This window comes from Monodelphis domestica, chromosome 4 (genome assembly GCF_027887165.1).
Source record: "Monodelphis domestica isolate mMonDom1 chromosome 4, mMonDom1.pri, whole genome shotgun sequence".
NCBI classification, from domain to species: domain Eukaryota; kingdom Metazoa; phylum Chordata; class Mammalia; order Didelphimorphia; family Didelphidae; genus Monodelphis; species Monodelphis domestica.
In genome coordinates this window covers 80749611-80821699 of record NC_077230.1, presented here as the reverse complement: position 1 = coordinate 80821699, position 72089 = coordinate 80749611, and positions in this window count along the sequence as shown.

The following is a 72089-nucleotide window of genomic DNA, read 5'->3' as shown; positions in this document are numbered from 1 at the left end:
TTAGGGACAAGTTGAAAGGTGAAAATTTGCTCTCATTATTTCCTGTATTATTTGAAGCCTTACTCAGTTTTTGAATAAAAAAAATCAATAACCGAGTATTATAGCACACCAACTTTTCTCCAAGTAGCCAAGAATAAAGTACTTTTTTAAAATCTCCAGTAATGTTTGATTCTAGGACTGTGAGTTCACAAATTTGGTGATGGAAAGGAAGAAAAAGGTCATTGAGCCTAAACTCCTCATTTTGTCCTTGAGGAAATTGAAGCATAAAAAAAAAAATGATTTGTGAATAGTTACATAGTACTTAAGTGTTTGAAGTTTCTGGGATTTGAACCCAGGTCTATCCTGATTCCAAGTCAGGTACCTATTTACTATTCTATGCTATTTTTCTATATATGATGGATTATGTTTATAGTCAACTATTGAACTGACCATTTTAATTGAATTGTTTTCTTTTTTTGTCTTAATATATTATTTTTGCTAATCTACTGAATTTTAATTCAATCATTATTTAGACATTACCTTTAAAGTGACAGGCACTATTCTAAGTACCAAGGACATCAAGGTGAAAATAAAACCATGCTTGCCTTCAAAAATTTTTCTGTTTGATGAGTGAGAAAGATGGAGAGAGAGAGAGAGAGAGAGAGAGAGAGAGAGAGAGAGAGAGAGAGAGAGAGAGAGAGAGAGAGAGAGAGAGAGAAAGAGAGAGAGGGAGGGAGAGGGAGGGAGAAAGAGGGAGAGAGAGAGAGAGAGAGAGAGAGAGAGAGAGAGAGAGAGAGAGAGAGAGAGAGAGAGAGAGAGAGAGAGAGAGATGAGTATGTTCTTATTTCTTTCTCATAGGAATATCATCTTTACTCTTTTTGATATGCTGCTGAATCCACATTTTCTTGTGGGTCAAGCCAGAAGCAGAGGATTAAGTATCTCCTTGATGGTACATTGGAAAGTGTTCAGCAGTCTTTGTGCTCTGTACATGAGGAGTACTTAGTAATAATGTCTTTCCTGGTATGGGTCCGCTCATTTCTGACTAGGTTTGATAACTTTCCCCAAACCTCCCCTCTTCTCCCCACCTCCCAAATACACAATATGCATTTTATGCTGATGGACCATCTTTTCTCACACACAGACAGGCGATATGATTAGAGGGAATCTAATTTATCTGAAGTACACCAGAAATGGAAGGAAATTACTTCACAGCAATATTTGTAAATGCATTCATCAAAGACACCTGGACTATCCGTCACTGGTGGATGATGACTGCGTGATCTTTGTAATGGTTTATTTCAGTGTTTCCTAATGATTTACCTAACTCTCCTCTTTTCTACTTCATGCCTGAAGGAAAGGATGGGGGGGGGGGAGGCAAGGAGGTTTGATATGAGCAGAATACAATAGTATTATCTGTGCCTAAAATGAAGCTTTCTCTTTTTTTACGTCTAATCTTTATCACTACAGTACAGGGTTTTTCATCTGGGTTCAGTAGGCTGGCTAATTTCAGATTCTAAATGACATATGTGGATGTTCTGAAGAGGAGTCTAGTTTTAATAAGGTATGAAGAAAGCATAACATCTACCTCTGGCTGTGTCTCTGTCTCTCCACTTCAGTCTATTTCTCTGACTGTTTTTCTTTCTATGTCATTTCTGTCTCTATCAGTTTTTCTGCCTCTCTGTCCATCTCTGTCACTGTCTTTGTTTTTTCTCTCTTTCTGACTTTCTTCTCCCTGCTCTAACTCTGTCCCTTTATCCTTCCCTTTCATCCTATACAGATCATCGGTCTAGAGATCCCCAACTATTGCATTGTCCTGACTCCTAATTGGTCACTTTATTTTTATGTAATTTCATATATTTATGACCTAAAATATTGCAGGTACACTAGTAGGCACCTATAAATGGTGAGAATGAGAATGAGGACAGAGGTCAAGGATGTCACAGGTTCAGAAAGTTTTAAAGGAATCTTTCTATAGATAGCATGCTATAATGGAAAGAAAGTGAGACAAAATATGGAAAACCTAACTTCAAGTTTTTCCTCTGACAGATACCACTTGTAGAACCAAGGACATGCTCCCTAATACCCAATAATAAAAAGTTCTTTAGAGATAAACTCACTTATCTGAAGCAAGACAATTCATGATAACTTTCAGAGTTTGAAAAAAATAAATTAAAATGAAAAAGAAAACTACTGGATAAAGACAAAGAACTTCAAGGAACTTTATTGGTCAGAGTGGGAATATGACATTTAAGTCATTCCACCTACTGGGGAGGAGGTAATGTGGTGACAAAGTGCTGGACAGAAAGTCAGATGACATGAGTTCTAAATCTACTTTTGCTACCAATTAGCTGTGGCCCTCCAATGTATCTTAGTTCATTTAGCACTGTATTTCCTGAAATCAGAAATTTAGAAGTTAGATTAGGTGACCTCTAAGATCCCTTATGGCTCAAAGACTATCTATGGCTGGCTGTTTACTTTTGCTGCCAAAAAACCCCTAGGACTTAGTTTTTGTTCTCTGTTTCTTTCCCTGTCTCCTACCCTCATTCTAGTAAGGTTTGTTATAGAGTAGTTTGCTTTTGTGGCACATAATTAATATATATATATATATATATATATATACATAGCATTAAATCATAATCATATAAGCAAATGGAATGTATTGTGAAGAGCATAAATATCCCTCTATTGCAGAAATAACATAATTACATATAAATGCTAAAAGAAGAAAACATGTCCATTTATAAACATTAAGGAAAAGGAAATAAATGTCATGGATGGAGATCTATTTCTACATATCAGAATATAACCCAGCACAATGTATTTCATTTTTTTTGCATTGTGTCTTTTTCCATGGAAGCTTCCCAGAATGTTTTGAAAATTGAAAATAAATGAATGAATGGCCATAAAATGACATCCCCAGGCAATTGCAATATCTGATGCAAAGATGATCTACAAGTTGTGAATTTTAACCACAAGTAGTATTTCCTCAAAATACTTAGATCAGAGATCACACAGCGATCTGTAAGTTAATTTGGTTAGAATTTTCAACTGGTATTTAATTACGCACAGAAGATTTAGATGTCAGCATTTTGGGTTGGTTAAAATGAGTCAAGTCTGGTTTCTTATATGGCTAGATAATGATTTGGAAGCATAATTTGTAGGCATGAGCCCAGAGAAGAGTCAAAGGATCATGCTAATGGAATAAAGAAACATTCAAAGGGCTGGAATTGGAAGGGAGTACATTACTGAGTCATTTAAATTTTAGCTATGTTTCTTGTGTCTTTAGATCTATAGACTTAATAAACTGGGCAATGAGGTAACTATGCATTGCAAGAAGTGGGAAGTGAGTGTTTGGAACTGCTCAAATGATTCCCAGAAAATGCAAAGCCATCAGAATAAATTTCTTTAGCATAGTTCTACCCCAAACTGTCAGAATTCTCAATATAACATGCAACTATCCAATAGAATATTCAGACACTTGGAAATCCATCAAATATTTATTTACTAAAAACATAATTTTTCAAAGGGCAGTCAGAAAAGACAAAGCTATATGTTAAATACGAGCTTCCTTCCCAAAGAAGAATATTCACTGGTTCACTTTAGTGGGACTCCTCCAGGCTATACGGATTAGGAGCAGGGACCCTACTCACATGCAATTATTAACACTTCCAATAAATTCTCAAGATCTTGATCCCTTTGATATATAACATGGCAGAAATAGCTCAGTACACACAGTGACAAGAAATGTTGTTCCTGTCAGGGAGAGAGATAGTGGAGTACACATTAAATCAGCAGCCCAGATGGAGATCCTGAGAGCTCTGAGTTCATAAGAGGGGGGCCTTCATGTCTACCCCTGATTCACCTTTGCTTGAGTTGTTTATTCTCCATAATGACATAGTAGGGAAAGTCCTTCTCGGAGACTGGTTACCCAGTGAGCGATGCACTAGCAAAGGGACTAGAATCCTGAGTTTCAGTTTCAGGGGCTCCTTTGGCACTTCTCTATGGCATTTCCCCCCAGTCCTTTAAGCCTTATTTCCTATATTTGTGTGATCAGCAAAGAAAGGATTACAGTATTTACTCCCTACTCTGCAAAAATGTTATGAAAATTATTCTTTCCAATTCTTTCTTGATCACCAGGGAATGCATGTTCCCTTTTCATGGAGAGAGAAAACTCGCCTTCCATATTCTATTCTTGGATCGGGCTTGCATATGACCTAAGAATAGAATCGCTAAGCTCATGTGTGGAGCCTGAAATTCTGCCACTGGCCAAGACATTTCCCCATGTATCCTTGATGGGGTGAGAAGGACACTTTGGAGTCGGGAATGAGATTGCGGGGGATTTTATAGCCCCCAAAGGGAATAGGATCAAGGGTTCAGCTGACCCAAAGTAGTGGTGATTTTTCATGCCTTGTCCCCAGAAGCCAGGACAAATCCATTTACAAGGTGGTCAGTTTATCTTCTTCTCTGGCTCCTGTGAAGACCTTTTATCATACTATTGTTAGACCTCCAGAGGAAGTTACACCACGGATTAGAAGGGAAATGAGCTAAGAGGAAGCTGGGAGGGAAACACAGAAAGAAAATGGTTCACTTGGACATTTCTTTGCCAGATAGAAGGAGGAATTGGGTTCCGTGAGCATCGAGAATGTACTGAGTGCTGAATATAACAACTGATGATCAAAATCATACCAGTCAGGCAACTGCTGTCCTCGGATGTCCAGGTCTGAATTTCAGATATTTAATTGAAGCGAATTCTGGAAATTTCAAGGAAAAGTTGGGCTCCCTTAATGAGATCCCCAGGACTACCCACTTGTGGCATTGTATAAAATCAGCATGGGAATGACTTTTCTTAGTGCTAGTGACCATTTGAAATTCTAGTTTTCTCTGGAGTCTTTAGCAAGGACATATGTGGAAGGGGAAAAATGAGGCTGGGTTGAAGAGGAAGAGAGAAAGAGATAAATATTGTTCCTCTGTCTTCTGATCAGAAAAAAAAAATGTTTGAGTTTGGAATGATAAAGGTCTGATTAAACAGAGGGAAATCTTGCTTTCTTAAATCCTTAGAATTATATATCTATTAATTAGAATATCCAATGAGAAGAAGCAGACTCTCTTCTCTAAGAGAGTGGAAAGGTCAAGAATAAGAAAGGGGAATATTAACATACTAGATCTAGAGCTAAAAATAACTTTGGGTAAGATAAAGCCCCTCTCCAATTGTTTTACAGATGAGGAAACTGAGGCCCAGTAGAGTCAAGTAACTTGTCCAAAGTCATACATATAATATATGTGATAAAACAGGATTTGAACTTTAATCGATGACAGTATACCTTCCCACTCCACATATTATACTGTACAGGAAACCATCCCCTGCAATTTTATTTATACTACATATTTGACATTCAGCACAGCTAAGTTCTCACTCTGGTGATTACCTTTTTGAGCTCACTTGTGAGGGAAGGCTTTTTTCCCCCCTATTCTTCATCACTACTTTATTTTTTATTTCATTTTTTGTCAGCGAGGTATGAAAGCCCAAGGTGTGTTGGTACTAACTTAAGTGCTTTTGATTTATTGTCTGAAACCAGACTTTTGAGAACCAGAGGCACTTGCTTCCCCCTAAGCCATTTACCTCCAAATAGTAACTCGCTGGTTCATGGAAATTTCTTTTCTGGTTCTGGATGAACTACATTGACCTCTTCTCCACATCACCAAAGAATGGGGGAGATAAAAAGACCATCTGAAATGAAATGTAAAGACACAAGATCTTTGGGAAAAATGCTGAGAAAGGAAATCTAGCTGGACATTTTGTAGACAAAAACTTATACCATTGTTTAAACTTTAAATAGAGTAGGATAGTTGGGAGCCAAGAGTGATGATGTCTAGAGGTCTCACGGATGGCAAAGGACACAGGATTGCAATGCAGAAGTTTTCAAGTCAATCAGGAATCTTTCAATTAAAATTAACCTATTCTGTTAGTTGTATTGCAATATTGCAGTGTAACAGCACAGAAAGCATACAGCAATAAAGAGGCAAAGATAGCATTTGCCCTGGTTCTTAACTCCCCCATGCCAAAACCAAAAAATGAAGGTTCACAGACTTTGTGAACTATATTAGCATTTCATATTGGGCTCAGAGACTAAATTGGAGGGGGTGGTCTAGCAAGAGCATCTACAATTTTTTTTAACCCTTAACTTCCATCTTAGTCAATACCGTATATTGGCTCCAAGGCAGAAGAGTGGTAAGGGCTAGGCAATGGGGGTCAAGTGACTTGCCCAGGGTCACACAGCTGGGAAGTGTCTCAGGCCAGATTTGAACCTAGGAATTCCCATCTCTAGGCCTGGCTCTCAATCCACTGAGCTATCCAGCTGTCCCCACATCTATAATTTTTCAAAAAGAAAACAAAGAACAAAAACTATAATATACATATACATATAAAGTATATATAATTTATAATTCCTAGTCACAAAAACATTTTTTCCTCAAATAATCACATTAATCCCAGACTTTGTAGTCTCCCAATATATATCACCAGTCTCTAAATATCACTGATGGAATTACAGTTCAAAACTGCACACACACGCAACATATTTTAAAGCTACTTAATTTAGATTGTACTTTAAGATTTACAAAACTCTTTGTCTTCACTAATAGGTGATTGTCACAATTATCCCCATTTTAGAGAAGGGGAAATGGAATCTGAGAAAAAGTAACTTTTATTCATTAATTCAATAATTTATTGTTTACTTATTTACTTATTTTTGCCCATTAAAAAAGCTCTAAGTGTCTTAGATAGGATTAAAGCCCAGGTCTTTTGGACTCAATAGCTAGTGCACTAACCGATATACGAATATAATTTCTAAGGATCTAATCTGAGCTTTCAGCCTTTTTGAATTCAGCCAACTTCCAAAAGATTTTACTATATAGGAACTTGCCCTTGCACACAAAGATTTCCATCTTAATTATTTTATTATTTGCTAAATAACTGCATCTACTGGATCTTTTTGATTCCTAAATCTGATTGGGTTCTTGGGTTCAATGATTTGTTGTATCTAAACCCTAATTACCTTTGTCCCTTCTTTCACCCCTGCCACCATAAATGTATGCCTAATATTGGTATCTATTCTCACTTTCCTTCTTATCTGTGACTCCATACCAAAAAAAAAAAAAATCCTTTTCAGAATTTATTGACAAGAAAGAGCATATATAGCTTCATAAATAATGTAGCATAGGAAGGTAATTCAGTTAAATACGACACTTAAATTTTAAACTATTTTATTATTACTCTGGCTTAGCTAGGACAATGATTAATTCCAGGTCCGGAACTTAAAAAATAATTATTCAATTGGTCAATTAAGAAAATGTTTCCATGGTTACATGATCCATGTTCTTTCCCTCACCTCCCCCCACCTCCCATAGCAATGCTCAGTTCCACTGGATTTTACATGTGTCATTGATCAAGACCTATTTCCATATAATTGATACTTGCACTAGGACGATTGCTTAGAGTCTACACCCCCAATCATATCCCCTCGACTCCTGTGATCAAGCAGTTGTTTTTCTTCCGTGTTTCTAATCCCACAGATCTTTCTCTGGATCTGGAAAGTATTCTTTCTCATAGGTCCCTCAGAAATGTCTTGGATTGGGGGCAGCTGAGTAGCTCAGTGGATTGAGAGTCAGGCCTAGAGACAGGAGGTCCTAGGTTCAAATCTGGCCTGAGACACTTCGCAGCTGTGTGACCCTGGGCAAGTCACTTGACCCCCATTGCCTAGCCCTTACCACTCTTCTGCCTTGGAGCCAATACACAGTACTGACTCCAAGACAGAAGGTAAGGGTTTAAAAAAAAAAAGAAAAGAAAAAAGAAATGTCTTGAATCATTCATTGCATTGCTGCAAGTAGAGAAATCCATTACATTTGATTGTGTCACAGTGTATCAGTCTCTGTGTACAATGTTCTAATGGTTCTGCTCCTCTCACTCTGCATTACTTCCTGGAGGTTGTTCCAGTTCACATGGAATTCCTCCAGTTCATTATTTCTTTGAGCACAAGAGCATTCCATCATCAACAGATACCACAATTTTTTTAGGCATTCCCCAGGCCTGGAACTTTTAATTATTTCATGCAACTATCATCCAATAAAATGTATTCTTTTCTAAGAAACTACTTCCTTCTCCAAATTACCAATTTAGGATTTGGATTTCCAATCAAAAGTCCTCCTGAAAATTCATTTTTTAAAACTGCTCAGTTCCTTTTGAGTCACTTGTTACCCAATTTTTCTTTTCCATAATTAAGAGAAACACAAAATCATAGAATTAGAGTGCTACAATCAGTCTCAAAATAGAATTTACCACAGGTCAAAATTTTTTCTCCTTTTCTCCAACAAAACTCCCTTGCTTCCATTGCCTCAAGTAGATAACTCATTAATTGTCTTATTATAATGGTATTAGCTACTGGGTTGATGAAGTGGTTATCATTATCATACAAATCTCAGTAGAATAGTTTATGACTCATCAGTGTCCATCAAAAAGAAACAATCTTGGACATAGTAAATTGTAATTAAGCCAAACTCACAGGGTTCAGTAACTTGTACTTCCTATAGTAGTAGTAGTAGTAGTAGTAGTAGTCTCTCAGTAACAGAGGATGATGATTGTCTTTGTGCACTTTCATTTGTGGTGTAGATGAGTGTGCACAAAAAATACTTGTGTGTGGAGATTTAAGTGGAAAAGTCGATGCACAGAGACAGTCCCACTCTCTTGGCATTGGAAGCCTGGGTCCAGTGGCACGAGAAATCGTTACACCTGGAGACTTCCTCAGCTGCATTGGATGGCCTTGTTGTCTTTTGTGCTCCAACATGCCCTAAGCACTCCACAGTGCTTTGCTGCGTCGCCCTCTCAGCCGTTGAACCTTTCATTATATGAAAATTGCCTATTCATGTCCCTTGCCCATTTATCAATTGGGGAATGACTTGCTTTTTTGTACAATTGATTTAGTTCTTTATAAATTTGAGTGATTAAACCTTTGTCAGAAGTTTTTATTTTAAAAATTGTTTCCTAATTTGTTGCTTCCCTTCTAATTTTGATTGCATTGGTTTTGTTTGTACAAAAACTTTTTAATTTAATGTAATCAAAATTATTTATTTTGCATTTTGCATTTTTTTCTAACTCTTGCTTGGTCTTAAAATCTTTCCTTTCCCAAAGATCTGACAAGTATACTATTCTGTGTTCATCTAATCTACTTATTGTTTCCTTTTATGTTCAAGTCGTTCACCCATTCTGAGTTGATCTTGGTGTAGGGTGTGAGATGTTGATCTAAACCTAATCTCTCCCATACTATTTTCCAATTTTCCCAGCAGTTTCAAAAAAAAAAAAAACTTCCTATGGATTACCCACATTATATATATATATATATATATACATATATATATGTATATATATATATGTTTATATTATACATATATATTTATATTTTAATATATATTCTTTATATATTTATATAATATAACATAATATATATGTATGTATGTATGTATGTATGTAAAGTTTTCCACTATCAGAGTCTTGAGAAACCATAAGAGGCAAATTACCATATTGAGAAAAGGAAATGCTGGATTTGGAGGGAGAGATCTTTGGCTCTGGAATTTGTTAAATGTGTGACTTTAGAAAAATAATTTAATTCAGTACCTCAGTCCACTCATCTATTAAATGAGGAGTGGATGACAAAATGATAACTAAGGTGCCATATAGTTTTAATCTTTTGGTTTTATCTCTGATAATATGAATAGATACAAAACATTTTTACAATGGATTATGTTACTCATTTTTTACTCATCTCCCTCTATTTCACCTACCATATGCTTATCACACTATCTAGTACATAATAAATGTAGAGTATTTACTTAATAAATTGAATGGATATTAAATATTAAGGTTCTATCAGAAGGCTAGATGAGTGATCAGAATTCTCTAATAGCTATGTTCATTATGTAATATCAAATCCTACTTCCTATATCATGGGACCCTTTGAAGACTGTTGGTTTTAATTTATCTGTCAGTAGAGCATTCCTATCACTTTTCCATTTTTTTCCATCACCAACCTGGTCAGTCAGCCAATCAGTCAGCTAAACATTTATTAAGGATATACCATATGTGAGACATTGGGCTAAGCATCCTCTTTGTTTCCCTCTGAGAGAAGTCTATGTTCTCTATATCCTTTCGATTGAAAGATAGGGGATGATAAAGAGTTTTAGCACCATGGATTTTTAGATGAGAGAGACTTTCGAGGCCATTGAGACTGATGAACTTAATGTATTGATGAAGAAACTGTAGCTCAGAGAGCTCAAATGGAATATCCAAGAAACATAGCACATTAGGCAAGATTTGAATAAAGGTCTTTTCAACTCGAAGTTCAGTTCCATATCCACTGTGCCAAAAATACTACAAAGGGATCTTAGAGTCGAAGTAGCCACTGCTTCAATGGATAAAGGACCATCATTATCATCGTCATCATCATCAATCACATTTGTAAAGTGCCTCAAAGTTTATAAATCTTGTTCCTTAAAACATACACTTATGATGTAAGGTGCACACATGTGTTTCTTTTTCCAGGTGAGGAAACTGAAAATCACATTTTGAATAATTTTCCCATGTAGTATCAGAATCAGGTCTCAGATCCAAACCCATCATTTCTTAAACTGCAGCACACCTATTGGAGAGATGCTATTGGGAAAGGCTGATTCAGAGTACCTGATCTTCAATTATGTTGGAGAAGGGAGGAGAGGAAAAATGTGTAAAAAAGATGAATATTTAATTTTTGAACAGCAGGTTTTAGAAAATGACACAGATTTAATTGGCAAAGTAAAACTCCAAATGGATAGTCACAGAATCAGAGAATATTAGAGTTGAAAGAGACCCAGTCTAACTCCTACTGGACATCCATAGCTTCCTAATTCAGAGTAACTCTATTCTTTAGACATATCTTTCATTGCCTAGTCTGGCATTCTGCCAGACAGCAGGTGCAAAAAGATAAACTCATTCCTCAGTCTCACTCATCACAGTATACCCAAGGTGTACCACTGGGATATCTTTGAGTAGGTTCATGAAAGCTGCTGGTGGCAAGACACAGCATTCACTTCAATGAAGAGATGTTCGAAAGCTTAAATATTCTATGAACCAAGAACAGAAGCTGGGTCTTTAAAGGGGCAAGAAAGTTTGCAAATGCTTCTGGGCACTTTGCTGTAGGCAGACAGAATAAGGATGGTGTGGAATCTATATCGCTGTCCTTTGTATTTCAAGATACTTTTTGATACTACTGTTATCACCTAAACAAGTGATCCAGAGAGACGGATGCATAAGGTGGTTCTTCGTGAGCTCTTGTATATACAGGAAGAAGGTCCTTTGGTTTGTGGCTACAGACACGATTTCTAGAGTCTGTCACTGTTACTGGCTTTGCCTCATTGCTTGGAATATATGAAACCTTTACTGAAAGAGCTCTGCTCCGCCTGGAATTGCTATAAGCCAGCTCAGACTCTATGCCGCTGCTTCTTCCCAGCATCCCATAGCGCTGCAGCATTATTGAAGTTGTGCTTTAGTGTGTCAACATAGTGTTTTCTTTTTACTTCTGTATTTGTAGTCACACCACTTCAGTCAGGTAGCACAAGAGCTACCTAGGAATAATGCTGTCATCTAGTCTCCACATGAATCCAGCCGAGTGGTCCAGTGTTGTAGTAGCAAACATAACTTCTGTGAGGGCGGACTTACTTGATGTTCTCTCTTGATGATCCTGTCTTGCCTTTAGTTGAAAATGTACTGAATCATAGATTTAGACCTGGAAGGGATTTTAGATACCATTTAATCCATACACTGCATCCCCCACATTGTACAAACAAGAAAAACTCAGATACTTTGTCTTAGAAAAGTTAAATTACTTGAAAGAAATCACATATAAAGTAAATGGATTTCAATCCAGGTCCCCAGGCTCCAGATCTGCCATTCTGTTTGTTCTAGAATATCGTCTCTCATTATGATGATTTTGGGTCAGCCATATTTAATGTGAGAATAAGACAAGGTGGTAATCAGAAAGTTACTTGGAATCTCTTCCCTTTGGAAAAAATGTTATATTCTTATAATGATTTTGCAAATTCCAATTGAAGGAAGGTATTTAATTTAAATATCCTTTCCCTGTGATTCTCTTTCAAAATACAAATGTATCTAGGAGGAGAAATGCATGAAGTTCTTAGGTGATCAATGCACTTAGTTCACAGGACTCTGAAGGAATATTTATTTAATGAAATATACCTCTATATTTTACAAATGGGTGGAGATTTTTTTCCTGTAGCTCTATCTATCACCATAGGGAAAGAATACTATGGAATTGGAGCAATATAGCAGTCTTTATAGTCCATTTCATATCATAGGAGTAAAGGGTATATGAATCACAGGGAATATTTGTTAGAATGAAGTGCAATTAGCGTCTAATACTGATATCTGACCAATAACTGATGAGATTTTCAAGAATGGAAGGAAAAGGGAACTGAAAATGAAAATATGAAAGATTTAGTTTGCTTGAACACATCAATCTCCTGAATGAAAACTTCTTTGAAGAAGATTGAGAGGTGTTAAGACACTTGTAGATGGGATTTATTTTGTAGATTTGAAGAAAAGTAAGCTAAATCTATAAGAAATTTGTGATTTCATGTATATGTAATCTTTTTTTTCTTTTTATAAGGAAACTTATTTGGTTTCTTAAAACTTTGAATAAAAATTAATTTATAATTTTTAAACTATAAGGAAAAGATATGGCAGGATATTTCTCTGCATGATTTTCCACAAAATAAGTAAACAAGGCAGAATATCACTAGGTTTCCTGTTTGTTATCATCTTCAAGGAGAAAAGTGAGAAAGTTGAGTTTGTGAACATTAATTTCCCTCCTATGTCATTAGAATTTTTTAGAAGGAAAAGAATCCTGAACAGATAAATATCCAACTGTGTACTCCTGGAATGTCAAAAATTACAATACTGTACAATAGAAGTTCATTTTTGTAATGACTTCATAGCAGTAACTGTTGATTCAGAACTTGTATGGTTTTAGGAATATTGAAAAAAAAGCATTCATATGTCATGTAGCTGGAAAATCTTTAAGGATTCTTGTAACTCTAAGATTCTATAAATCTGTGATTGTCTGCAACAACTTACGCAGAATTAATCATGCACAAAATGCCAAAACAAAACAAAAAGTTGATTGCCACCAATTTTTTTTCCTACTCAGGCTATATACTATCTAATAATGGACTGAATCCTCAATCAGAATAATGGATTCAAAACCTCAATCAGAAAAGTCAGCCTGGCATGCCTAAAACTGACATGTAACATATGACTTCATGGAACTCAGATCTGTCGATAGATGTCAGATTTCTTTTCTCAAACATAGTCATCAGGAAGGCCAGCTCAATTTTTCTCCCTTTTGATGTACTTTCTATTCCCAGCGCACTATGCTTCTAGACTACTCTAGAAGAACAATTAAATGGAGCATTGCATAGAGTGCTGACTTGAAGGAAGACTTGGGTTAAAAATCTATCTTGAGACATTTACTAGCTATGTGATCCTGGACAAGTTGCTCAATTCTGTTTGCCTCAGTTTTCTCATATGTAAAATGAAATGGAGAGGGAACATGACAAATAACTTCAGTACCTTTGCACTCTAAATGTGATCTCAAAATTTCAGTTATGACTGAATAATAACATATTACCCTGGATTTTCCCATATAATGGGGAGAATGTATCAAATGCATATTCTTTTTCCCTCCCTGTTTTTTATCCAATTTCATTTTATTTTCAGCTCTGAATTCTCTTCAACCAAGCTTCCACTCTTTCATGTTAAGATCTATAGACAGTACATATTATACTGTTCCTCATACATGACATCCCATCTCCCAAATGGGTACCTTTCCACTGGCTCTAGCAAAGTCCATTAAATTATTTCCTTCTTGGTTTCATTGGCTTATTTCAACATGGCTCAAATCCTACCTTCTGCAGGATGTCTTCTTCCCCTTCCCTTCCTCATAATAGTTTGTGTTTTCCCTCTACTATTACCTTTGATATATTCTGTATATAACTTGTATGTATATGCATTTCATTGTATCTCCAGGGCTTAAAACAATGACTATTTTTAAAGTACTTAAAATATGTTCATTATCTGTCAGTTACTCTCAGCCTTCAATTAAACATTAGGTCTTGAGATCATAAATTGCCTCGGGTATGTTTTCCATACATCTTTGTTAATAACTATCAGTTTACTCCCCACTACATGTTACCTAGATGTCCCAAATTAGCTTACTTTACAGAGAAAGGAAGTAGTCTCAAGAGGAAAAGTGACTTGACCAGTCAAAAATATTTCATTATGATTACTGAAGTTGGTAATAAAAGTTCTTGATTTGATATACAAGATCCCTCCTGTAACCCAAGATAATTTATTTTTAAAAGAAAATGTAGGGGGCAGCTGGGTGACTCAGTGGATTGAGAGCTAGAACAAGAGATGGGAGGTACCAGGTTCAAATCTGGCCTCAGACACTTTCTAGCTGTGTTACCCTGGGCAAGTCACTTAATCCCCATTGCCTAGCCCTTACCACTCTTCTGCCTTAGAACCAATACATAGTATTGATTCTAAGATGGAAGGTAAGGGTTTTAAAGAAATGATAAAAAATAAAATTTAAACTTACTTCATGAAAACATAACTTGAAATGAAATGTCATGTGTTTTATTGTTTTTAAGAAAAAAATAATACCAGGATGCATTCAGGTCCTAAAAAAGTCATGGTTCAGCATCCTTTTGACTTCCCTTGTTCCTTACTTTCTTAGTTACATGTGACATATTTCCCAACTTGCTATAGTCACTGGCAGCATTTCCAAAAACTACCTGGCTTCTATGAATAAATGAATAGCTATATGAATCAGACATTAAATTCTTATTTGTTTAATTTTTTTTCTTCTCTTGTTCCTTTTACTTCTCTTGTCTCTTAAGATTTAATATTACCAATTCTTTCCTTCTTTTGTAAAATACTTTAAATTATTATTTTTTAGAAAACATTTTTGCCTTCCATTTCTTTGAATGGGAAAAGAAAAAATAAAAAAGATACCTCCCCCCGGAACCAATGTGCATAATGAAACAAAAAAAAATTCCCACTTTGAACATATTGGTTATGGCATTGATTAAAGTTTTTTTTTCTTTCTAAATGAGGTAGTCTTTGTCCTTTGATTATTGTCATTCTTCTAAAGCTATTGTACATAGGAGGATTGTGTCGAAAAAGGAGCAGTGAATTTGAATTACATTGATTTTCCATTGTAAATCAATTTATAATAGAATTTAAGTGGAAAATAAATATTTTAAGGGCAAGTATTGGTTCATAATTTTATCTTTGTATTTTTCATATCTACTGCCATACCTTGAATTGCTTTAAAGATTTTATATTAAATTGAATTCTTATTCTGGCTCTGATGATAATATTATTTAAATTTCCAAATGTATAAATGTTATTTTTCTAATCTTTGAAGATTCTGTATATTCTTCTCATAAAACTGTTGAAAGAAAATTTGAAATAATTGCCAATACTTTTTTATTTATCAAATTATTTAGAAATATAGTGTGGTTCTTTGAATGGGGATAATAATGTACAGGGAATGAGATGTTTGGTTCAATCATTCTTGATTTTTCCTTCAGAAATACTAAATGAATCACAGTTGTATGTCTAAGTGCATAGAAAAGTTCTCTGAATGAGAGATACAAGGTTATTTGAGGGAGAGACCCTTCCTTTCAGGAGCCTATATTATCATTAGGGAGATTATACAAAAAAAAAAACAAATAAACAGGGTTTCTTAAGGTCAGAGGTTATATTTTAGAAGGTTTATGCATACGTAAACAGGAGAAGGAAAAGGCAAATTACTCCAACATCTTTGCCAAGAAAACCACTGGGACAGTATTGGTGTGCTATGATCCATAGGGTCATGATGAGTCAGATATGAATGAATGACTGAACTTGAATGAATGAATGCACTTAAAACATTATCTTGAGCAGGAGCCATTACCTAACACAGGTCACTAAAGGGCACATTACACAAAAATAGTAAAAATTAGAAAATTTCAGTCTAACTTAATCTTAATATCTGATCAAGTGCCAAATGAGTTTGACAAATACTACTGAGAAAATGGTCAGTGTGGGTGGAATAATTTAGCAATTATTCATCAATTAAGAGGATCTTAGGCTAGATGGCACAATGGATAGAATATTGGACATGGAGTCAAGAAGACCTCATTTCAAACACATCTAATGACATTTGCTGGCTCTGTGACCCTGGGCAAGTATGTGCCTCAGGTTAATCAACTCTAAAATGAGCACAATAGTAGCACCTAATTTCCCAGGTTACTTGATGACAAAATGAGATATTGTCCTTCTAATGCTTTGCAAACCTCAAAGACTATGTGAATGCTAGCTGTTATTTTTAGTTATAAAGAGAACCACTTGAAGCATCACCTGAGGAAGAATCTGTAGAAAGAAATACAAGTCGACACCGATATTGCCCTTTTAGTTTTGCAAAGCACTTCATAACTTTATACATACACTATCATATTTCATCCTTACAAGAAACCTTTTAGGCAAGTACTTGAGGCATTATCATGATTTTGTGGATTATAAAACTAATACTTAATTAGGTTAATTGACTTTGTCAATGTCACAGAGCAAATGTCAGACCTAGGAGCTGAATTGAGGCCACATCTCTTTACAACTCTTTTTAACTACCCCACATTTCCCTTGCAATAACAAGTAGAATTCCTATGTAGTGGTAAGATTACAAATAAAAATTTCAGAGCATAAAGGAAGTCGGTATATTTGGGAATAGTGAGCAGAACAATATGACTGACATACTTAGTTTTGGGAAAACTTTGGCAAATTAGCCAGCGTCAGTTTATGGAGGGTCTTAAGGGAGCTTGGACATTACTGGATACACTAGTGTTCATAAAATTGTAGTCTAAGGATTTCTTAGAGTCCCGGAGGACCTATCAAAGGGTTCCTATCATCAAAGCTATTTTAATTATTCTACTAACTTGTTTTAAATTGTCATACAGTAAAAATTAATAGACATAACACACATTAAAAAGTTCTTTGAGTTTTCCAATAATTTTTAAGAGTTAAGGAGTCTTGAGGCCAAACATTTTGAGTACTGCTGTTATAGATATTAAGGAGTGATAGAGTTTGAATATGTAAAAAGTGGACTTTAAAGATGATTTATCTAGCTGCAATATACAAGCAACACATTTTAGATTGTAGTGGAGGAAATGCCAGAGTCAAGGAAACCCATTTAAAAGTTATTAAAGTAATTCAGCCTTATGATTATGAGAATCCAAGCTAAGTGGTGAAGAGGTTGTAGAAACCAAATAATGGAAATAAAAGACACTCTTAGGAAAAAATCAACAGAATTTTATAACTGGATGAGGGAGTAAGACAAATAAAACTTTATTTCCAATGTTCAAGACTAGAAAATGGGGATCACTAAAAAAACTTAGGGAAAACTGGAAGGAAGAGCAATTTGAGGGAAATAAAAATTCTGTTTTAGATGTGTTAAGTTTGAAGTAATGACTGGTTATTCAATCCATTACAATCCAATAAACATTTGTTAAGTGCTCAGTATGTCCTAGGCATTGGGTTAAGTGCAGGGTTTATAAATAATAAAAGAAGAGTCCTTGCCCTCAGTGAGTTTATAATCTCAAAACAGAGATAATATACAAAAGGATACAGGAAACTGCATAGATATGTGAATGGGGGAAGTATCCAGGAAATTCCTTTTTGTATAGAAATCAAACCAAAAAGGTGGGAAGATGAAAAGGTTAATGAGCTGAGAGTTCAGGTTTTGTAATCTATTAAGGAAGGTATTGAGTAATTTGCTACTCTGCTTCCCAATCTCCCCAATTAGAGGGGAGGAGGCAATAATAAAGACTTGAATTAGGTGATAAGATGAATTGATGGTCAGTTTAGAAGTGAAAAGTTTAACTAACCTAGGAAGGGCATTTAGGGAATTGTAACCAAATAGAGCAGCAGATAAAAAGTAGAGAAATATTCAATGTAAATTCCATTGAAAGATTTTAAACTTTGGTAAAAGGAAGAAATTAAAGATAGGAATATTGATATTGAAATAATATGAATAGAGTTTTAATAGAAATCTTCAGTGAATGAATTCTGTAAGAGAGAGGGAAGAAGGGAGGGAGAGAGAGGGTGAGAGACAGAGAAACAGAAAACAGAGAGAGAATATTGATCTGAAAGGACTATATTTCTTCACAAAATTTAGTCAAAGTCATTGTACTGTTCATCCTTGATGGCAGCCACAATGTGCATTTTAGAAGTAGGTTATTGTGAAGGGAGAGACATAATGTAAAAGTGCAAGACCAACAAGCAATAAAAAATATAAAAAGTGCCCATTATGTACAAAACACTGTACTAACACTAAGGGAGATACAATGATGAATAATACTTGGTCCCTGCTTTTGAGAACTTTGAATTTAGTTGGGGAGATAAATCATACATATATATTAAGAACATAGATTTTGGCATCAGGTCAGAATTTTCTCTTTCTCCTTCTAAATCATAGATACAGATGATGCTGAAAGCATTCAATGAATTCTTTCCCTTTTTAAATTTGCATTGCCTGGTAAAGATACCATGGAGAAAGGTGAGAGGCAAAAATGTGTAAATGGAAAGTATATATTTTTTTCTAAATTCTCTCCCAAAGGGGTGCTGAGATATACTTCATAGGCACTAGGAGAGAAAGAAGATGAAATAAGGGGATCCAATTTAATCTGGTCAGACATAGGAAATAAGAGACCTGAGTAGAGAGTGATCCCTCCAAAACATAAGAAAATCCTTTCTGCAGAAAGCCAACATATAAGAAAAGAGAATCTCTTTGAAGAGCCTTGAGGGAGTCTAACCACCTGAGGTCAGAGCTGTGATATAGGAAGCTTTGGTACCTATGGGATCATTCCACTGGCCCACTGGAGATGACCAATAGCAACTTCTAGGCAAATAAGGTAATGGCAATGTCATGAAGGGGCCATGCTAAGAACAGAGAACTATGTTGATAACATGGTAAATTACTGTTAAAATAAAGCTATAATGGCAAGAGCTTAGAGGTTTGAGATATCAAGGTAAGCAAAAGCAAGAGCCAAATCTCCATTTTATCTCTCATTAGAGTCTCATTCATGGCTATTTTGGCAATGAGAGAGTATAAGTCACTGGAATAGTAGAAGAGGGGCTTTCTTGACTCCATGGCATCTGTGATAGTTCTTTTTGTGCACTTTATTATATAGATTAAACCTATTTGAACTTAATAGCTTATGAGCTAGTCTTTGAATTATTATTGAAATTTCATGAAATTTCATGAAAAATATTATGAGCTAATCTTTGAAAAGTGCAAATATTGGGGTATTAACACATAACACATAACACATAATCAAATTTCATTTGAATGGGGAAAATTCATCCATATAAGTCAGAGGTTCTCAAAGATGAAAACATGGGCTCTTCTCAACTATTAGGATCTGCTGGCATATGGATTATACTAAAAATATAATATAATAAAAGCTAGAAGAGGGCAAGTATGTAAATAAGGAAGTTCCAAGAGAAGAATGGTCTTTTACTAAATAGGGCATTAAGGAAAAGTTCATGGAGAAGGAATTATTTGAGCTGAATCTTGAATAGGGTAGGATTTTTTCATTGTGTTACCCTAGTTGACTTAAATTATATTAAAGTTGTTGTCCTTTTCCAAATTGACTCAAGTGTAAGTGTGACACCTTAAGGGGTGAGAGATATCTTTCTGAGAATAAACCTTAGGCTCTAGTGGAGGAGAACAAGAGCCAATTTTGTGAGAGCAGCCTTAGCTGAGGAGGGGAGGCTGAAGGGGGAAATTTGCTCAAAACCTCCCCTTCTTTCTCTGAGCCAACCTTAAGTGATCAGCAGTCTCTCCTGAATCCTGTTTTCTCTTTAATACCAACAAACCACTCTGTTAACAGGGATCAATATGAGAATAACTGAAAAATGTGAACTGCTACCAGATTATGGTAGACCTCAAAAGCCCATTTAAGTAATTGTTTTATTATTTTTTCTAACATTTTAATATTATTGCCTTTTAATTCTGATTTCCAAAATAATTTAAGACGTTTGTAAGTTTTCCTTTGGTAGACAGTAGGGAGTCATTTAAGAATTATGAGCATGGAAGTTTTCTGAGGACAAAGCTCAATCTGCAGCACTGTGGAGAATCAACTGAAGGGAGCAAACCTAAGAGCTGTCAGTGGGAATTTATTGTCCAAATAAGTAGAGTAGAAGAAAAAGTGAGGGTTGGGTATCAGTAAGAGGAAGAGGGAAGAGAAAAATTGGAATGGACTCAAGAGATTACAGAGGTAGATAGAGTTAATGAGACTAGAGAGCTGATTGAATATGAGAAAGGGAAGGAAGAAATAAAAGTCAAAGGTGGGGCTGAAATTTTGGATGACTAGAAGAAAGCTTAAAAGGGGTTAAAATTATAGAGAGATTGCAGCCATTCTGTTTGGGCCTATTTTTCAAGTGATGAAATTACATTTTATTATATAGGAGTTTATACTCTGTGTGTGTTATGTTGCAACCTTATGGGAAGAGAATAGAATGAGAGTCTGGGAAATAAGTGACTGAACATTGGAGAGAAATGAAACAATTGCAAATTCTGACACATCTGATCTTGGACATTGGTCATATTCTACTGTAAATGAACCATCATTTGTTAAAAGCAATTTATACAAATCAGCTTTAGCTATTTGGCTTCAAACTGAATTGTCCTCCATGTTAAGCATGGAGAAAGAGGAAACGAGCCAGGCTTTCGGCCACAGTTCCATATTTTGCCTTTCAAGTGGGATAAATTGAGGCATCATCTAATGCCCATTTCATCCAGGTTTCTGACAAGTTATAGATTGTAGTCTGAGTCACCCTGAGTGTGCCGAAGGGCGCTATGGCCAGCCCCACGTCCGTCCTGGCCTCCCCGGCTCTTGCTTCCAGAGGGAACCTGCGGTTGCTCCCGTGTGCCCGGGGCCCTGGCGTGCAACTACTGCCGGCGCTGGCTGGCCTCCGCCGGGGCGGGACACTTCCAGCGCCCGGCAGCTTCGGAACCCAGGCCGGGAGAAGGAGAAACGCGCCGGCAGGTGGCGCCAGGCCAGGCGCTGGGCTTTTGGCAGGAGAGGTTGGCAGACCAGCTGTTGCCCCCTCTGGAGACTGAACTAGGAGGAACAGCTGAAGGTCAAATTTGAGGTTCTCAAGAAGACCCTGGAGCAGCTCCAGAGTCGTCTCCACACGCCAGGTGGTGCTTCCGGGGAGCCCAGAGGGCTGGGCTTTCCTGCAGCCTTTCGTGCCCTCCCCTGTCATCGAGGGGTACGGAACAAGTCTGTCTTCTCTGTCAACAGAGGCCCAGACGGCCGCCCCCAGACTGTAGGCTGCTTCCTAAGATCCCCTGGAGGAAAGGAGATTTTCTGCGTGCCCGACCGGCTGAGGGCTCTTCCTGCCAGCCACCTCCAGGTTGCCCAGTGCTATGAGGCGTTTCTGCCGCAGACCCCTGTGCAGCCCAGCCTCGGCCCTCCCAGGCTCGGACCCTGGCGGCGGCTCCGCGTGCGCACGGGCCTCCAGGGGCACCGGGTGGCCATCATCACTTTTCACGCCCAGGGGCTGAGCCAGGAGGCCGTGTGGACCCACAAGGAGCGAGTCCGGGACTTCGTCACGTCGGGGCCAGGAGCGGCGTGGGGCCTGACCTCACTGCACCTGAAGGAGAGGGCCGCCCCCACCCCCGGGCTCTCGGGCTTCCTGCGCTAGGAGCTCGTGGCTGGGGAGCCCACGAGCTGGAGGATGTTCTGGGCCTGCAGCTGCGCGTCTCTCCTGGGGCCTTCTTCCCCCTGAGCACGGGGGCCGCCGAGGCTGTGTGCCGGCTGGTGGTGGAGCTGAGCCCAGCGCCACCGTCCTGGACCTCAGCCGAGGCACAGATGCCACCGGCCTCTCCCTAGTGGGGTGAGCAGCCCAGGTCTCGAGTGTGCAACTGGCCGGGCAGGCTGTGGAAGACGCCAGGTGGAGCTCGGCCTTCAACGGGATCACCAACTGGGAATGCCGGCGGTGGGACATGGACAAGGCCGTGGCTCAGATCCGGAAGGCCGAAGGGGACAGCCGGGCCCTAGTGGTGCTCCTGAACCCCGCGGGCGCCACCCTGTCTCCCAGGGTCATCCCGGCTGTCCCAAGCTGCCCAGCCATCCAGACGCTGGTGTTTGTCTCCAGCCGGCCCCACAGGGAGGACGTGGACGCCTTTGAGCAGCTGTGCTGTCCAGTGCCTGGCGGCCAGGACCCCCAGGGTGAGCCTTTCCTGCTGGGCCGAGCAGTGCTAGTGGACGTCTTCCCACACGCTCTGTCCTCTCAGCTGGTTCTGGCCTTCACCCTCTGACCGAGCAGCCTCACCCCTGCCCCTTCTCAATAAACGCTTGTGATGGGGGAAAAAATGACCTTCTCATTCCTGTTACCATCCCGAGTCATTTCCATAATTCATACCAGTTTCTTCTGCCTCTGAATTCCCCATCTAATCCACCACTTTTACCATAGGACCCTCCTAAGATGGATAGAATCAGAGATGAAAGATTGTAGAGGTACAACCCTCTCATTTTATAGGAGAAGACACTTTGGCCCAAAGAGGTGGAGGGAATTGGCCAAGGTAAGTATAATGTCAAGCTGTGTCTGACCCTTCCTTCATCTCTCCTTCAGGATGTTCTGCTTCTACCTTTGCCTCTTGCCAAACCCAGAGATTTCTGGTCTGATGATTGGTGGTCGCTCATTCACTGCCCACCAGCCCTGTCTCTGAAGTGAGTTTCTTCTGCCATCACACCTTTGACTGAGCCCAAACAACCTTAGTTATTATCACTGCTGCAGAGCCCAAGGCAGAACCACAACTTTCTAAGGGTAGTTCATAGGCTATGGCCATTGTTTTTCCTTCAGTCAATGTCCTTGCCTTAGGTTTTCCCCTTCGTTCATGTCCTCCCCAGCAGGTCCAGAGTGAGTGTGATGGGGATTAGGAAGGTGAAGACAGGAATTGCAGGAAGAGGGATACACATATGTAAAGTACTTTGGAAATCCTAAAGTCCTATATAAACTTTAGCTATTATTGTTGTTGTTAAAATCGATATCAATGTATGTGAAAGGAAAAGGAATATTGAATTAGAAGTTATGAATAAAGAGGAAGAAAGGAGCAAGAAAAAGAGACTGAAAGTAAGTGTTGTAGGTGAATCTGAGAGATTGCCATATCTGTCCTGAGAGTCTCATTGTCTCAGAGAATCTGTCTCCAGCCATGGACTTTTGTTTAGCCAACTCCAAGGGGGTATCCAACCCTGGGAAGTACAGGGGAAGAATGTGCCAAGTGGGGAGTCTGAAAACCTCCTAAGAGTTGTTATGTACAGTGCATTCCATGCCATGCCTCCAAGGCACTGAACTTTCCTCACCCCAAACTTTAAATGAAGTTGGGGGGGGGAAGGAAATGTGAACATATCATACAAGTGATAAAGTAGTTTGTGCAAGGCTGCTGAAATCTGTTGCCAGAGGCTCTATGGCAGAGATGTAATCCTTGCTGGGACCCTGAGTATAAATGCTTGAACCCCCATCCTATTTGACTCTAGGTGCCCCCTGGGGAATCTGCAGGTGGAAAATGAGGAAAACCCAGGAGGAAGGTGATGGCAGTCTTCTTTGTACCCAATGACCTAAGCACGTGGAAAGTAAATTTAACCTTTGGCCAGTTATAAAATAACCTTTGGCCATTCCTATAAAAAGAAAGAGCATCAAATGACTTTCTTGACTGTCAGTAAGAGGCTGTAGACACCTTTAATTCATGTGGGGACAATTCTGAGTAACCCTCACCTCCCCTGACATACCACTATTGGATTCTGGTGATCCATGTTGCTGTGGTGCCACAGAAGGGCTGGCCTAGACTAGTTTTTAATTAAATCCCCCTAAAGGATGGTAAAATCGACCTGTCTCTGCTGAGAGAGTAGTTGTGATCCAGTGTCCTGGGAATACATGTTCCCTACTGATGGCCTCCCTCTCTCCCCAGAGGCTGTCTCATTGCATCACTGATCAATCTCTCTCTCTCTCTCTCTCTCTCTCTCTCTCTCTCTCTCTCTCTCTCTCTCTCTCTCTCTCTCTCTCTCTCTCTCTCTCTCTCTCTCTTGCTTCTGAACAGGAACATGATGGAAACAGAGAGAATGAAAACTCAGTGTAGTTACCATAGCAACATTTTTTTAAAAAGAGAGAAAGGGAAGGAAGAGAAGGGGAGGGGTGAAATTATCATGATTTGGATTCTGAATATCAGTAAATGAACTAATTTTTCTTGGTAGCCAATTTGGTGGCTTATTATTAAAAGTAGTTTTCTTATAGGAATAAAAAGGAAAAAAAAGAGATCCATTTTGTCAATTCCAATATCTTCCAGTTGGTGGTAGCAAGATGAAGTATAGAAAGATTATTTTGTTAAATCAGCCTCAATCTCTTCCAGAAGGCATCATATAAATGGGACAGTAATGGATTCCGGAAGTGTGCTCAGTATTCTTCACTACTCAGTCAAGTCAGTGAAATTTGCCAAATTCTTACAATCTGTTAATCATCACAATAGATATTCTAAGAATAATAGTAATGTGTTGCAGAGGAGAGGATCTTGATTTTAGTTAGTCAATAAACAAGCATCTGCTAAGCATTTACTGTGGACCATGCACTTGCTAAGTTCTGGAGATACTCAAAAAGGCCAAAAAATGAGTGGTTAAGATCTCAAGAAGTAAATCTTAGACGGCAAGACACTGAGAGAGGAAGAACTGGGAAATGTCTCCTGCAAAATGGAAGGATTTGAACTCTCTTTAACAAAAATCATATATTTTGTTGATTTTTCTCACTTTTTCAAAAATTTTCTCCCATAATCCTCCCTCTTTCTTCATCTAGAAAATGATAATATAACAATATTTTAGAGGAAGAAAAAGAAAGTAAAAAGTTAGTAAAATTGAAGAATATATTTTAAACATGAAAATAAGTACAGTATGTTAAAGTTATTAAACTCCTACTTTTGAAAAATAAAAATAGGGAGTGGTATCTTTTCATATCTCTTCGTTGGGAACATTGTTATTCTTAAATATTCTACAACATTGTTGTTGTTATTCAATCAATTTTTTTTCCATTATGTTCAACACTTTGTGACTTCATTTGGGCCTTTCTTAGCAAAGATACTGGAGTGATTTTCCATTTCCTTCTCCAGCACCTTTTTCAGATGAAAAAAGTGAAGCAAAAAGGATTAAGTGACTAGCCCAGGGTCACACAGCTCATAAGAGTGTGAGACCAGATTTAAACTTGGGCAATTAATTTTTCCTGACTGCAGCCTTGGCACTCTATCCACTGTGTTACCTAACTGTCCTTTGCAACATTAGTTAAATAATTTTGTGATTGTTATCCTATCCCTTTTTGTTGTAGTCATTGTGAATAATGCTTTCTTCACTCTGCTTACTTATTCTCTTTCAGTGAATGTTATTTTTCTATATGTCTCTGTATTCATACTCCCTATTTTTCTGGCATAGTAATCTTCCATTATATCCATTTACCATCCTTTGTTTGATTATCCCCTAAATTGGTGGGCAATGATTTTATCTGAGCTGACTCTAAAAATGTAACTGGGTCATGAAGTGAATAAAAGGCAATAAAGTGCAAGAAGAGTGGAAACATTATGAAGAGGATGGGCTTTAAATTTAAATTAAATTTAAATCGAAGGGGTTTAAATTCTAGAGAATTTTTTATCTGGTCCTGAAGTTAAGAAGGACTCCCTGTAGTTACCTGAATGGTGAAAGGATAGTATGGTCAGACTTGTATGTTAGGAAAATCACATCTATGCTTGTAGAGCCAATAAACTATGTGGGGAGATACTTGAAGTGGGGAGGATAATAAGAAGACTATTGCAATAATATAGATGAGAGGAAATGAATGGAAAATGGCAGTTATGTGTTGGAAGAGAATGGGGCATGGAGAAGAGATGCTATGAAGACAGAAAAGACAAAATTTGGCAACAGATTGGTTATCTGGGGTGAATGCATGAAAAGGGTCAAGGATTATATGGAGATAGTGGAGCCCTTGATAGTAATCAGAACATTATGAAGAAAGGAGAGTTTGGGGGAAAGATGAAGAATTTTGTTTTGAAAACTTTAAATTTGAAATGGATATATGGCATCCAACTCAAGATAAAAGGCAGCAAGTTCTATGGAACTAGAACTCAGGAGAGAGATTGACTGGATATATAGCTCTAGTATTGATCTGCATAGAAATAATAGTTAACTCACAAAGCAATATAGAACAGAGCAAAAATGGAAGGTCTTGTTGCATTCTTGGAAGCCCATGGAATCTCATCTCACAGAAGGCAAGAGATGGCAGAATTATGACTTGGATAGCCCAGGGAATGTTAATACAAAGTGGGATTTCTGGAGACAAGGTGGGGTTTCTGTAATCCTGGTCTGGTCTGTGGCAGTGACCCTTAGAGCACTGGACCAAGGCTGGAGCAAAGATGGAGGTCATAGGTAGATGGACTTGCCTAGGGCTCTGGGAAAGCCTCATGAGTTTGGAATGTGAATAAAGCTGTGAGGTTTTTAACTTGATCTCTCTTTGTGTGTGTGTGCATGTGTGTATGTATGTATATTTGCATTTATACATATGGGCAAGTAGCTGTTACCTTCACAATCAGAGAACCCAGGTTTCTAACGTAGATAAAAAAAAAACTGAAAGGGAAAATTATCTATTATCCTGGGTTATCTGGCACCTTACCTTATAATAGAAACTAACATATTATATATTCCTATACTAGAACTATAAGTGTTAAAAAGATATCCCCAATAGCAGAGATCTTTCACATATTTAAATTTTAATGCAGTGCAGGCTAGTTAAAACAAACAAACAATCAAACAAAAAATAATGTGCTTTGTGGTCAAAGGAATAGAGGCCACTTTTTCTGAGGGTTAAACAGTACATATTCTAGAGGATTTTAAACAACTCCAATAAAATAGGAACAATCCATGACCTTCATGCTATTCAGACTCCTAGAATTTTGACTAGCTTAAAATATATAGCCATTTCCCCCTATGTATTTTTATTTCCACATCTTTAAACTCTGAACTAGAGATCCCCTGTGGGATTTTATGCTTCAGTTCTTGGAGCTAGTTTCTCCTTTTCAATGAATTTCAATGTATTGCTCATCTTAGCTATAGGGTTGACACATCATGGTATACATTCACTTCAATTGCTTCTAAATAATTAATTCAGTGTTAATATTGCTTTTTCCTAACAATTGTTCTTAAGTGTTAAATCAATCACAGATTAATTGAAACTTCCTCTCCATTTTCCCTTCTCCATCCACTAAATTAGCTTTTACTTTCATTTTCTTTCATGGACCTTTTTCCCCTCTCTCTTCAGGCATTCTCAGAGGGCATCTAAAGTTCTTAGGCTCTGTATTTTTGAAGTGTGCAATTTGGAAGGAATGTGAATCTGGAGGGAATTAAATTAACTAGAAGCACTCTGATTTTTGATTAAATTGCTTCTTTCAAAGATAGTATAGAACATTCTAGGTATTCATTTAAAATTTTTCTTCAAAAAGAGTGAAAAAAGGCATTAAAGTTCAAATGATTCTGTCTTTTTTTCTTAACGTTTAAGGTTTATCCTCAAAATACCTTTATCACATTTTTGAATAAAGTTTTAAGCACTAAGAAAACACATTTATTTAATGTAATACCCTAAAAAATGAGAAGCTGATAATAAAGAGAAAAGCACTATAGGGGTTAAGTGTACTGTACTTTGGAGGAGAGGATTAAAATTCAAAGTGCCCTTGAATATTTGGATAGTTGTCAGGAACAAAAAAGGAAAATTTAATGTGCATGAATGAGTAAAAAATACCTGGGAAGAATACAATAGTATTGGAATAAAAGACAAGAAACAAACAATTTTATGTTTGCTGGATAGAAAACTTTTTTAAAAAATAGTATTTTTAGTAGATCATGAGGACTAAGAATTCGTATACTGCATGATAGTTTACAAAAAAGTAAGCGTGGCACCCACCAAAAAATAAACGTGACATAGCCCTTAATAAATAGTGATTAGAACTGTCTTGACCCTGCCATAGAAGGATTTATATATCATGTATTTCTATATCATGTGAATAGGAAATGAAATGTAACAGGTTCAAGGCCTCCAAGTTCTGGGATCACAAAGACCAGATTGGATTTTGAAGGCTTTGTCCAATGGAGATTATCTGTTTTGAGCTGTTGCTTCAACTCAGAGTTTACTCTGGGAAATACCTGAATATATCTCATTCAGAGTTCAGGTCTCAGTTTCCACAAATGAAAGATTTTAACTCCTTTATTAACCAGAGAATTAGTATACATATAGACATACTTATAGATAAATATACACATATAAATGTATACATGGATATATTTGTGTATGTATGCATTTTTGAGTTTGTGAACATGCTAGAGGATAGCCTTTTGTTTGCCTTGGAAGGCACAAGCAACTCGTTAGATCCCATAAATGAATTAAATGAATAAAAAGATTTGTAATAACCAACAATCACCATGATTCTCCCCACTCTCCTTTATTTTTATTTATCTTTATTGTTGTTCAGTTGTTCAATCATGTCAGATTCTTTGAGACCTCATGGACCACCTTCTAACCTGAGGTGCTTCTTTTTTAAAAATTTATTTATTTAGAATGTTTTCCCATAGTTTTATGATTCATGTTATTTCCCTCCTCTCCTCCCTCCCCCCTCCTGGAGCTGACAAGCAGTTCCACTGGGTTTTACATGTATCATTTTTCAAAACCTATTTTCGTGTTATTCATATTTGCAATAGAGTGATCTTTTGATGCCAGAACCTCAATCATATCCCCATTGAACTACATGCTACATCATATGTTTTTCTTCTGCGTTTCTGCTCCCACAGTTCTATTTCTGGACGTGGATAGTGTTCTTTCTCACAAGTTCCTCTGGATTGTCCTGGGTCATTGCATTGCTGATAGTAAAAAAAAAAAAGTCTATAACCTCGATTGTTCCATAATGTATCAGTCTCTGTGTACAATATTCTCCTGGTTCTGCTCCTTTCACTCTGCATCAGTTCTTGGAGGTCATTCCAGTTCACATGGGATTCCTCCAGTTCATCATTCCTTTCAACACAATAATATTACGATCACCATCAGATACCACAATTTGTTCAACCATTCCCCAGTTGAGGAACACCCCCTCATTTTCCATTTTTTTTTTTGCCACCACAAAGAGGAAGCACTCATATTATGTCATATCTTTTAACATTTTAATGCTATCCAGGGGATTTTCTTTTTAAAGACCATTGGATGGTTTGCCCTTTTATTTTCCAGTGGATTGCCTTTTGTCAGAACTCTTTAGTATGACCTGTTGGTCTTAGGTAACACTACACATCATAGCTTATGGTTTCACTGAACTGTGCAAGCCCCTCTATCCCACCAGGCAGGGCTTATTGTCCTAGCAGGATCATGATGCCATTATTATTCACCACCAGTACATGATTCTGATTCTCCTCAGAAGCAAAATGCATGTGAGGTTACCCCCACGACAATAATTTGATATGCTGTTGAAAGCCTTCTCTGCTACAGTTCCTTATACATAGCGGGCTGGAGCCAGTTCTTAATGGATTGTGAAAATCTTTTGTTAAATGTTCAATGTGGGCATTTATATCTCAGAAATCAGTAACTACTACAGATCAGATTTACTGCTTTCCTTATTATCTAGACTTAATATAAATTGATAAGGCAGATTAATTTTTTAAAAATGTGTATGCACACCCATTTTTTTTGAGAAGGAAGCAGAATCTGGTTGTTAAATAATTTTCAGCGGTATTGCTGTAAAACCATAGCTTGGACTCAGCAGGAATATAGTTGAAAGCTTAGGAAATGAAGTCATCACCAGCCTGAAGGACTACTTAGTGACTCCAGGATGATGATGACAAAGACAACCATCATCTAACATTATGTTTGCTAAACAAACAAACCCTTTATATCCAATATATCATTTGGTAACACCCTTGCTTACACAGATAAACCAATACTTGTACCATCTTATGTTTTGGACACATTGTGGGAAGTAAAACCTCTTTGTGTCTGTTAGACAAAGAATACTCTGCCTGTCAGACCTTCACTGTCAGAATAATGTATAGAGATGATGGTAAAAAAGTACAACCCTCTTGTTAAGGATTGAGTCCCCAAAGCTTCAGGTGGAAAATTATTTTTTAAAGAGTCATTCTTCTCAAGAATTCCCTTCTTCCTCTTAGAAGGCCAAATCATTTAACCCCTGAACTTAGAGTTACAAATCTCTAGAGGTAACTCATCAGGCTGGCACTGGCCATAGATTCTCCCTTTTCTGGTTAAAAGGTGAGCTATTAGATGCTGCCTAGGAAATTTTGTCCTCTAAATAGGAGACAGGTGTTTAGTAAGGATGTTGATATTTTCCACATCATGCTCTCTGGGGCTGGGCATATAAACACATGCAAATTATATTTCCAGTTTCTTTCAATGGGTCAACAATCTCCACCTCTCACAGATTCATAGCTTCAGTGTTACCTTTGATTTCCCACTCAAAATTATCTTACTCATCCAGTTGCTACATCTCACCATTTTTACATCCAGAATGCCTTTTAAGTCCTTTTTCTGACAACTCAGAACCATCATTTTAGTTGTGGGTTTTATCTCCACTCACCTGTACAATTCCCATTAATTATTACTATTTTTATTAATAATTATTATTCCCATTTTAAATTTTGCCCCATTCCAATCTATCCTCCCTTGTGCTGATGATTTTTCTTCAGCACATATGTGGCCATGTGTTCCCTACCCTACGGCTCCCAGTTGCTTTAGCATGAAATATAATATCTGTTTGACTTTTAATACCCTCCATACCTGGGCACTAACTTATCTTTTCAGCTTGGTTATAAATTATTAATTTTTCTGGACCCTCCTGTCTAGCCAAACTGGCCTTCTATTCATTCCTTACAAACAGCCCTCCATTTCTCACTTTTGTGTCTTTGTTATTCTTTCCCCCTTATCTTAGAATGCCTTCTGCCTTCACCACTGAGTCACTGACCTGTGGCATTGTTTCATTTTGTATCTCCAACACTTGGGGCCAGTCAAGCAACATACATGTTTTAAATGATTACTGTATACCAGACCCTTTGCTAAGCCATGGGGACTCTGACACACAGTATGTACTTAAAAATTTGTTAATAGATCAATTGATTATACATAATTTTCTCTGTAAGCTATGATATTACTCCAGTTGCTATGATTTGGGAGAGTCTATCCTCAGAAGTTCTCTTCTTGGGCATTCTGAGAAAGTGTTTCTATTTCCTATGTGCCTTCACCTCAAGAAAACCATTAAATATCCTCTTTGGGAAAGCCTGTTCACATACAACTGTGCCCCCTCCCTAATACACACACAATACCTAGCTCCATTTTTAAGTTTCTTACTGTCCTGAGATCTTGAAGACAAGTCAAAAAAGAATATTTGTTCACTCTTAAGCAATAAAAATTGCAGTAGTTCATATCCCAACTCTATCTTCCCCAGATTCCTAACTATCTATTCCGTATCAAGCACCAGTGGGTAGTTCCAAAACAACCAATTCATCTTGGGGCAGGCTTAGGGATGGAAATTGCTTCTTATCCATTAAGTGAAATTGCAATGGCCATGCACAACATCTGATAAAAAGTGCTTTCAAAAATTCTAGGAAAATTTTATTCTCCATTCCAAACATCAAGTTGATGGGAGAATTCCACTCTACACCTTCTTAATCTTTCTTTGGTTGTGTAAGCACTTCATCTTTTTTTCACGATTGTCACTTGAGTCAACCTAATAAAGTATTATCAGGATACCAGAGCAGTATTCCCCTCCTCCTTGAAATCCCTAATTCTTTGTGATATAAAATACTGTGTCATTCCACATCTTCTGAAAACCTAAAATTGTAACAGGATATTTTAAAGATGGCAAGTGGAGAAAAGAGTATGGGATCATAATTTAATCAGTGTAGTGAATTACTTGTGTGGAAATCCCATAAAATGAGGTAGATTTGTACCTCCTCAAGAAAACTATCTTACCTCAAGGAAAATGAGTATTCATATTTCCTCTGCAATACCAAGAGAGATCCCTGACCTCCAGCTGGACTGCTTGTGGTCAGCTTTCTAACAGTCTTGTTTGGATTACTCTATAATCACTCTATTTACTCTAGTTTACTCTAAATTACTCTATTTACACAAAGGATCCAACCATTCTAGCCGTTTTATTTTCACTAGTCTTTAACTACTAGTTAATGACTTGGAGTTGGATTTAAATGTTTATTGAATCTAAAGCTGATCTTTTGGACTAAATTATATAGGAAAATACCTCCAAGAAAATACATTTAAATACAGACCTTTACACAGGCTTCTCCCCATTAGACAAAACGGAAAGAAAACTAAGAAGGATCTATTCCTCTTCTGATGCCTATAGAAAGCTATAAAAGTGCACACATGATTCAAGACCTCTTCCCATAAAGAAATGAAAAACAATATGCAACATACGAATAGAGAAATGTTTACTAGGGTTATAAAATTTGGGCAGCCTTCTTATTTTCTAATAGTGGATTTATTCCTTATTGTTGCTATTAATATTAATGATATCATTATGAATCTTTCTAAGTACCCCACTGCCCCATCTAATACCTGCAAAAGATCATTTTCCCTTTGGGACTTAATGATTGATGAAAACAGAGGATATAGTCATCTTTAGGAAAGAACTGTCATTCTGAAACACTGAACAATTCCTACCATTCTATCCATGGAACTAAGACTTGTGTATATTATCTGCCTGCTAAAGGCTTTCCAGTGCAACATAAAATATTTTGTAGGTGAGAAGTAGCATAAAAAAGGATGGATTATTTAATCAGGTGCTTGGAAAGATTGGTGAAAATGAGTTGTAGGACATAATGTGAACATACTACTGATCAAAAAACTGGGTTCAAGGTAACAGATTAGTGGAATATAACTTTTCTCTCCCTTGGGCAAGAATGGCTAATCACATAGAAACACAAAATTTCTGAACTTTACAGGCTACTAGAAGTTGTCCAGTTCAATTTAATGCATCAACAAACATTAAGTACCTAATACATGCCTCAAAATATGCCAAGTTTATGGGATACAAAGATAAAATTGAAATGGTATCTGCCATTAAGTTGCTTTTTGTTTTGGTGGAAAACATGTAGTCATCTATAATTATGTTACAAAATAAATGTAAGCCAGTATTTGAGAGAAGGCAGTAACAATTGAAAATATGAAGGAAGGCCACATTTTGAATATGGTATATTTAAGATGAGTTTTAAAGGAAATTAGTCATTCTAATTATTCAAATATGGAAACTGAGGTTTTGAGTGGTCTAAGAGGCTAGAGATAATTGATAACAGAGGCAGTATTAAAACACAGGTATACTGGGGAAATTATATAATAATACAATGGAAGATGAATATTTCTTCTTTGCAACTCAGAAGGTCGGTGGTTGTTTTATTCATAACAGTAACTAGAATCCTTATGACTCTGCCAAAAGAATGGTCTTATTTTGGTTTCTTTATTTGTCCATTGGCCTACTTCTAGCCTGGTCTTTTTCTTGGCCATGAGCAGAATTCATTTCTAGTTGAATGCTCTCAAGTGACCACAAATTCTTGAATAGACCAATTAATAGCATCCTCTTTGAAATGAGGAATTTCCACTCATTTCTTTTGCTTGCAAGATTTAGTCATGTTATTCAGTAGAAACACAATGTAATAAAAAGCAACCTTGTTGACAGTAGTGAGATCATAATGAGAAAGTTAGGGTGAACTGGGTCAGTCAAAGAAAACTTGATCATTAATTTGCAGAGAGTGAAACTCAAATCAAATTATCAAATTTTAATTTTTTTTAATTAAAGAATTTCCCATAGTGTCACACTAGACTGGGTCCTTAGGAGATATCACAAACTAATTGGGCCTATAACCACCAGGGCTAGGAGAGAAAAGAATAAAGAGGATGCCTCAGGAGGGAACCGTCTGTCACATGGATCATAAAACCAAGGTCTTGACATAGTACCTTGGACTCTTTCATGAGTCAGGTCTGAACCACTGCCCCATTCCAGTAATAACATGGGGATAAAATAAAACATCCTCCAAGGAGGCATTTAGTGGTGAGCTAGGGCTAGAAAGCTGCAAGGGCATTTATCTCCATAGGAGCAACGTTTGACTCTTTGTGGTTTCCACAAATCTCTGTTAAAGGCATTGATCGCCACTGTCAAGACGATTAAAGGAAGCAGTGATGCATAGTATGTTTATATTTTCTTTCTGTAAAAAATACTTCTTCATGCACATAACATGTGGCAACTCTAATGCTCCAGGGAAAAGTAAATAATTTATTTTTTTTGGAACTGTCTTTCTATTTTTGCTCCATTTCTTGGACAATTTTATTTTTTCTTTAAATAAGAATATTGCCGTCAAGTATGGGTACCCTGGTAGGGCTAACAAAAAGAATTATCCCTACAGTTTTCATACTGAACCTATCTTTATCACCAGTTTTCTGAGAGAACTTTGGCAACAATGAACATCTCCAACCTCCTAAAGAAATGAAATTGGGCTAGATAATCATTCAAGTTATCTTACTCCATAATACTCATCCAGAGTACCCCTTTCCTTTCTAGCTGCAGTAACAAGTCACACCCCACAATAACCACTATTGTCAAAATAATGTTGAAAACTTTGCATTTATGTAACACTTTAAGTTTCCAAGTTCTCTTCTGTACATTGTCTTTTAGTTGATTCCTCATTGTAGTTCTATGAGGTAGAATTTATTATGCTTATTATCTTTGTTTTACAAATGAGGAAACTGAGGCTTTGGGGCTTAAGTGACTTGCCTGTGGTCCCAGAATTATTATGGTATGTTACTGTAACTGAGCCCAGGTTTTCTGAATCTAAGTGCTATTTCCAATATGTAGTTCAGGCTTCATTTTTACCAATCAATAGTGTCAAAATATAGTGGCTTACAGAGCTTAAGAAATGTACTTGGCAGGCTGTCAGCATTGAATTTATTTTTTTGTGGATTGATAGGCTGGTGTGGAGGACGTTTTCAGGCATAAGCATGTGCCTGAGATCTGTCAGCTGTGTGTGCCCAGCACTAATGGATACTGAACCATGGGGCACATGTATGTCTGCTTCCATGCTTAGTCTATCAATAGATCAGCAGCTATCAAATGGACAGACAGGACTCACCAGGGCAATCCAAAGTAATGGAAACCTTGTGATGCCGGGAGGGGGTCTAATGTTCAAATTCAGGTGAAATGTAGATTTTAAGACTTTTCAGTGTTGTTAAACACAGTTCTGTAAATGATTTTGTTAGAAAATTTCCAAATAAAAATATGTGCCTTTTTTCATATTGGCAATATTTGGCACGGTGTCTCAGATGTATCCAGCAGCTGTCATGGAAGTGAGTGGGTCTTTCTGGAGATACAGTCATACTGGGAAGAGATTGGAATCAAGGAAAACAGATCTCAGGTCAAAGTTTCCAACCTAAGATCCAAGCAGTATCCTAAGAAATAAAGATGTGGGGTCACATACAGAGAGATTAGATGAAATGTGGACTAGACATGAAGTTGTCATGAGTATCCAGCTGAATTTGTGTGCACAGTATTGGAGTCAATACTGTGTATTGGCTCCAAGGCAGAAGAGTGGTAAGGGCTAGGCAATGGGGGCCAAGTGACTTGCCCAGGGTCACACAGCTGGGAAGTGTCTGAGGCCAGATTTGAACCCAGGACCTCCCATCTCTAGGCCTGACTCTCAATCCACTGAGCCACCCAGCTGCCCCCATTTTTTTCAAACCCTTACCTTCCTTCTTGGAGTCAATACTGTGTTTTGGCTATAAGGCAGAAGAAGTGCTGTGTTTAAATACACACATTTCCCCAAACCGCATATATCTTGGTTAATTTTCAACTTGTGCTGGCAGCTAGGTGGTGCAGGGGATAGAGGGACAGGAATCTGGCCTCAGAGACTGACTAGCTGTGTGACTCTGGGCATGTCTTTTTACCCTGTTTGCCTCAGTTTCTTCATCTATAAAATAATCTGGAGAAGAACATGGTAAACCACTCCAGTAAGAAAATACAAAACGGGCTCACTAAGAGTCTAGCAGGACTGAACAAAAAACTGGCACTAATTCTGAAGTCCAGATCAACAGCAAATAATAAAGATCCTTACTTTATTGTCAGTTGACATTTTATGTTACTATTTACTGTGATATATTAAAAGATTAGAAGGGAATGATACCCTGTCTATTTCAAGATTGGGGTGATATGATGGAGTGCTTAACATTCTGAATACAGAGAAATGGATGGAGTTCACAGAATCATAGATGGTTATCTAGAAGGAGTTCTGTATTCTTTTCTAGTTCAACTCCTCATTCTTCCATTTGGGAAACTGAGGTCCAGAAAAGTGAAGTGACAATGAAGGTCCCCCTGGTGGCAGGTGGAAGAGGTAGAATTTGATCCTAGGCTATCTGACCATAAATCCAGCAATCTTTCCATTAAACTATGCTGAGTCTGTGGATTTAGGATGGAGTTACATCTTTAATTTTATACAGTTGGTATTAGTCTTGTTCAATCCTGCCAGTGGGGTATAGATTAGTGGCACCCAGCAGTAGAACCCTCATGCCAGAATTTGGTGGAGGGTATAAGAAAAGGAGCCACAACTTGGAATTATAAAAGAAAGTTGGATTTGAATTTGGATGCTGGCAAGGACAGTCACAGTCAAGTCCAAGTTCATAAGGAATCATGGAGGCTAGCCATGTGGAAAGGTTAGGCCTAGACTCTAATCAGATATGAATGGCACGTTAACATTGAGAATTTGTGCTAGCTATATACAGCCAGATTTAGAATCTTAGAATGATGTTCTGGAACTTACCTTATAAGGCATTTCATTTATTTTTTTCTTAGTTGTTAATAAAGTTATGTTTGAAAAACAAAACAAAACAAAACCCAATAACCTCTATTTTGGATGAACCAAAAGAGAAGGAAGACTTATTCATGGCTAACTGAGGACACTGGGCATATCAGAGCATTGAAAAGAGGAGGCAAAGACTGAAAGAAAGAAAAGAAAGGGATCAGAACTTCCAAAAGCTGAGATTTTAGCCTCTAGAGAATATATATATTTGACCAAGGTAGAATAGGCTGTAGCTTCACATTTGGAAACTTCAGTATTTGCAACTTTGATTGTTTAGTCTTGAAATAAACAGTATATTTACCATTAAATTAAGGCAAATCCTGTGGTTATTGTAGGAGGCCTTCAAGTCTTACTTTCCTTTCCAAGAATTAAATGGCTAACTCCATTGGGGAATGAATTTGCCCAGAATGACCAGCGGTGCATGGGATTTAAGAACCTCCATCTTCCAATTTTTGAACTCGCTGAACCATGGCTCGGTGGCCTTACATGTGCTATTACTTTAATACATAGGCGCTTGGTGTCAGGTCATGGAAACAGTGACAAATACTAATAGTACCAAACAGCAGCTGACCTAACATTTCTGGGAGGGGGCTGCCTAGAAAGGTGATAAATGGCATGAAGGGAGATTAATTACCTGGCTCCAATGTGACACTTTGTCCTGGTTACAGAGGACCCCCATGGGGTTTCCAGAGATGTTTGACGTTTTACAAGGCGTACTGTAAATATCACCACTTGCTTCAGCTCAAACTCTGAATAACAGAGGACTAATTCCATTTGTCATATTCAGACAGTCGCTTTTTTCTCCTTCTTAGGACTGTTGAAAGTTTTGATGAGTTTAAGGCCTCCAGGGAAATTGCTGTCTCTCTATTGGGTAAAGAGGAGATGCTGCAAAAATTAGAGCATAAAGGAAAGGGTATAGAGGATTGAATGAGGCAAAAAAAAACAACAAAAAACAGGTGTCAAGGAAGTCGGGAAATAAGTAATACAAATAATCAAATTTCTTATATGAATGAATGGGGACTTCCACCTCATTTATTTGTATTCCCAGTTGGTAGTGCAGTGACACAATAGGTGCTTGATAAAATGATTCTTGACTGATTGCAAAACACTGAAGTAAGTTCTAGTGTTAGAGCTGCTGATCTCAAGATGCTCACCTTCCAATAAGAGAAAGAGCAGTGCTCTGGGATGGTTTAGCTACATGGCTGGTGGAAAGTCCAGTAGTCCTTAGGGTGCAGCAGTAATTCAGATGCAGTTTCATTTCCACTGATATAACCATATCCATTTCTTGTTTCTGATGGTAAACCATTTTAACAGTATCAAGGACTTTGTTGGCAAGCACTTTCCTTATATCCTAGAAGACACTCAGCTATTGACCTATGCTAAATGGTAAAGACATACAGGTTGCCCATTGTGGATTAAAGCTCCTCAGGGAAAAGCTGCATACTCAGACCTGACTACAGCAGGAGAGGTAGGAGTTTAGGAGCTTTCAGTGCTTTGAGCACATAGAAAAGCCTATAGTTAATAGGTGTGAATTAGAAAGATAGAAGGGATGCATGAAAATGGTAATGAAGAATGGGAAGGAATAATGGGAAGACACCCAAAATGAATTGCATCTCTTTGCCATTTTACTATTGAATAACAATTACTAGAATATTATTACATAATATTACCATTACTTTAGTACTCTGCTAGTCAGCTTCAGCTTCAGACCAATATCTAGGAGATTTAAGGCTCATATCTTATTCCCATCTCATTACTCTGAGCCATTCATTGCAGAACTACCAACTTTATTTTTTCTGCCTCACATGACTTAAATATTTTTCTTCTCTTCTGTGTTTTCAGTACAGCTCAGGTTTCCTAAATCATTGTTGTGAAGGAACCACACTTTCAAGACTAAATGGAATTATAACATACTCTTACTTGTAGCAGACAGATGTTCATGACACAGTTCCCCACCTCAAAACAGGGCTCTGGTGCATCACCTTCCATCTGGCTATTGTGAAAACCAATGAGTGGCCTCAATTCCTGAAATAATTATTTTTATTTTGGATAATATCCCTTCTACCTGAGATCTTGGAGGCTTGATTCTGCTGCTGCCCTTACTTGACTCTCTATGATGGAACAAAAATCATTCTATATTATTATCAGTGTCTCAGCTTTAGAGTATCCATGGGGAGGGAGGAATAATGCAGAGTGAAGTACCTGTAAGGGGAAAGTGATGCTGCCTCTTAAGGTTTGAATTGTTGTAATCATCCTGTGTCCTGGGCTGAAGAGGAATACTTGGGATTCCATAGCAAATGTGCTGTCACTGTTATACTCATTGCACAATTATTTGCTGATTTCTAAGATCTAGAAGGCAAAGAATGATTAGAGCTCTTGGTGAAATTGTTCTCCCTACATGCTGTGTTATTTCATCCATCTGAATTTTCTCTTTAATTCATGTGTACTTTCTTTCTTTTATTTCCTTTATCTTTTACTCCCACCTTATCATCCCCCCCCCAAAAAAAACTCTCTAATTTTGAAAAGGAATGGTTTGGTTTATACAGAGAAAGACCAAGGACCTGTTAGAGCCAGATTATTTGGCAGGTAGCACAAATTGGGCTACTTGCTTCCTTGTCCAGCTCAACCAGTGTACTCTATCCTCTTGAGCAAAAGCTGGTAATAACAAATAGTCATTTTTATAGTGTGGGTAATGGTCCTCTTGTCTTGTGAATGCTATAACCACAGTGCACTTCACTAAGTCGTGCTCTGAATCATAGCTCTAGTCATGAAAGGCATCATGATATGATGTACTGAGTTCTGCATTTGAAATCAAAAGACCTGGTTTTGAACTCCCCCTCTGGTATTTACTATTGATAAACCATTTAACCTTTTGAATTATGAGTTCCTTATCTGAAAAATGAGATAATTCCTACAGCACCTATTTCACCATCTCAAGAGATATATATTATAATATGGTATATGATATACATAATTAATGTTCATTCTTACCTCAAAAAACTAAATCCAATAAACATTTTTCATTTTCTTGAAGACCTATCCTTCTTAGAATATTGTGTCATTTCTTTTTTCTAGTTCTTCTATTAACTTTAAAGGCAATTAATGTCCAACCTTGAGTCCTTGGACATGTGTTCTCTCTTTATACTTTTTGTTCTTCAGATAGTATCTTTTCTACAAAACCTTCAATATCAATTCAATATGGATGTCTATTGATATTGATAAAATTACAATTATAGTATTGTAGTAGATATTGGTACTTGGAGAATTATAGTAGTGGGGGAATTTTATAGGAGTTGCACAAGGAAGCAAGCCAGGGAAAAGATTGAATCTTGAGCCCCTCCCCTATACAACTTCCTGTTCTTCTTCTGCCTGGAAAATGGTCTTCTCACAGGTGTCAAGGTTTGACTATTTCCCCCCTAATAATCAAATCCCACAACCAGTCCTTTAACTAAAGGGATTTTATTCTTTGGGGAGAAAGGGTAAGAAGAGGTTAGGGGAAGGGAAGAGGGAAATTAGGGTCTCCCTAATCTCTGAATTATCTTGTTGATTGAAGATTTGAAGTATGGTCACTTCAAGAAACAAAATTATCTTCCCCTAAGGGTAGATATTCACAGCACTGCTGACAAGTCTCTTTGGGCTAAACCAAATTTCTCTGCAGCTCACAGTCTACATAGAAGGCAATGCTAGAGAGGAGATGCATGTGTCTGTCTTCCACCTTCTGGTCAAACAGCCAGAGGAGGAATGATTCTCAGCCAGCTGAAGCTGCTTAATTGCTAACTTCAGGGTTCTATTGAAAAAACAGTCCCACCTCCTCCTATGATTGGTGTTCCAAATTCTGAGCTCCTTGCTTTTTCTGCAGATCCATTTGTCATAGTCCGATATCTTCATTTACAGTATATTTATAATAATAATAATTACCAGTTCTTCTCACTGGTTTATAGGTATTATCTCATTTTATCCTGGCCCCTATCAAAGTTTTAGTCTTGCTGCCTGCTAGAAATTTCTACTCACATGTTCTACTTTCATATCAAATGAAAATTTAATACCTTGTGACTAATAATGCCAAGTGATATCCCTTTATTTGTTGACTTTTATTATTTAGTTATAGATAGATCTTCCATTATGTGAAATTTACATACACAAATTCTACTTTATGCAAAGAACTCTAAAAGAAATAAACATTCCCCAAATCACTTATGTTAACTTTACTGTACATTTCTGTCCTCTCTCTCTCTGGTCCTATCCCTCTGTAGCTTCCCACTTCTCTATTAAAACACACAAATGCATACAGAGAAAAAAAAACCCTCCAAATGAAAGCCCAAGTATTTATGTGCAGAGAAATCACCACAATGTCTGATGAAGGGCCTGACTTGAGATCTTCTATGCCAAGGAGATCTTTGCTCTACTCCTTTCCCCCATCCTCCTTGCACAGCTTCTTCCCTCCTGTCTTCTGTCCTCCTCAAGTATGGTTTTCTATACTCTCTTTTCTGTATCCTTGTCTGCTCCACAGGTGTTAAATGAGATTGTCCACTCTGCATGTTAATTTTATATTTCCACTTAGACTGTGAGATCCTTGAGGGCAAAAGCTTCATTTAAAACCATTTTCTTATTTTGTGTGTGTATTTCTCAAGCTAGAGTCTATGCTATTACCTCTTTGTAATGTGGAACTCTTGGTTGTCTATAAAACAGAATTAATAATACTTGCATTATTATTATGGGTATTCAAAAAAGAAATAATAAGAAATACACAAAATATTTCAAATATACAGAATGAAATTAAAATAATTTCCAAGCAGATATATATGATAATTTTATTTCAATATAATAATTTAATATGCACTTAAAAACTTCACATTATGAATTCACTCAACCATATACAATTTCACTCTTTTATTTATCTTTATATGCTAAAATGTTAATGTCAATTGTTTCATAAAGCAAAAAAAATTTTTTTTTAATTCAAACAATTGTAATGTCTATAACATTGATATGAGTTCAAAGAGTTTTTATGTATAAAAGTGCTTTTAAAACTTATAGTTACATGAATTTAGACTAAAAATATTAGTCAATTTCCCCTCAAAATTTCTACCTCAGCCTCCTCATGCCAATGAGGGAACATTAAATACTCCAAAATTGTTCTAGTGTGATAAAGTTTATTAAAAGTTAAAGCTGGAAACACTTCACAAAGAAGATGAATGAAGAAACATACACCTAGCATTAAAGGACCAACCCAGGGAAGTTCAGTGATACTTATCACAAGATTAACTACAACTCTAATAAATACAGTGACCCAAGATAATTCCAAAGGACTCATGATGAAAAATGCTTTCCACTTCCAGAGAGAAAACTGATAAAGTCTGGGGGTAGATTGAGACATACTTTTTTTCACTTTCCCTGTTTTTCTTATTTTTTTTTCAACATGGTGAATATGCAAATATGGAAAAAAGGAAAACATGAAAGAGATTAAAACTCTGAGTAGAATTTTGTAGAGAGGAAGAGGGAGAGGGGGAGAGAACGTGATGGCTACTCATAACATTTACAAACAGAAATCCTAAGAAAATTGAGAATCTGTTCTATGGAAAGGACATGAGGAAGAAAATGGGCTAACAGTACTGTAATAGATATTCACCAAAATATAATGGATTAAAGCACATAAGCAGATTTAATCAAGTAGCAGTAGTGATTAGAAGACTGGTCCTAGAGTCAGGAAGACTCATTATCTTGAGTTCAAATTTGGCCTTGGTCACTTACTATTGACCCTGGGCAATTCACTTAATCCTGTTTTTCATGGTTCTTCCTGTGCCAAATGAGCTAGAGAACAAAATTGCAAAGCACTCCAGTATCTTTTCCCAGAAGATCCCAAATAGGGTCACAAAGGGTTTGATGCAATGGAAAAACCACTGAATGACAAAAACAACAAACCAAATAATTATACATGTGTAGTAGTGAATGTCTAGCCAGGGTGTAAGAGGACAACTAAGGAAGATTGTAGTGAAAAATCTGTGAATAAAAGTGAGCCAAGTTTAAATAAGAAATATGAAGGGAAAGTAGAAGTAGTAAATGAGAAGTATCTGAGTCAGTGACCCTGAACAGATCACCGTTTAATCTCTTCAGTTTACATGTGGGTAGTAATGAACTGGTTGGCTAAGTAGTACAGATATGGCTTTTACCTGGATTTTAATTCGTTCTTGAGACTGTCTTGGGAAGTTATCGATTCAAAAGCCCCAAGACCAGGGTTAGGGGAAAAAATAAGAGTGTCTGAAGGTGTTCCAGTAGTGGAGGTTGGTATTGGAGGTGGAAAAATGGTTGGAGAAATATGCTAAGGAGAGACTCATTAGCACAGTCAAACTCAGTGCCTGATTAATTATAGAACACTTGATAAATAACATCCTGAAGTCATGGAAATTAAGAGAAAAGGGCCAGATAATTGAATGGAATGGAAGCACTGGCACTGTTCAGACTGTCATTATCATATTTTTGTTTTTGTTTGTCTTTTTGGCATCTGCCCTTGTCACAATTGATTCTAAAAGTTCAGCAGCTGCTGAGTTTGGTGGAAGAGAGGATACTGAGGCAGAGGGGAAGACAGTGGCAGCAGAAGCTACAAGGAGTTCCATGGGAGTTTGCCAACCAAACGTGTTCTCTATAGCAATGGTCTCTTCCAAGATTTGATCTTTCTCCATTATACAGAATTAGCTTCTCTTTCAAGCATGATAGTCCCGTTTTCCTGTGGCATCCTGCCCGAGTGTATGACAAAAAAGGTTATGATAGTGTCATTTTCAGTTGTCTTTACACAGTCAAAATAGCTCTCTGAAATGATCCTGTGAGTTCTGGGTTATTTACACAGTTAAACTAGAAGTCATAGGCAAAGTTGAGAACTTTGGCCTAAATAATATGATATGGCAACATGAAAGGTCTAAGTAAATGCTATTTTGCTTTGATTGTGTGGACATGACTTCAGTGACATGAATTTTTCAGTTATCAAACATTTCCCTCGTGTTTTCTATCTCCTTAGGCATCTCTGTTTTGTTCATTGCTTTATAAGCAGACAAATCAGTATATAGTGCATAGAGAGGTATGGAGAGGGCCAGCCATGGAGTTTGGAATTTATCTGACAGTGTGGCAAAGTGGAAAGAGTTTAGAATTTTATGGTCAGAAGAATCAAATTCAACTCAAAAAAAGTTATCCAATCTAGAAGTTCTTAACCTGAAACTTATATCATCCAACTTTATAGATATTTATCCAAATTTATATCTATCTTTGACTAGGTAAAAATATCAATAGAAAAATAGGTATACAGAAAAGTATATCTACTAACTATGTCTACAAATCACTATAGATATAGCAAAACACAGATATGTGACCCATGTCTGTTTATACCTATATATATATATATATATATATATATATATCCACCTAAATAAAGATAAATAATCTGTGTTTCAATATTATATTTTTCTTTGAAACCCCGTGTATTTTATTTTGTGAACTTAAAAACGTTTTACCTTGAGAAGAAACATGGAATTTACACGATTGATAAAGATAGCCCCCAAATAGGGTGAGTCCTTTAGTTAGTTCAGACCCTTCACTTTATAATATAATTTTGAGATGGAGAAAGTGGCTGACTAGAGGTCCAACAGCTGAGCCATGTTTTGAACCTAGATCTTTTGATTCCTGGAATATTTTTTCAATAGGCTCAATGAATAGAAGGAAACCAATTGGTAGGGGCAAGAGGGGAGGGCTGGTGAATAGTCATTAACAAATAGTATTTCAGTAAAGCATAGGGAATACACTGGTGTCTGAAATCCCGAAGAATAGTCTAGGTCAGTGGGAATAAAGGTTGTGCACCCCAGCTCTGTTTTTAGTCTTTAACAGCATCACATGGAAAGAAGAGCTAAAGAGAAGGTCCCAGAGTGTAAAAATCAGAAGCTGCCTTTGCTAGCTTTTTAGTATAGATAATAAAATAGCCTGGAGTATATCATGTGAGATGGAAACAGTGCTATAGAAAATCCAACCTCTTGAGACATTGCAAAGCTTTATCACTCCCAAGCACTTTTTTTCCTATTTAGTTAATTAACATATATTTATTTTAGAAAACTGAATGAACAGACAAAATTGAATAAAATGACCAAAACAAACAGTATATTTGATTCTCATGTTTTAAAAAATATGTATTTTAAAGAACTCAATAGATATAGATAGATGATAGAGTGATAGGTGGATAGATAGTTATATATATATATATATATATATATATATATATATATATATATATATATATATTTAATTCCTATAGCAGTGCAGGGAAAATTAGGTGTTATGACAGAGCAAACAATCTATAAGCTTTATAAGAGTCAATGTCATTGCAGTGTCAGAGAAAGAGCCTTGGACTGGGTGACCTGAGACTAGGCTCCTAGTTTACTTATCTGTGTTACCTTGGACAACTTATTCAAGCAATTTGGGCTTAAATTTTTCCATTTATAAAATGAATGATTTATACCAGATTATCTCTAAGGTTGCTTCTACCTCTAAATTCAGTGGTGTTAAAGGAGAAATAAGATAGCAATTAGGGACTATCATTTATATTATTTGGGTAACCTTTTTTGTTTCTTTGTAAACATTCTTGGTCTTACTTATACTAGTGACTCAATTCTCCCTTGCCATCAACAGTAAAACTTCTTTTAGGAAAGATTTTGGAATGATTTCTGTCAGTTAAAGATTCTTCTTCAGAAAAAGATCATAGAAGCAAAATTAGAAAATTTCATCATAATTGTGTGTGGTAGGATCTTTAATTTGATATAGCAACCTTTAATGGTAATAGATGGTATATCATGCTTTAAAGTTTATGAAGCATTTCACACATATTATTAAATTTGATCCCCACCACAACCTTATAAAGTAGGTATTGTTTATATTAATATGTTGAATTTATATTCAAAGGAATAAAATAAATTGTAGAATGTCCAGGTTTTGTGGTAGAGAGTGTTGCAGTCATAGTAAGTACATATCCTGTATCTTCTACTTATTAGCTGAATGACCATTGGTTAAGTACCCTCTCTGAACCCCAATTCATTCTTCTATAAAAATGGATAAAAATAACCATAGTGTGTACCTTATAGGGTTTTTGTGAAAACCAAATCAAATCAAATATGCTTAACCATCTTTTAAAAGGTATTATCCATTACAATTTTTATTATTCATTATCATAATAATTATTGGAGGATCCCCTGAATAAAATGGTACCTCTGAATTCATCTTGTATCTAGATAAGAATTTTCTCTACTACATAGGCATCACTGCTTAATCCAATCATTGCTTGAAAAACTCCAATATAAGGGTATCTGTTATCTCATGAGGCTATCCACTCCATCTTTGAATCACTTTAGTAAGGAAAATTTTAATTCATTAAAATAAAATCTTTTTCTTCACAATTTTTATCCACTATTACCAGTTGTCCCATCTGAAGCTGAATAGGTTAAAACTGATTTTTTCCTATGAATTACATAATATAAGTTGCTTTAATCATCTCTCACATAAAATAATCTCAAGGGCCTTTAAAATCTTGATTATTTTTCTGTAAATTCTGCAGTTTATCTCAAAGTCCATCCAAAATGTTTCACTTGGATCTAAATGTAATACAACAAATGTTGCCTGAGCCCTATCAAGGAAAAAAAAAAACACTATTTGCTTAGTTCTGAAGATTATATCTGCCTCTCATGATTGCCTGTTATTTAATTTACAATTCACATTAACCCCAACACATTTTTTAAAGAACTACCCATAAAACCATTATTCCTTGCCTTTTGTATTTCTTATTGATACTTTGACTTGAAGTATGAGTTCTTATTTATCCAGGTCATTTATCCTGACTCTCTCATGGAAGCTAGAAGTTCTCCTTTCCTGTTTTGTTTCATATATAAACTTAATCATGCTTTTTCTGTCCTTACCTCAGTGATAGATACATTATTAAATAGTACAGGGTCAAGAGCAAATCTGGTGGGTGTTCCAGTAGATACTTTGCTCCAAAGTGATATCAAATCTTTAAGGTCTATTTTTTTTTTGTTTGAATGGTTCTCTACTTTTGAAATAATCCTTTTAATGGTTTTTATACCTATGTTCCAACTCTACATATTTTCCACAAGAAGAATATTAGAGATTGTTAAATGTTTTGCTGAAATGCAGGTAAAATATACTATTGTCATTCTCTTGATCTAGTTATCTGAAAATCTATGTGCAAAATAAAAATGGGGAGTGTCTTCCATGATCTACTCTTGTAAAAGATGTATCAGCCCTTTGTGGTCATTTTTCTAATTTAAGAAATTCATTAAAAATTCCTTTAAGGGGGCAGCTCAGTAGCTCAGTGGATTGAGAGCCAGGCCTAGAGATGGGAGGTCCTAGGTTCAAATCTGACCTCAGACACTTCCCAGCTGTGTGTCCCTGGGCAAGTCACTTAACCCCCATTGCCCAGCCCTTACCACTCTTCTGCCTTGGAGCCAATACACAGTAGTAACTCCAAGATGTGGAAGGTAAGGGTTTAAAAAAATTCCTTTAATAGGAATTTTGGAACTTTTCCACAAATTGAAATTATGTTCAATATCACAGTCTTTGTAGATTTTACTGCATTTTAGGTTTGCAAGGGAATGTAGAACTTATTTCTTTCATTTTAAAGTCAGAGACATTGAGGCCCAGAGTGGTTGTGACTTTCACAAAGTCTCATAATGTGATACTGGCAGAACCAATCCTAAGTTTTATATATTTCTACTGATTTTTGGACCACAGTTCAAGGATAGTTTCCTTTACCCAAAAGATTCTTTTTTCAGTGAGATTTCTTATTTTAAAATATTTCTTCCCAAAGTACTATTCTGCTATCTGAATAGTGATGAGAGAATTATTGTTAAGGATAGGATACCCTTCATGATGCTCATCTCATTGAGACGACTGAGCTTGATTTTCTCCTCACTCTAGGAGTATCATGGCCCCAAAAATGTATAGGAAAAAATTATAGCCATCTGCCATGGTGTTTTTTTTCCTCTAATGGAAGCCATATATAAATTCTTTCACACCATGTTAATCATGTAAATATGTATTATATGATAACACATATACAACCTGTATCATATTACCTACTGTCTTGGGGTAGGGGTGAGTGTACAAGGGGAGGAGAGAACAGAGATTGCAAAAAGTCAGAAAATCATTATGAAATATTCTATCAACATGTAATCTGGAAAAATGAATCTAAAAAAGAAAGATTATAACTAGACATTCTGCTTTAATAAGAGTACAACAATCTCCGTATTTTGGATTTTTAAATATCATTCACTGTAGTATAATATTCTATTACAAAATACAAACAAACTCAGGTTTCTTAAAATATTTTAACTTGTGATTTTCTCTGACCCCTAGGACTTTTCCTATAATTCCTATGCTCAAATCAGTTACCTTCTTTCTTTTTTTTTAACTCTTTCAGTATTTAATGTCATTCACAGGTTGGCTCCAATTTATTTTTCAGCCCTATTCTATAGTAATCCTTCTTAAAATTTATTTTTTTCAATTACATGTAGATACAGTTTTGGGCAATTTTTCTGACAATTTAGGATTCAGATTTTCTCTGTCCCTCTCTTCCTTCCCATCCTCCTCAGGGGGTAAATAGTGTGATATACATTATACTAGTTTTCATGTAATACATATTTCTGTTTTTCTCATGTTGTGGCAGAAGACACATATCACAATAAAAACTCATGAAGGAAATTGTCATTTTCAGCTTTGTTCCATGAACCTCAGTAATTTATTTTGGTATTAAGGAGTTCTGTAGGAAAAAAAAAATCTATCATGTCAGCTAGTTCTACAGAAGTGACTCATCATTTTTGATATCTTTGTTGATCTTCCTGACCTTTATAATATATCTGCATATGTGGACTGAGTCATTCCGAGGCCCAGGAACCCACTAGCTTTTCCATGTGCAAATTCTGTTTTTAGGCAAAGCTGGGCATTGGTGTCATTAGAAGGGTGGAGGTGAGCCTTGTGGATCCACCTGAGACATACTTAGGAATGATCTCCTCAGCACTGCTTCCACTGACTCTCTCCTCTCTATACATCCCATCCAAACACACACACACACTCCTATCCCATTAGAGTATTTGCTTTGGGAGAAAACTTGTCAGTGCAACTCTGTTGGGGGAGTTCAAAAGAACTGGTCAGTGAAGAAGCTACCATAAACTTCTCTTATTTATAAGCCTTCTAACTCAAAGAATATAGGTGGTAACAATAATTTTTGCTAAATAGCTTTTCCTATCTGATCCCTTGGTTCTTCAAAATGTTTCCAAAGGATCTAAAGAAACTATCCTATTATTTTCTCCTTTTTATTCTGATCTCCCCTCCTCCTTCAATCAATCAATAATATTTTTATTTTTCAATCTTTTATAATTTTATTTTCTGAAATTACATATAGATATCATTTAAATAATCATTTTCTGTTAATTTGCAATAATCTTTTAAGTCTTTTCTATCTGCAGTGCAAGGTTGTGAGGATAAAAAGGAAAAAAAAGTGAATCAGTATTCTCAGTGAGTTTTGATTCTACCTGGGGGGGAAATATTTTCATATATAGGTATATACAGAATAAATACTCATCATACATTTCATTTTGTCTAGTCTTTCTATGTCCCCTCTACAAAACTAACAGCAACAACAATCATGCTATCAACAATAACAGCAAATAATTGCCCCATGGATACAGTGACAATATATCTTCCATTTTCCAGAATTGTCTTGATGTCCAATATTCAGCCCCACTCACAAATAAGAAATAAAGGATGTTTTCAGTTGGTATATATTCTAATCTAAGGTTAAGAAAATGTGGCTTGTATTCCAATAGCACCCTTGCCCCTCCCTTAAGCTGTCAGTGGGAAGAATTTAGAGGGAAGCTACACTCACACTCTCATATCTATTTTTCAGCTGCTCCATCTCCTCTTGAAGTGGACCCTAGAGGGAACAAAATTGGTCTTTTCCTTTCAATTCCACATTGAGTAAAAGGCAACTGTCACACCTGGCTATTCATACTCATCTTTCTTTCCTAGTGATTTTGTGGTAGAATCTTTTTTAGTGGTGATTATAGGCAGGATTTTCAGAGACACTTTTTAATATTGTTGTCAATAGATTGAAGTGAAAAGTTGGGATCAAGAGAAATAGATTATTTTTATCATCACTAATAATAATAATAATTCAAACATATCATTTAATATCATTTTTAAAGATAAGAATTCCTAAAAGTAGGCATTTCTAAAAATAATTTTGAGACTTGAGAGATCTGTTTTTGTTCTGTTTTTTATTATGTTAAGGATTCTGTCACCAACAAAAAGTTTTGAACTATTCACTGAAATATTGTAAATAGTATTGATGGTTGGTTTGGTAGAAGTGAGATACCAACGATTAATGGTTACTTGATACTGACTATGCGGATAGACCCAACAGGCCCATTGTGCTTATCTGATTCCAGAGCAGTTTTAAAAAATGACAGGATTTTATTTTAACCACAGTAGGCAGGATGGGAGGATTAGGGGATATGATGTCCTGCTCTAAGAAATCCTAGCTATACCTCCTCCCCCTTTCTACAGTCCCTGCAAAGGTCTTCATTTCTTTTAGCTCCTTAGATCCCTTTACTGACTGTCTAAAATCCCCAGCTGTCTAACTACCTGACGAAAATCCTTCCAAATAAGTTTTGGCAAGGTATATAGTTCTTTAGATCAGGTAGGCTGACCCTTTATCTCAGGGATCATCTTTGGAGGGCTAGACCCAAGATGGCTCTAGACCTGATGGTCTTCCTTCACTGACTGCCTGGACACAGAGCTCAGAGCAGCTGGAAACAATTTCTAAGGAGCCTGGAACATGAGTAGATGGCAAGGTATGACAGAAGTCTGTGCATAGAGTACCAGAGCTGGTGACTTTGACTCCAAGGGGATAGGAAACAAAACCCTTCCTTCATTTGATAGACATCCCCAGAAGGAGGAAGTTATCACTTCATGCTCTCCCAGAAACAGGAAATCAAAATCCTCTGTGTCCCCTTTTCTACTTTGCCCCCACATTATAAAACACAGTCTATATCATTCCATGGCATGTGATAAGTCCAATACACTGATGTCTGTGAAAAATCCTTTTCCTTGCCTGTTTGCACTCATTTCTCTCCTTTCCTTATCACATCACCTATACTATCTTTAAGAAATATAATCTGTATGTTGAATCAACCAATCCGTAAGCATTTTAATTTTTATTTAATAAAAATTTAGTTCATAAAATAATTAACTCAGTATGTGCCAGATATTGTACAAAGTACTGAGAATATAAACAAAATCTACAGTTACCATTTAGGAGTTTGAATCCTCTATTTAACTTTGTCATTCTTCCAAATGACTCCATTTTGAGTATTTCAAAGGGATCTTTATTCCTCTTCTAATTCCTCAAGTATAAATTAATCTCATATTCATAAGAAAATGTAACATTAATAGTTTAACTTTTGATTATTGATAATATTATTAACAATTGGTAACTAATCGTGAGTGAAATTTATAAATAACAAAATCCTAAAGTCACATGACTCAGAAAAGGCCACATATATGGATATTTTGTGACATTAAGATGTCATATCTATGGGTTAGAGTACTATAAAATGAATAAGTATCAAAATGACATGGAGAGAATATACAAATTGATGTGATTATTAATACATTCATTCCTACTTATTACCTAATTTTTTGCAAACAACTCAGAACTGGGAATTTTAAGCCTCCATATACTTAGTGCATCATTGTCTAAGCCCAAACTCTTTAAAGGAAAACAAAAATCCTCACCATTTGCTTAGAATTAATACTGTGTATTGGTTCTCAAAAGACTGATAAGAACTAATTAAATGACTTGCCCAGGGTCACACAGTGAAGAAGTATCTGAGTTCATATTTGAACCCAGGACTTCTGTCTCCTAAACTTGACTCTCAATACACTGAGACACCTTGATATTCCCTAAGCCTAAACTCTTAATTCTGACACTGCTTTGCTCTCTGTACTTTAAGGTGTGACCACTTAAGATATTGTGCCTCAAGATAATGGAATCTAAACCTTCCTGAAATGTAGATGATGACTTTATGATATCCTGACATGCTGGAAAAAAATCCCAAACTATAATTGTTGTACCTTTACATCTCAGCAAGTGCTTGACATGGAGATCCAAAGTCCATGACCATTGTCCAGTGTGGTGAATCTAATTCTTAGGGAGTTCCCCACAAGGAGACCTAAGGGACAGAATTAGGGAGGAGTGTCCACTGTGTTTGATATCTTTTCAGTCATTTTAATTACCAACCTTAGCAAAGATTCCCTGGAGAGAAGATTAGCTGTCAGTGGCAGCCGGCAAGATGCCAATTCACTCAGGAGCTGTCAGCTAAGTTTAGCCCCATCTTACAGAGCCATCCTTTATTTAATCAGGGTGGAGGAGCCTCAGTGCACCATATTTGGCTCTGTAGGTGGGGAATGATTTACTGCCCTGTTGTCAGAAAGCTCTTTAATCTTGTCCTTATGAAAAAGTAGCACCCACAAATCACCTGGCCAGCTCTGAGTGCATCTCCTGCTTCATGCCTGGGTGCCTCAAGAGGTGAAAATGTCAGAAGTGTTTATAGAAACTACCATTCCTTAGAGAGTTGTGCCTTCCCACACTTTTCCTCCTCCTCTCCCATCAACCTCTGCTTCACTATTCTAGAGCCAAAACAAACTTAAAATCATGAAAGAATCGGGAATAAGATCAATTCTAGACAAATTGGAATTTGCCTTTTTTTTCCTTTCTTTCATCTCTAATGATGGAGATTCAGGCTGTTTTCTCAGAAAATCAGTCTCAATGGTATCTTTTAAGGAAGATCTCACTTATTTCTATCTTTTATCTCCTAGTACAGTTTGTCTATTTTGTCTTTCTTTCAAAGAAAATAGAAAACAGCTAACAGCTGTTCACCATCCACTCTGCAAAAAGCTTTACAAATTTGAAGATGGTCACCTCTGTTAATCTTCTCTTGTCAGGAAGAATGATCCTGACTTCGTTTTTGACTCAGAGCTAAAAGGCACCATAGAGAGCACTCCCCACCCCATTCTCATGTTACCGATGAGAGAACATGGGTATAGAAGCAATTTGACCAGCATCACATTTCTGCTAAGTGAAACAGTCAGGCACTAAACCTAAGTCTTCTAATACCAAGTTTAGTTCTTGCTGACTTTGGCACATCACTTTTTTCACCTTTCTTTATACATATTATTTATCTCAGAGGTTCTTTATGTGGGATTTGTCTTTTAAAATATATATATATATATATATTTATGTAACATATTTTGTTAACTATATTTAAATGTAATTGTTTCCTCCGTCTTTCTAAGAATTTTATTTTGTGCCATTAAAACCACTTTCTTCCCTGAGAATAGTTTCAGAGCTTTCATGAGTCTATCAAAGGTTTCTTCATTGCAAAAAAAAATTAAAAACCCCAAATCTAGTGCATTAATTATTTCTAGAGTTTACTATAGAATCGTTTCTACGTGATTCCAAAGTTTGGCAATTGATAATGCTACTAGTCTTTATTGGACATGATTTCCCTTTTTTCCTGATGACTTCAGTTTCTCTACATCTTTTTGTGGTTATCTGCTTTTCCCATTCATATATAAGTATATGATATAAAATACAAATATTTCTATAATTCCATTATCCAGGTTGCTGTTAATATTATCACATCACAAGCACTATGACAACACTGACTCTTACAGAACACCCTTAACTAAATCTATTCATACGGACACTAGACACTTATAGTGCTTTGGGGCATTATATGATACCTACTGGTACACATATGATATAATACAAGTAACATGAGTTGATACAGTACCTACTATCTATCAATGTTCTTAATGACATAAATATTATCTCATATTGATAATATAATTACATAGTTGTGTCATGAATGTTCACTTTCATATTAGTGAGTACACATATATCCTTAACTTCTATTGATCCAATAAATTTCAAACAGTTCTATTTAAAATTTGTAAAAAGCCTCAATTTGAATATTTTCTTGAATTCCATGTTGTTTTTTTAACATCCTAAGAAGATGAATTGAATTTGATTTACAGCATTTAACCTGGAATAAATAAATTTGAGCTAAAAAAGTTTTTCTTTTGCATTGAAAAAAATAATGTAATTGATTAATTTAGAATATTTTCCATGGTGATATGATTCATCTTCTTTCCCTCCCCTCCTGTCCCTCCATAGCTGATGCACAGTTCCACTGGATTTTACATGTGTTACTGATCAAGACATTTCCCTATTATTTATGATTGCACCAGGATGATCTTTTAGATACTACATCCCTAATCATATCCCCATCAACCCATGTAATTAAAGCAGTTGTTTTTCTTCTGTGTTTCTACTCTCACAGTTCTTTCTCTGAATATGGATAGTGTTCTTTCTCATAAGTCCCTTAGAATTGTCCTGGATCATTGCACTACTGCAAGTAGAGAAGTCCATTACATTTGATTGTACCACAGTGTATCAGTCTGTGTATGATGTTCTCCTGATTCTGCTCATTTCACTGTGCATCAATTCCTGGAGTTCATTCTAGTTCACATGGAATTCCTCCAATTCATTATTCCTTTGAGCACAACAGTATTCCATGACCAACAGATACCACAATTTGTTCAGCCATTCCCCAATTGAAGAACATCACTTCATTTTCCAAATTTTTTGCCACCACAAAGAGCGAGGCTATAAATATTTTTTGTACAAGTCTTTTCCCCTGTGATCACTTTGGGATATAAATCCAGCAGTGGTATAGCCGGATCAAAGGGCAGACTGTCTTTTAAAGCCCATTGGGCATAGTTCCAAATCGTCCTCAAGAATGGTTGGATCAGTTCACAACTCCACCAGCAATGTATTAATGTCCCAACTTTGCCACACCCCCTCCAGCATTCATTACATTCCTTTGCTGTCATGTTAGCCAATCTGCTAGGTGTGAGGTGGTACCTCAGATATTTTTTTTGATTTGCATTTCTCTAATTATAAGAGATTTAGAACATTTTTTCATGTGTTTATTGATAGTTTTGATTTCTTTAACTGAAAATTACCTGTTCATGTTCCTTGCCCATTTATCAATTGGGGAATGGCTTGATTTTTTTGTACAATTGAATGAGTTCCTTATACATTTGAGTAATTAGACCTTGGTCAGAAATTTTTGTCTTAAAGATTTTTTCCCAATTTGTTGCTTCCCTTCTAATTTTGGTTGTATTGGTTTTGTTTGTACAAAATATTTTTAATTTAATGTAATCAAAATTATTTATTTTACATTTTGCAATTTTTTTGTAACTCTTGCTTGGTCTGGAAATATTACCTTTTCCCAAAGATCTGACAAGTATACTATTCTGTGTTCACTTAATTTAGTTATAGTTTCCTTCTTTATATTCAAGTCATTCACCCATTCTGAATTTATCTTGGTGTAGGGTGTGAGATTTTTTTTGTTTTGTTTTTTTAAAACATTATTTTATTTGGTCATTTTCAAACATTATTCCTTAGAAATAAAGATCATTTTCTCCCCCCCCCCCCATCCTTCCAATTGGCGATGCGTGATTCCTCTGGGTATCACATGTGTCCTCCATCTGAACTCATTTCTATGTTATTGGTTGTTGCATTAGATTGTTTGTTTAGAGTCATTCCTCCCTCATATCCCCTCCACCCCTGTATTCAAGCTGTTGTCTTTCCTCTGTGTTTTTACTCCCCCCCCCCTCCCCGTTTGTCCTCTGCTTGAGGGTAGTTTTTTTTTTTTTTTTGCTCCTTGATCCCTGCAGGTTGTTCAGGGACATTGCACTGACACTGATGGAAAAGTCAAGTAGGTTCGATTATACCCACAGTGAATCAGTCTCTGTGTACAATGTTCTCCTGGCTCTGCTCCTTTCGGTCTGCATCACTTCCTGGAGGTTGTGGGTGTGAGATGTTGATCTAAACCTAATCTCTCCCATACTGTTTTCCAATTTGAAATACAATTGATAAACTATTTGTTTATCAATCTTGATTTATAAGTATTTTAAAATATTTTTGTGAAGACAATAAGAAATTCTGAGCTACCTAACTAAAACAAAGACCTCACTATGAGCAAATGTCTCAACTAAGGAGACATTTACTTCCAAGCTTCACCAATGAACATCAATCAGTTATACTAGTTGGGAAAAAAGAAAATGCTAGAAAGGCAAAAGATAATCATATTAATCAATGATCAATCACAGGCATTTATTAAGTGGTGAAGCAATAATTTTGTTAGTATCTGGGGATAGTAGGACAAAACTTCAGGGAGTTTACATACTATGTAATTTGTACATATGTAAATATATACAAAATGCAAAGACAGTTCAGGAAAAGAGATTATTAATTTGATTCCCTTTTCTCTCATACACACAAAAGTAGCTGAGGGAGGGTAGTTTTAAAGATGGAGGGAAGAAGTGGGGGAAGATAGTATTGAGTTGCAAGAAGAGAAAAAAAAAACAAATTGTAGGACTATATTTGACTGAAGAAAATAAGTTTGATCATATCAGATAATCTACAAGGAGTTAACTAAGGGATTTTTAAATGTGTTTTGACCATTTCCTCTTTTATGGGGTATATTGATCTTGATATTGGTTGGTATTGATAATTATCGGTAGGCTGTTACTTATTAGGAGCCATCTTTGTCAGTTGAGGGAATCAATTAGATTAATTGTTGAGGAAATTGCTGGAGACCAGTTATATAAAACCTATTTATTTAATTATAAGGATACAGGGAAAGAGAAGAAAAGGTATGAAATACATTGATTATATATATATATATATTTTCCATAAATTAAAGATTTATAACTGAACCCCAAAATCTCCCCAAAAACTGCTCCACAAGGAGTATCTACTGCCTGCGAAACCATAACTACTCTAAACTCCTTAATCTCTCTAAAATATATTACTAACTATCTAATCTAATCTATTTATAAATTTCCTTATATCATATCTTCAAAGATTTAATGTAACTTCTTCTGTGTCTCCAGCCACAGAGATTCAGCTTCCCCTGCTTCTTAGAGGTTTCACTAATGCTCTCTTCTGCCCCCTGCTGACTCCTGCTGCTCCCCTGTCTTTTTACAGGAAACAGCTGAGTCAGGCTCTCAAGGAAGATCCTCTTTACAATCTTTCTCCAAACCTACAGGTGTCTTCCCAAACCATCTGTCACCAACTCTTCCAAGATTTCCTCGAGGAATCTCCAACCATCCACCCTCTGAGCAACAGACTTAAAGAGTGTCCAGTAAATTAACTGTCCCTCTTAGGGTTAGCTGGGAATTTTTTTCCCATGATCTCTTGAGAATTCCTTGAGTTAAAGGATCTGTGTATCACTCACAACCATCTATCCAGCCGTATTGCTTATTCCTAGTTATTCAGAATTTCTAATTAATTAGCTAATTAACAAATAACTTATTAAGCCCCTTTCCCCTTAAATTTCTGGACAGGAACCTAACTGGCTTTGATTTCACCTAAAAGAAGGTATATTCTAGGAGATACTAGAAGGGTGATATCCATCTTTATTAGAGGTAAAAATATTCAGCCATTCTCCTGTAGCAGTTTCTCTGCCTTTAGCAGTTCTGTACTACATACAAAATACAGATTTTTAAAAAACTTTTCTTCAAGTGTAGTTTTACTTATTGTTGTTTTTGTTTTTATTGGGGGAGTAAGGTTGAGTAAGGGAGTAGTAGGTAGTGTCAGGCTTAGAATCAGGAAGACTTAGTTTCCTGAGTTCAAGTCTGGCTTCAGACACTTATTAGCTATATGACTAGACAAATCACTTAGCCCTATATGACCCAGTTTCCACATTTGTAAAATGATCTGGAGAAGGAAATGACAAAATACTCCATTATTTTTGTCAAGAAAATGCCAAGTGGAGTCACATAGAAGCTAAACACGACTGAAAACAACTGAACAACAATGTTGAAAAGTGATTATAAGTTTTGGTTTATATATTATATTCACTTTAGAAGAACTATAAATTGTCTCTTAATTGTTTCAGCAACTAGGGGCTTCAAAGTCTCTTCCAATCACACCCCATGAAGGGCTTATTTTCTTATTTTTTTCTTTTTTTGATCTAAATTCCCTCATCTTCTATAACACCTGTGTGAAATACTCAGTAAGTTATGTCAACAGTTTCAAGAAACATTGTCTAATCCATCATATTTTGCCATTAACTGTGTGTTTTGCAAATATACAAAAAAGCTTCCTATTTCTTCTGCTTGTCTCCAACAAAGATGATTCATGGATGACTACCACCATCAGTAGATTGGACTTTAGCAGTAGCCTGCTGCAATACATAGAAGTTAGATGACTTGCCAAGGGTCACACTGGCAGTAAATTCCAGAGGAATTATTTAAAATTAGGTCTATCTGATTTCAAAGTCCAATATTCAATCCATTCTTCCATAATGACTCCACAACTAAGTATACACCGAGATTAAATAATGCATGATTTCTCTATTCATGAACTTCTCAATTCAGTGTTCATAAAATATATTGTTTTCAAAACAGGAATAAATAACCTATATTCACATGCACTCACTAATGTGGTAATTTTTCATTTCAGTCTTATGATTAATGATCAGAGCAGTTAGCATAGTGATTTACACACAGTAGGTGCCAAAAACAATTGATTGTGTATATTGATCCAATCTTCAAAATTGACTTTTTTTGAGCCAATTTTAAAAATTAGCTATTGCCATTCACACAATGGGATTTAGAAATAACATATATATGCATATGTATATAAAATGCACATATTGAATGTGTAGCACTGTGGTAGACACTGGGAAAGATAGAATAATTAAAAGATGACAACCTCCAGAGAAAGGGCTGATAAATAAATAGCAATAAGAAAGACATAGTTTTATTCATGCCTACTTTATTTTCTGTCAAATGATACCTTCTCTAGTTTTGGAAGAGTAGAGAGGCTGGGAGATTCCTGGGAACTTTAAGGAAACAATTTAAAAACATTTTCAGAATTCATAAAGCTTAGAAGCTTCAGGGATAACTCATACTTTTTCATGAAGATGCCCACAGTTGAGCAATCTTTTCCAGTGATGGAGAATAGAACCCACTTGTGTGGGATCAATTCTGAATCTTAATGTAAAAGATTTGCCATCATTGTTCTGATACCCCTAGTCAGATATATTCTGTGGCCTTGCTCTTGAGCATTACAGGATCCAAATGTGAACCCCACTTAGATCTACTGGGAAAGAGCCCTTTACTAAATATATCACTTAAGGCACCATACATCAAAGTATAATGTAGCAAGAGCAAGAATAACAGAAAAACCATAGCACAACACTGCCAAGTCACTGTAAGTTCACAGAGAGCTAGATTTTCATCTCCTTCTTCAGTTTTATCATACAACACCCCCAATAAAACGTGTATAAGACTTACTCAAGCCTGAAGCCTGAAATCACAGCAAAGTTGCTTTTCCTAACAGCTTTATCTGTGTATAATCCCTTAGTGGACATGGGGGGGGGGGATCTACCTATTATCCACAGCCCCACCTGAGCTCTCCTATCCCATATATATTTCCAGTAGGGGAAAGATGACAAAAAATTCATGTAGAGTAACATGAAATATGACTAAAGAAGTATAACCAAAGATCTATGCAATATCCAAGGAAAGTTTATTTTCAACTGAAAATAAGGAATGGGATTCCCTCTTCATTGAAATATTTCTGTTGGGTTTAGGTAGGATTTCCTTACCTGATGGAAATAAAATAATGGGAAATGGGCATGGATCATCCTTCCCCACCAATTGGTACCAATTCATTATTTCTACCTCCAATTTCTCTCATTTCTGATAACTTGAAGTCAGTCAGAATAAGGTTCACCTCCAGCTTCAGAATCTTAATTTCTGTATATGTTTTAGTAAGTCATTTAAACTCTGTGCCTCAGTTCAAGTATCTATAGAATAAAAGCTCAGTATCCTGTTGCCATTAATATGCATTTTAGCTCTAAATTTATGACTTTATAATTAGTAAAAACTGGACAACTGAGGAGGAGAGTTATTTAAATAAATAACAACTGTTTATTTGGCCTACTAATTGAAAAAGAATATGAATGGAGAAATGTCATAATGATGTTATTAGACATCCTTGGAAAACTAAAATATTCATTATAATAATGAAATTTGAGCATAACAGAAAACTATTGTAAAACACACAATTCACTGTGAATTTGAAGATATCTATTCAGTCTTAGAATCTATCCTCTTCAATGAAGAGATGGCAAAAGAACATTTAGACGCCTTCAGGAAGTTCAAATGACCTAGTCTAAATGAAGTAGGAAAATATAATCAATTCAAGTAAAATAATTTAACCTCCTTTATTCTTGATTGTCTATACTCAATACCTAGCACTATGCCATGTTCTGTTTGGGGGCTTTTTATCTTTAGCAGTTCACATATTGTCTTGTAAATCATAAAAACTTATTAAAATGCTTGTGAAAATGAGTTCATATTGTGGAAAGAAAAGTTATCACGTAGGAGTTCAGACCTTACCTCTTAAAATTTCCAGTTATGTAATCAAGTCCATTCACATCTATGGAACTCAGATTCCTCATCAGTAATATGAAGGGGCCAGAACAGATAGCTTCTGAGATTCCTTTTAGTTCTAAAAATATAACCCTAGGAATGGGCAGAAGATGCAAAGAAATCATTTTACTTTTGATGTAAAGAAAAAAAAATCTTCATAAAAACTCCCCAATTTCTAAAATTGGAATGGGTTACCCATCCGTAATGAGTTCCCCATCATTGAAGAGCTTCTCATGAAGACTAGATAATAGGTTGTCATAGAATGGTATATATTGAATTATTACTCTGACATTAAGTTTTACAAGATGATTTTGAATTCTTTTTCAACTCTGAGATTTGTGATCTATATAGTTAATTTTCTGATGGCCTCTGACATTTGGATCTGCTCTCATTATCCACTTCATTGAAAAACATTTATAGATATCTTATAATATGAGCCCTGCTATAGAATACATATTTTCAGTATCCAAAGGGAATAAAATATATAAAGAGGGATAAATCTGAAACATCAGGTTTTATAAACATGGAGTTCTTACTATAATGACAGTTCGCAGTAAGCAATGGCCCTAGGCTCAGCAAAAGTGATCAGATTAGCAACATAGTAGGAGATAAGCAGAGGAAATAGAATAACTTGGTCAGAAGAAGGATAGAGAATTATGGAAAGGAAAATATTTTGGGAAGGTACCTGGAAATTCATAGGATTCTGAGGAAATAAAGAATAGGATAATGGATTCATTTTCAAACACAATGAAAGATTTTTAAGACAGTTAAGACATAGACAGAAAGACAGTTAAGAAATAATGGATATGAGGTGTTCAGGGAAGACTAGTACCACTAGGGTAAAGACTTGCCAGCCCTTTTGTTTTCTATAGGGTTGCTCTCTTCCTTTAATGGTTACCTGGAACTCAGCTCTCACTTGTAACTCCAAGAAGCTACAGCATATCCCCTGGCCATATGTTGGTGTAACCATCTCTGCAAGAAGGTAACCAACTGGCTCCAAACTCATTAGTGAGTTGGAGGTGTGGTGAGTGTTTCCTCCAAGCATGTGAAGACTGAACAAAAGAGAACAATTTATTCCAACAGCCCCAAAGGCAGTAGAAACAGGTGCTGTAAAAATTTACTCTTATCAAAATGGAACTGAAGTTATTAATACATTAAGTTTCTTCATCACTGTCAAGCCAGCTCATTGATTCAAGTTTTATGAGTGCCTTGTGTCTATACTATAGACACTTGCTATACTCATCACACTATGCTGATAATTTCTAAAATTTTGCAAAAGAAAAATAAACAACAGTCTCTAATATCTAAAAGTTTACAAACTAGATAGGGAGAGAAGAAATAGACACACAAAAGTGAACTAACAATGTATGGTAAATTGTGATTAAACCTCCAAAATAAAAAAAAATAAAAGTAAGTCATATATGAAGAGGGTCCTGGAGTGGTTGAGGTAAAAAAAAACAAAACATTCTAGGAGAATATGAATTCATTTTAATTTTTAACTATGAGTATTAGATGAAGGGTAAGAAAGAAGGTAGAAATAAGTCAATGTTTGGATTAGTGGAATACAAGGGTAGGTGACTAAGTATTTATTAAATACCTACTATGTAACTAATATGGCTGAATACTTTACAAATATGTCTTCATTTGATCACAGAATCAGGTATTAAAATACCTTGATAGAGGGGAGGGTACATATACTCTAGGACAGCTTTTGCAAAGATGTGACACAGGTTCAGAGCCAGCACTCAGAGAGGTGTTCTGTTCTCCCTCTTCCCAGCACACTAGGACATTTTTTGCATTCCCCACCCTTCTGTCCAGCTGCCCAAAGCAAGCACTTTCTCCCTCGACTCACTCCTGTAATGGGGGTGGGAGGGCTTACAGACAGCTTGAGTTGCCCTCTGGGCTCTCAGATTTGGAAAGGTTTTCCAATGAAGCAGGATAACACAAGGATGGAAATCTGTAGTTTAGAGTGAAGTTACTGGAGCAAGGGACAGGTCTACTTTGAATGACTGAGTAGTTTCAAATTAATATAGTGGTCTAGTGGAAACAATTGATGATTTCTAAAAGTGAGTGGTGTGTTGGTATTAGGTATTTTAGAAAGATTAGACAATTTAGGAATGCAGAATTAATTGGGAAAAGGAAGAGCCTTTCTGGAGGTGGAATGGCCACTTAGGAAGTTATATCTGTAATTATGCTAGGGGAGATGAGGTTTTGCACTAGGGTGGTAGTCATTGACAAGGAGAAATTGAAGTAAGAGATATTTTGAAGGAAAAATCAGCAGTATTGATTGGACCTAGATGGTAAAAGAAAGGAAAGAATAATGAGTTGACAACAAGTGAAGTAATGATTCTGAATATCTGGGACAATGGTCATGATATTGATGAAGTAATGACAAGGAACAGGTGACACAGTTTGGGATGAAGGATAATAAATTTGATTTTAAATGTTAAAATAGAGATGTCAAGATATGCAATTGGATATGTCTAAGGAGCATTTGTAGATATGTCTTGGTGGACTTGAATGTGGGAAAGAATAGAACAGCTCTTTTTTATGAAAGAATATCAAGTAAAACAAAAAAGCAAATTCTTGTTTGAAGCATTTTATCATGCCAATAATAAAATTTGTGCTTATTATCCTTTCATCATATAATGTGAACAAATATACTATTACCCTTCCAATATATAGATGATCAGAACTGAAAAAGACAAGACCATAAAATGAGGCTTCTTATGCTTTTTGAGGAAGTATTGGGGTTAAAATTATCTGACAGTGAGCCATGGAATGCTTTTTGTTGATCCTCAGCTCTATTTGCTGGCTTATATTCTAGGATAAAAAAACCAGAATGGGTTAAATAAAAGAAGGTAAAAGCATTGACAGGATAATGGGAGCCAACATGCAAGCCTTACAGAGAGATGAAGGATGGCATGTCATAATTCAATGGGATGATAAAATGTGATGGATTTCCTAACCTGCACATCTTTCACTGACAGTCATGTCCAGTACTTTCTGACACAGCCAGAATGAGCTGCCCTGTAAGATACAAAATAGCCCCAGTCTGAGAAGCTACTGTGAGACAAAATTAATCATAATTGCTAACAATTACAAAACTTTTCATTTAGCAATCTAGATCAGTTATCTATATTAAGTGATCTTCAACCTTCCTAAGTAGTATAGCCCCATCAGTAAAATTGATTGACCATGTTCCTCTACAGTACATGTATTTACCTATAAATTATATACTTGTATTACTGTGTTAATAATTATGTACAATATAAAGCATGCAAAATGCAAATTTAAATGACTAGCTAAAGATAGAATAATAATTGATCCTAAATCAATAGGGAGTCACAGGAGTTTATTTAGTAGGAGACTGATGTGGTCAGAATTGTGTTTGAGGAACATTGCTTTAGCAGCTGCATGGAGAAAAAGAACTAAGAGGAAGAGATCTGATTTCAAAAGACCAATTGAAAGGTTATTGCAACAGTCCATTGAAAGGTGATAAAGGCCTGTATGCTGTGAATAGACAGAACTGGAATGAATGTAAGTGATATGAAGGTTGAACTGACATGATTTAATAACTGATGGATAAGTTGATGTTGGGCAATAAAAAGAGTGGCATCAAAGACTACTCCAAAGTTGTGAAAATCTATGTAACTAGAAGGATGGTGGTTCCATGGCTAGTAATTTAAAAGTTGGAATACAGTGAGCCTTTTGGGGAAACATGATATAATGATATATGAAATCCAAATCACAACCTATCCATGCCTACTTATCTAGTGCTAAACTCCCTATTCCACCCGAAATGAAGCAAAGTTTGCTTTCCAAAGAGTATCTGCCAGTTAATGATTATGGGGGGAGAAGAAATGGAACACTATTTTCCAAAGTCACTTGATCACCCGATTTTGATTGTAGTTAGAGGTATAATCAGTCTGAGGGGGATGGACACATGGCCCAAAGAGAGGGAGTTTGAGAGCTTACGCTGAAGTCATTGACAAAATGAAAGTGTTGGTGAATAAAGGCAGATGTGGTTGTATTAGCAATAGACCTCAACAATGTCCATTACAAGAAAAATGGAAGACAACATATATTCCCACCTTTAAAATAGTTGATCATGTGCACCATGAAGTCAGGCCCTGGTCTCTATAGATTACTGGCACAACCTCCCAATAGTTCCTGCTTTGAAAGTCCTTATTATATATGAATCCAGATTTCTCAAGTATCATCATTTTCTATGTTATTTACTTGTTTTAAATTTAAAAAAAATATTGCCTTTTTTGTACCAGTTCAATTTCCCCAAGTATATATTCTTTTCCCTCTTCAGAACAATCATCTCATATAAAAATAGTTTTAAAAAACAAAATGAGAGATAACTGCATTTATTTCACTTTGAGGCATAGAACAAGCCAGTGGATGCCAAAGATTGTTCTTAGTCCATTCATTCATGCTTGTGAAAAGATTTTGATATGATTTCAGTATTACATAACAGATGTTTAGAGTGTACATATTAATGTATTCATAGCAAATACACTCATTCAGTCTCAGCTAGATCAGGTCCACAAAGGTAGGAAAAAAGCTTTCCACTTCTTTTATAATTCTCAGTAGACATTACATTTTTTGATCTTTTTTGAACTTGATTATTCACATTGGGACTGTGATTCCTAATGTGACCCTTTAGTGGTTGAAATAAAATGATACATTTTTAGGCAATCTCTTGAATTTCCTTCTTTATACACATTCATTCCATGTTCAGAGTGAAAGGATTTCATTTTCTCTAATGCCATCAGGGTCTTGGTAGCTATCAAAAACCAGTTTTCTCCTTCAAAATCAGTTGAAGTAAAGGTTGAGGAGAATGATAGAACTCTCCTACAAAACTGGGAGGTTATTTTTCGTTCACTACTTTCAGCATGGCTGCATCTGGAGTGTGGGAATATATTCAGTAGTATAATTACATTCCTGGCTCTTTGCCCTGGTATCCCCCTAACCTTTGAAGTTGAGACCTTTACTACTAGTAATTGGTACTCTGGTACTAATTCGTGGTCCATACATGGGGATATAAGAAACCTTAGTTAGACATTCAATGGCTTGTCCCTTAGTCAGGTTTCCAACTAGACCCCCTATGACACCTTGCTTTCCTAGTACAGAGTCTGGCACATAGCAGTTTCTTAATAAATGTTTATTGATTATATTGCTTTTTTTCTTATGGTTCCCTGAAGAACAAGGGAAATTTGCTTTCCCATTAACTGAGAATTGCTTGTATTTCCTATCTTGTGTTCTGGTTGTTTCCCACTTCTGAGACTCAACTCAGTCTTTATACTACTCTTATATTTATTAATTTTAATAGGCATCTATTTAACATCACCTGTGTATATGATGCTTGATCAAGTTTCTTTGTAACTTCACAAAAATTCCAAATTGACTTCTCTTATTGACTTGATTGCTTCTTGCACCTTCTCTGATTGCTTATCCTGAAACTACTTGGATATACATCCAAGATCAGGGACGTAGGTTGCTCCATGACAAAAAACACTTAAATTTAATTTCTCTTTTTCAATTTGTGTACTCTTTTCCTGATTTGAAGGGTCTTTTGGATAACACTACTGCATATCCATCTAGAAAATATTGTCCCTGGGGGTATTTCCAAGTTCAAATTTTCTGTACAAACCACATTTGTATTTCTAGTCTTGGCCTTCTCTCTTCTTTTCCTTTTTTTTTTAATTCTTTTTTCCAGGTTGTATGTCAGTACAATTTTTAATATTTGTTTTCTAACATTTTGCAATCCATGCCCTCTCCTTCCAACCCTCCTTCCCTCTCCCCAAGAAGACAGATAATATGTCATAGATTGTGCATATGTTATCATGTAATACATATTTGCATGTTCATCATGTTGAGAAATAAACACATTGCTTACACTATAGAAAAAATTATGGAGGAAATAAAATGAAGAGTGGTGTGTTTCAATCTGCATTCAGACTTCATCTGTTCCTTCTAAAACAGTGAATTTTTTTTTTTTGTGAGTCCCTTGGAACTCTCTTGGATCCTTTCCTTTTTGATAATACTTAAGTCATTCACAGTTAATCATCATTCATTGTTTTTGTTACCGTATACATTGTTCTTGTTCTGCTCACTTCATTTTGTATCACTTCATATAAGTCTTTCTGGTTGTTGTTGTTGTTGTTGTTGTGTGTGTGTGTGTGTGTATGTGTGTGTGTGTGTGTGTGTGTGTCTGTGAGAGAGAGAGAGAGAGAGAGAGAGAGAGAGAGATCATTTCTTATGGAAAATAGTATTCCTTTACATTTATGTACTATAACTTATTCAGCCATTCTCTAACTAAAGGACAACCCTTCAATTTCCAGTTCTTTGCTACAACAAAAAGAGCTGCTATAAATATTTTTTATCTGTAATTTCTGTTTCCCTATCTTTAATCTCTTTATGATACAGACCTAGTAATGGTATTGCAGGGTTAAAGGATGCATAGTTAAATAGCCCTTTAGGCATGGTTCTAGACTATTATCCAGAATAATTGTATCAGTTTCAGTATCAGTTCAGAATCAGTATCAGTTTCACAATTCCACCAACAGTGTTTTAGTGTCTCAGTGTTTCCACACCCCCTCCAACCTGTATCATTTTCCTTTTTTGGAAAAAAAAAAAAAGAATAAACTTTCTTATCCATTACTGTTTTTTTTCCTTAACATCTAAGGGTTGCATGTAGGGAAAGAAGAACTCTTTTCCCTTTCATACAATCATAAGGACACAAAGAGAAACTGACAACTGTTAGGGTTGAATGATGCAAAGACAGCAATTATTCAGATATATTCTAAGAGCCATATGTTAGCTGAATGTACCACAGAAACAATGGAGGTTTTATCTTTACTAATGTTACCATCTTCTTTACCTCAGCTTTCAGGCTTGTGGTCTGGAGTTTATAAGATTTCAAATTCTTTCTCTAAGTTTGTAATGTGATTCTAGCCTCTCTGACCTTGTCTAAGCCAGAAGAAAGCTTCCCTTAGAGCCTCGAGAGCTCATAAAATTATAGATGGGAAGAGAAAGGGATGTCAGAGGCCTCTTGGTCCAAGACTCTCTTTTTATAAATGAGGAAACTGAGGACAAGGGAGGTTAAGTGATTTTTACTCATGGTGAACCAAAAATAAGAATCTGAGGTGAGATTTGCATCTAGGTATTCTGATAAAAAAATCAAGACTTTTTTCATTGAACATCTTTCTGTGTTCATTTGACTCCTGTTTACCAAGAGCTTCATGAATTCAACTAGAAACAACTAGATGATTGAGATTAGACTTATCCTTGATGTTATGACATTGGTGATATATACATTGCTCTGGTTATCCCACATATTCCCTTGCTTTTGCTTGTCTTCTCCACAATCTGACTGATTTCCCATTACCTGAATAGCTGTACCCAGGATATGATAAGAGTTGTATGATAATAGTGCTTTCATAGTTGCAGAAAGAGAAAGACTACTTTGCACAAAAAAACAAGGAATGTTTCATAAAAGGTGGCATTTGATTTAGGTTTCAAGAGCTGTAGAATTTGACCAACAGCCAACAGAAATGGAGACTAGGAGAAACATTTCAGGTAGAAAATGGAAAGAGTATAAATAAAATATTCAAAGGAAATAGAACATTGGATCTAAAATATTATTTAGTTTATTTTTTATTTTTTATTTTTACTTTTTTATCTATTTCCTCCACTGAAAATTCAACTAGTGGGAATTTATTTTAATAATTGTTCATATTTGTAATCACTGGAACCACCCTCACTCAACTCTCATTTATATATTTTGTTTAAAAATACATTATTCAAATAGAATGTAATAAAAGAGATAACGAAACAACTTTTCTCTCTTAAATCCTTCTATTACCTCCCAAACTTGCTTGGGATTATACTTTTTTTCAAAACCCTGGAATTTTTAGTATTTAAAAGTTTGAGGTAAATAACTCCCATTTTCTACATCTTCAAATAGAAAAAAACAAACAAACAACTCTTTGATGAGGAAGTTACTATATAACCGCTTCCCATCTTGGTCATCTATTTTAATGCAAAAAGCAGTACCTCCTCATGCTCAGAAAGTTAGAAAAGTTATTAACCTTTGTGCCACTCCCACAGTCCCCAAAACACATGATCATTTATTCTTTCAGATATTGTTACATATCTACAGTATTTTCAGTGTTATTAACAGACCAATTCCACTCAGCACTTATTTGCATTACTAATTTTTTACATTTCTAACCTATTTCAACAAATTATTCCTTAATTTGGTTGCTATTTCTTTAAAATCTTGTGCTCACTTTCCTAATTCCTTATCAAATGTCAACCTCTTTAGTGATTATATAAAAAGGTTTATCCAAGGCTCATAAAGTTGTCTTATCTAATTGGCATGTATTACACTCTTCAAGAATTTCTTCCACTGTAGAAAGAAATGTTCACAGTGACATCTCCAGTCCCTTTATGAAAAGGTCAAATATTTGTTTTGAAAAGCTAACATTTGTAATGATTTCACCTTTAAAACACTCTTGCACCAATAACAATTATTAATCTAAGCAATGCATCTTTCTGAATGGTGGCCAGAGGTTTTTGTTGACTGACTTGATTATTGGTCTCCCTAAAATCTTTCAAGGGGCATTTTACTACTAATTAAATTGCTAATGGAGCCTCTGATAAAAATCATGAAAGGTATGCTGTTAAAATGTGATTGGATTTTCAGGAGCCAAACATTTTAATATTATTAGAGTTGGCATTGTCTATCTCTTTCATGAAAAATTACTGACAAACAGGATCATCTTACTCTAGATGAAGACTTGGAAAAATGTTGTATCTCTCACAGTCTCTTGACCTCAAAAGAATCAAGTTACTACTCCCTTCAGCACCCTAGGTGCTTTGAGTGAGACTCTAACCCATTATTCAGTTTTCAATTTTAGTAAAACAGAGCATTATTTCTATTACACATTATGAAAGAGTTATTTTGCCACAGTGTTTCTACAACCTTGATACTCTTTAAGTGGGTACTTCTATGTATTTTCTTTCCTTCCTTCCTTCCTTCCTTCCTTCCTTCCTTCCTTCCTTCCTTCCTTCCTTCCTTCCTTCCTTCCTTCCTTCCTTCCTTCCTTCCTTCCTTCCTTCCTTCCTTCCTTCCTTCCTTCCTTCCTTCCTTCCTTCCTTCCTTCCTTCCTTCCTTCCTTCCTTCCTTCCTTCCTTCCTCCCTTCCTCCCTCCCTCCCTCCCTCCCTCCCTCCCTCTCTCCCTCCCTCCCTCCCTCCCTCCCTCCCTCCCTCCCTCCCTCCCTCCCTCCCTCCCTCCCTTCCTCCCTTCCTCCCTCCCTCCCTCCCTTCCTCCCTCCCTCCCTCCCTTCCTCCCTTCCTCCCTTCCTCCCTTCCTTCCTTCCTTCCTTCCTTCCTTCCTTCCTTCCTTCCTTCCTTCCTTCCTTCCTTCCTTCCTTCCTTCCTTCCTTCCTTCCTTCCTTCCTTCCTTCCTTCCTTCCTTCCTTCCTTCCTTCCTCCTTTTCTTTTTTTCAAATTTCATTTAATACATTGAGACTTATTTTCAATGATTATAATTGACAAAAATTATTACTTAGGGTTTCCATTATATTTATCATTAAGTTTCTTATACATTTTTGCTTTAAAAAATCCTTTTCCCCCCATAACATTGCATTACTTATCTCAGGCTTTCTTGGGGATTATAGTGATCCCTCACCTATCATGGGAGGTTATGTTCCAGAGACCCCCATGATAGGTGAAAATCTGTGAAGTAGTGGTGTTATATATATATATATGTGTGTGTGTGTGTGTGTGTGTGTGTGTGTGTGTGTATTAAGGCTTTATAAATCCTTCCTACTCGCCTATATACCTTTTCCATGATACAGAACACAGCTATTGTTGGTCACCTTTCATTCCATCAGTCAATACTGCATCATGTACAATCTCACATTGGCACATTTATGCAAGCAGTACAGGTAGTGGCATACTGCATTTCCATTGTGTACAGTACAGTATTCATCTGCAAAATCCCATGATATAGCAAAAACTATGAGATACGGAATTTTATATATATATATATGTGTGTATATATATAAAATCTGCAATACAGTGAAGCCAAGATATCTGAACTGTAATATAGAGAGGGACTGCTGCATTATTGGGTATTATGAATGTTTTGAAATTCCATTTTTATGCAGTAATATGCTTACTGTTTCTGGTTATGTTATGCTTAAAGTTGTAATTTTTTAATTAAAATATTTTTTTCAATAAGCATTTTTCTCATTCCTAATCCTCTAGTGAAAAAATAAAAGAAATAAAACAAAACATATACAAAAGTCTGAATAGTCAAGAAGAGAAAATATTCAGATTTTCCATCACCAAAAATATATTTCTCATTCTAAAATTATGTTCATCTACTTTCTGTTGGAATATAATTGTATTTATCATGTGTACCATAGAATGGTTGTGATTGATGAACTTTCTGTTGTAATGTAATTATATTTATCATGTGTACCATAGAATGATTGTAATTGATGAACATAAAGTTGATAAATATTCAAAGGATGTATATATGTATATATACATACATGCATACATAATTCTCAAGTAAGAATTATAAGCTATGAATAGAGATGTGAAAATAAGAACTTTCAAGTTACTAATACTTAAGCAAATGCATATTAAAACTATTCTGACCTTCTACCTACTAACTTTCAGATTGGCAATGCTTAAAAAAAATCTAAAGTCCGTGATTTTCCTTTATATATATATATATATTCTTAACCCCTTTTCTTTTATTTATTTTTGTCAATTACATACTACTCCTTGTGATTTAACCTGATATTCTTTGAAAAGTTATAAGTGAATTATATCTTCTATTAGTTTTTAAAATATCTTTCTTTGATTTTAAACTCTGGTGCTTAATGATCAATCAATAAATCATTAAGAATTTATCAAAAGCCTACTATATTTAAGGTACTTTACTATAATCTGATTATATAAGAAGCAAGAATAAAACAAATCTTACTATAAAGATACTTATATTCCAATAGAGGCAACATATACATATATGTGTATACATACAGAATAAATATAGAATTAATAAATATAAAGATATATATGTATATACATATAGTTGTTGAGTAATTTAGTTTTGGGGGGAAGTGAATTTTTGTTGTTCAGTCATGTCAATCATGTCCATATCTTTTTAAAACCATTTTGGCATTTTCTTGGCAAAGACATTGGGATGGTTTGTCATTTCCATTTCCAACTCACTTCACATTTGAAGAACTGAGGCAAAGAGGTTTAAGTGGCTTACCTAGGGTCATATAACTAGTAAGCATCTGAGACCAGATTTGAATTCAGGAAGATGAGTCTTTCTGACTCCAGGCCAGGTGCTTTATCCTATCCACTATTCCAC